Source organism: Pinus tabuliformis, chromosome 4_1 (assembly GCF_031772625.1).
Source record: "Pinus tabuliformis cultivar Carrire ecotype Pingquan chromosome 4_1, CPIR1, whole genome shotgun sequence".
Lineage (NCBI taxonomy): Eukaryota > Viridiplantae > Streptophyta > Pinopsida > Pinales > Pinaceae > Pinus > Pinus tabuliformis.
Genome location: NC_142303.1, coordinates 404,028,348 through 404,100,436, shown reverse-complemented (window position 1 = coordinate 404,100,436; position 72,089 = coordinate 404,028,348). Strand labels below are relative to the sequence as shown.

The window sequence follows — 72,089 nt, the reverse complement described above, 5'->3', positions numbered from 1 at the left end:
GACAGGGAGGAGGGGCGCTGAGGGGGGAGAAGTAAAGAGGCAGGGATGATCACTGGTGGAGGAGTGGGGTTGGGGACTGGAGATTTGCACAGTGTGGATGGATGGAATTTTGGAGGAGGATACAATATGCAGAGTTCATGGGCAGTGAAAAGTGAACGAGAAGGGATTTATAAAAGGCAGGGGCACTTGGAGCAGGGTAGGGGATATGAGGGGCGAGTGATGCAAACAAATTTTCCTGGGATTGGAGCTGCAGGAGATGTTACATTTCCAAGTGTATTTGTAGAGGCTGGAGGCTGTCCAATGCCTTTCACTGATGGGATGGATTGTTGCGTGGTTCTTGTGACCATGATCGCAATCATCCTTGTTGCCAGCACAATTGCGATTTTTTGATCTTCTATGATGTTTCCTCTGAATTCTCGTGACCTTCTGCTTATTTTTGTAGAGATATTCTTTTTGCTAAGATCTTACTGCTTTTTTTAAATTTCTTTTAGGAATGCACGTTGTTCCTTTTTTTGATAAGATTCATGCTTGTGATCTTTTGGTGGAGCTTATGGGATAGAGGTGTGATATTCCTCTTTGTTTTCCCGAATGCTCCCTTTAGTTCTTTTCACTGCTTGATTAGCAAAATGGTCTGCCTGTTGGTTATGAGTTCGCAAAACATGTCTGAAGATCACATCTCCTAAGCCTTCTAAATTCTTCCTGATTCTCCTGTATATTATGTTCATGAATTCATTGCTTGGATGTTTGTGACGGGCCATTGCCTCTATTATTATGGTTGAGTCTCCTATTATAATGGGGTCTTGTATCACTCATTTTTTATTATTGTTGTTCCTATTAATAGGTTGTAGGATTCAGCCTTATTATTTGAGACATCTCCAAGTCCCCATTCTTATGTAACATTTTCTTTCCCATCCGAAACAAGAATAATTCCCCCTGCCCCTACTTTTCTAGGATTATGTTTTGAATCCCCATCAAAGTAGAGACAATGTCTTCTCTGATTTTTTTTTTCCAAGTTGTGAGTTCTTCTTCATTCAATCTCATTTTCTAGCTATGTTCTGAAGTTTTCCTCCTTTGTCCTTTGTGTTCATTGTTATTTATTATGGCTTTGTTAAGCCAATCTTTCTCTTCTTGTTGAAGAGTGTTGTAGTCTGTTGATGCTATTCCTTTGACATTAAGGATTTTAGAAGTTAATCCCCATGTTTTTGAGAGGGTTTTCCCTATTCTTGGAGTCTAGCTTTTGAAAATGCACTTGTTTCTCGTCAACCAAATTTTCCAACAAGAACTACTGGGATGCACTTCCAGATCCTCTGTATCATGGCTTTCCTCTTTGTTTTGTATGGATAGGCCTTCTCCAAGGTTTGGAGAAAATCCAGTCGAGGATTTTCAAAATTTATATTGATTTCAAGAGGTCTTATGAGTTGTTACCAGCACTCTTTAGAGAAGATCCAGTCTTGAAATAAATGTTGAATGATTTCTTCTGCATGCAAGCACATTGGGCATCTTGATGGGCCTTGGAAGCCTTTTTTATTTTTTTTACGTTTTCACTAGTTAAGATTTTCCCTTCTAAGAGTGTCCATGTAAACATTTTGATCTTAGGCAGACTTTCTGATTTCCAAACTATCTCCAGAAACCCCATTCTTGTTGATTTGGTTGTTCTTGTAGGATTTTGTATCCAGTCGTGACTGTGTATTTTCCACCACTTGTATCCCAGAGGAAGTCATCTTCTTCATCGTAGTTTATGGGTGCCGCCCCTTTAAGAAGTTGCCTTAATTTGCTCCATTGCACTTCCATATTTGCAGGGATTGTTAAGATTTTCCAATCTTGTCATTCTCTTTGATTCCAAAGAGAGATTGAGTGCAGAGTATTTAGACCTTTCCCTCTCATCCATTTTTGAATACCTTCAATTTCTGAGTGAGTTTTTAGAGGTTCTTTTCCCATAATTCTATCCTCCCAAATCAATATTGCTTTTCCATTGCCTGGGATTTTAGAGATATAGTTTTTCATTAAAGGAATTGTGTTTTTTACTAACTTCCAGGCTTGAGTACATTGTCTTGATGGGATATTTATATTCAGAATACGTTTCTTAGAGTTGTCCATGTATTTTGAGGCGAGTGTTTTTTTCCACTAGCTCTCTTTTCCTGTGATCAGTCTCCATCTTATTTTCATTCCCATGGCAACATTCATGAGACCAGGTAGTTGGATTGATAAGCCTCCTTGTTCATATCGTAATACTACTTTCTCCCACCTGACCAAGCTGAATTTTTTGTTTTCTTGCTTCCCTCCATGCCATAAAAAGCTCCTTAAGATTAACTCCATTTGTTTGCGGGCACTTGCTGGAGCCAAGATTATTGCATATTGATAGATTGATAGTGCTGCTAGGAGTGATTTAATTAATATTACCCTTCCTGCCATATTTAACCATATCATTCCCCAGCTTTGGATTTTGTTTTTCATTTTTTCAGTTTGTTTCGTCCATATTTCTGCCTTCATGTTCTCTTTTGAGATGGGGATTTCGAAGTAAAAGAAGTGAGTCCATTTTTCCTATATGGGGATTTCTAGGATTTGTGAAATCCTTTGCATGATTCTGGGAAGGGTATTCCATCCATATATTCTACATTTTGTGTTATTTAAGATCCCACCTAAAACCTGTAGGAAATCATCCAATATTATTTTGAACCTTTTTGCAATTATTGTTGATTCCCCTCCCAACAACAGAGTGTCATCAACAAAAAGAGAGTGGTTTATGTTCTTTACTCTTCTTGCTATTCTAAGCCCAGTGATGTTTCTTTATTTTCTTTGTTTTTCCAAGGCTCTGCTTAAAGTTTCCACCATTATAATATATAGGAAAGGAGAGAGAGGGAATTCTTGTCTGAGGCCTCTTGTGCTTTTGAAAGAATTCACTGGGCCTTCCATTTATAAGAGGAGCAATCCAAGGAATAGTGATGCAAGCCTGGATGACTTCTATTATCTCTCGTGGAAATCCAAGTTTTTTTAGGCCTTCCATTAGATATGGGAGGTTGATCCTCTCAAATGCATTTTCCATATCCAATTTGATTATGATTACTTTTTCTTTTCTTTGCATGCTGGAATGTACAACTTCCTGTACAATAATTACATTATCTATGATTTGCCTATTGGGCACAAATCCTCCTTGATTTTCAGATATTATTGTTGGGAGCACTTCCTTGATTCTATTTGAAATTATTTTTGTGATGATCTTATAGGAGGAATTACAAAGGGAAATGGGGCGAAATCTATTAAAGGTGGAGGGGTTGGATTCTTTTGGGACTAATGCAAGATAAGAGGATTTTGTATTGCTTCCTGTTTTTTTTTTTTGAAGACATTCTTCACCATTCTTAAGAAGTCCTTTCTTATTGTATTCCAATGGAATCTTTAGAATGCTATTGTAAAATGATCTGGCCCTGGGGCTTTGTCTAGATGTAGGCTCCATATGGCCGCCACTACCTCTTCTTCTGTTATCCCTTTCCACATTTCTAAGTTTTGATCTTTTTTAATTTATTTTTTTGTATGTTGTATGAAGCTTTCATACTCAGACATTTCTTCTCTAGCTGAAAGTAAATTTTTAAAATGCTTGTGGGCTACTTTTTTTATTTCCTCTGCCCCTTTGACCTCTTGACCATCAACTTTTATTTTTTCTATCTGATTTCTTGCTCTTCTTATCTTCATAGTATTATGGAAGAAGGAGGTGTTTTTATCCCTTGCCTTGAGCCACAGGCTTCTAGATTTCAATCTGGCCTATTCTTCCTCTTTCCTGTTTTCCCTATATATTTCCCAAAATATCTCCTTCTCTCTTAGATAATCCTATTTGTCTTCTTCTTTGCTTTCTTTTTCAATTTGTATGCTGTCCATTTTCTGTTGTAGCTCTTCTTTCCTTTCTTTCTTTTTTTATTTCGTTTGCTCTTGCCCATTCCTTTAACTTGGCTCTTAAATTTTTTTATTTTGTTTCTCAAATATATTAGGGTGATCCTGATACTCTTGGTGCCCATGCTTCCTTGATTAGTTCACTGAATTTTGTGTTGTTGTCCCATATTGGGTTGTATCTAAATGGAAGCGGTCCTTGATTTTCCATTTTGCCCACGATTATTTCCACCAACTTATGATCAGATGCCATGGTGTGTAAAATTTTAGATTTAATAGAGTTGTGCACTGCTACTATGTTTTCTCGAATCAGAATTCTATCGAGCCTTTCTTTAATGTTGTTTTTGCCCACTCTTTTGTTTCTCCAGGTATATTTTCCGTTGTTTGGGGGAATGTCTTTTAAGTTGTGTTGTTCCATTATCTCTTCCAGAGCATCCTTGGATGGGTCTGCGTGGTATCTCCCTCCAAACTTTTCTTCTATACTTCTTACCAAATTTAAATCCCCTCCGAGAATTATTTTCCCAGTTTGTATTTCTTTTAGTGCTTCCCTTATGGTGTCCCAGCATTGCTCTTTTTCCTTGTAGTGGTTGGGGGCTTATATGTTTATGAAATTGTACTTCTCTTTTGTACTTATTTGCTTTAGATCTGTTTGTATCTAGTGGTGATGTTTTTTTTGTTGTATCAATTCCTAGTGCCCTTTCTTCCATATTGTGCAGATTCCTCCTGAAGCTCTTGTTGCATGTATTTCTTCCCCTTCATAATTTTTTTTTTTCCCATTTCATGGCTATTTGTTTTGGTCTCTTGAATCATAAAAATGCCTGGATTTTATTTTGCCAGAATGTCTCCTGTGGAATTTTCTTTAAAGCGTGATCACATTCCTCGGCAATTCTAGGAGACCACTATCATTATTTGCTTGTTGGGTGGTTCAAGGGAACTTTCCCTCTTTGTTGGATTTTATCAGTCTTTCCTGAGCTTCTACCCAAGAATGATTCCATTGGTTGTTGCATTCTTAATGCCATTTCCTTTGCTGCCACTTCATCCCTCAGTTCTTTGTTTGACTTTCTTCCTGCTTTTTTTTATGTTCTACATTTTGAAGAGTTTCCTTTGACTAATTTCTTATTAGAATTCTATCTACTGAGGGGGGGGGGGGGGGATATTGAGTGTTTGAGATCGAACGGGATGCTGGGGGGTTGAGAGTATGGGGGGGGGGATCTGGATCTGGATCTGGGTCTGGGGGATGGGGGCGTTGAGGGGTCTAGTGGTCCAAAAGGATTTAAGCTAGTGAGAGGATTGTTTTCTACTTTTGGTGATGAAGGGAGAAGGTCATAGAATGCAAGGGACTGTGAAGAAGGATGAATGGTTTGTTTGTTGGCTATCTTCTTTCTTTTAGCCTGTTCCCATTTGTTTTCTGAATCTTCAAACTTTTCATTTTCATTTTTTTTGTACATTTATTAGCAAAATGACCATATTCATGACATACCTTGCATTTGAAGGGGATTTTCTCATAATCCAATTGTTGAATATGCATCCACTTATCCACTTTGATTTTGATCGCTTCTGGAAGCCCTTTCCATAGATCCACTTCTACGCAGATTCTGGCACATGCATGCACATTCTCCTTTGGCTCGCACTTCTCTATGTATTTCTTGACTGCATTTCCTATAGATTTAACTAAATCATCTCCCCAGCAGTGAAGGGGAAGGTGCAACAACCTAACCCAAACTGGGACAGCGCTAGGTACATCCATTTCTGGATCAAAATTTGGTGTCCATCTGTTTAGGTACAATCCCCTTGTATCCATGAAGTATGGTCCATTCCTAAATATCAAATCGTGATCCTCCTTAGTTTCAAAGTGGAAGGTGTAGTACCCTTTTCTACAGAACTTGATTAAAATTTTCCCATTTATTGACACATTCCAGTTCCTTTCTACCCATTTTTGGACGGTCTTGGGTGAAGGCCATAACTCAGTAAATTGCCCAACTAATCCACACTCTGCCAGGGACATAGCTTCTCTATGGGTGAGAGTAGGGGGGAGGTAGATTTCAGGGATGTCTTCCAATCTTTTAACAAACTTAGTTATTGACAGTCGATTCTTGGTCGGCTCCATTGCAAATATGAGAGAGGCGAATGCTTTTGTTGTTCCTTGATTTTCTTGTTGGTGATTAGAGAGAGGATCTCCGTCCACTGGAGAATCCATCGAGCTTCAATAGAAAGAGGCAACTAAGGGGAAGTTGCATGTTGCTTTCTCTGGCTGAAGCTGCGTAGATCTATTAGCAGCAGCAGCAGTGCACATTTTTTTTTCTTTTAGTTTTTGAAGCTGATTTGAATCATTAAAATACCAGTGATTTCTTTGTGATTTCCTTGAAATTTCATTAAAAATCATTTCAAATTCATACCATAAATATGTTTCTATCTATAGATTTTGGTATATAGATTTCTTTCAGCTTTATGTTCAAAGCATTTTTATTCAAATTATTCTTGGTTTAATTTCAGAAGAAGAGTGGTTTGTTTGCAGTTACTTTCTTGAACTTTCAATTTTAAAGCAAGAGTGAGTTAATATAGTTTTCATTCTGCAAGTGTGAGTTTATTTTTCCAAGTGTGATTTAATATAGTTTTCATTCTACAAGTGTGAGTTTATTTTTTCAAGTGTGAGTTAATATAGTTTCCATTCAACAAGTGTGAGTTTATTTTTTCAAGTTTGAGTTAATATAGTTTCCATTCAGCAAGTGGGAATTAATTTAGTATTTATTTTTACAAGTGAGTTCTTTATGGTTTCATTTTTCAAGTAAGAAATATTTCTTTAAATTCACAATCATTTTATTTTCACTAGATAGCAATGTTAATTTCATTTTGAAATAGGAATAGAAAACTTAAAGACACATTTCCAATAAAATGGCTTCTAGCATATATTGTGCACTTACACTTCACAAGTTTACCAACTTTGGTTGATAATTTATGTAATCAATTTAAGACAATTATGTTGACAAACACATACTGGGATGCACTCTATTATATTTGTGCCTAGAATCATATCAAGTTAAACTCTATGGGACCACACTATATGACAATAAACTTTGATGGAGTCACAATCACTAGACAAATGAACTTTCATACTAGATATCATTTGAAAACATTAACTCTGAATTCCAAACAATTAATCACTCATGAACGAATGTTGTGACCTAAACCCTAACATACTGCTCAGTTACTATGCAAACATCTTGGTACTATTACCTTAGCTCCAAGCACTAAACTATTAAGCACTTGTGACCTCATTCTGTGTCATCGGTCCTAACATATTTCTCTATTGCACTCCAATCACAAATGTCTTAATACATAGAAATTCAGGTGTCCAAATTTTTTATTCTTGACTGCAACTAATGGAATTTTTCCCATCACACTATAGTTCTACATAGAAAAGAGCTTATGTTTCGATTAATTTATATACCTTGGTGCTCTAATACCCTACTACAAGGCCCCACGAGCATTGGGCCTCTGCTCTTGTAATTTTCATCATGTAAATTTGGATTTTTAGCCAAAACTAAGTACATAGTAGGTCCTAAAAAAAATCGAAAGACCTATGGGTACACCACGTCAATTCACCATGGACTAATCACTATCTACCACGTGGTCAGTTTTCTATGTCATCTATTCCACATAATACCAGATGCCGACCTTGTCATTTATATACAAAAATGGACTCTGGTGCTTAGATACTCTTGTATGGCACCCACCATTTCTATGTCACTTTCCAAGTCACCTCGCACTTCACTTTCCATGTCATCTACTATGACTAGTCAATGCATGCCACATGTTTGAGTGTTAACATGTACATGCCACATGTCACTTTCTAATTGTCTAATCGACCATCCAAATCAGTCAAAAATGAGTTCCATGTGTCACTCATTGTTGCTACCACATCATCAAATTTTCCACTTATTGTCCACATAGTGTGCCACATCATATTGTTGCCATGCCATACATATGTGGCATCAACATTTGAACAACATGATGCTTGTTGTCTAGTGCTCCAGTATACATAAGTTCTATTAATTTCCATTTGATATGTTTTAACTTATCATAAACAACGTTTAAAACAAAATTTAATTACTGATTAGCCTCATCGAGTGCACGTCTCTCCTTTAACCACCACACATGGGTGAGCACAATATAGATCTAGATCACTGGATTTAATTTTTCTCCACTGTTGGATCCATTGTGTGCACACATGTACTACACTTGCACTATAACCTTTGCATGTTGTGAGCCTTATTGTCCCACAAACTAGTAGGCCTAATAAATATGCTAAAGCTAGAATGCACAACAACAATTTCGGATTGAGTCCCACTGTCACCACAACCTAACTCCCCTTCTCTCCTTAAATTTTTACCAACGGGACTAGTCCCAATATCCCTCACTTGTGATAGATATATCTAGGATTGGTTTGAAGTGAGGAAAGGAGGCTCATTCAATGGAAAGATTCAATGAAAGTGTGAGCTTTGGGAGAATCTAGGAATACTTTCCAACAAAAACCCCTTGAAATATTGACTATATGAGACCTAGGGTTGAGAAATTTGACAAGATAAGAGTTCATCCAAGGTCAAGATTGCTACGAGAAAAGGTTTTGTATGATATGTTTAAATAGGTAGTTAAGCATAAACATTCAAGAAATCCCTAAGTTAAGGGATTAGATTCTAATGTTTCCTCTTGGTGTGACAGCTAGGGCATCAATTTATTTGAAATTCTGGTGTTGGAATTCATTCAAAACTAGGGGATGCTGATAGGATACATAAATCAAGAAATTTGTCTAGACAAAATCCCAAAATTCCACCTCCCTAAAATTTCGAATCAAGCCCTAGAAAGACTCCTTATAATTAAAGCGATGAAGAAGGGAGAAAGAAAAGAGGTAAAAATAATTACATTTCACTGAGTTGATGTGATCACCAAGGATCTAGGACCAAAGCGTAACAATTGGGAAGATTGGAGTCAAAATGTTGTTGACTTGGGAACTTATCTCTTCAAGGAGGCCTAAAGAAGTAGCTTCACTATATATGGATGCAACAACATGGAAAACTTATACTTTTACACTTCAATGGAAATTATTACAAAGTTTCAAGGATGCAAATGAAAATTTCCCTCTAGGAACATTCATTCGTTCTTTGTTCAATGATTAACACATGCAAAAAATTTGAATAGCTACAATGCCAAAAATTTAATTACGGGACATTATTTCACCATAATAAAGCAATTTCATGGATTAGAAATTCATCAAAACTTAAATATAGCATTATATAGGACTTTTGAGATAAACAAGAGTATATCCATCCACAAATTTGCCAATAAGAAGCTCCAAGAGAGATAGAGAAATGTTTTCATACATCAAAATGAATTTAATCATCCAAAATCTTCCACAAAGTTGTAGGACAAAAATATCTAATGAGGGGTCTGAAAATCTAAAAGGTGATGATCCAAAATGACAGAGACTCTCTCTTATTTTCCTACTGAATTCAAATTTCCTACTGAAGAATCCCATAATGTGCCTAAAAAAGGTAACAAACCTTTTTTTACAAGCCAACCAAGATAGATTTACATTAATTATCATTTTATTTGACTTTTATCCCACTAAATTAATGTGAAGTTCTCTCCAAGGCTAGCATTGACGCCTCATGTGCTGAGAATGAATGTGAGAGCCACAAAATTGATGGTCAAGAGGGGGATGCCCTCCAAATGCTACAAAACACCTCTGAACCCCAACTTGGCCTCTGTGGGCTACAAATGGGTCTCATGGATCTCCAGATGGTTCAAAATCATGTCAATTCTCCATCAATGGGGACTAGAAGAAGACGCATGCTCTTCCATGTCTCTTCATATGAGACAAAACCTCATCTAAGTCCTATATTAGCTACCAAGTATCAGGTGCAGGTGTGGGGCTAGATGGGAAACATGGTCCAAGCGCATCATCGTCTTTATATGGATGGGGTATGAACAAAAAATATGTGATGCTGGAAAGGCCCATGGTGAGGCGAAGAATTCTCTGTTGTGGTGGAGGCCCATGGCTCTCAATGCTCACCTTACAAGTGCCATTGTGACCCTCTAGAGAGCTTAGATCCTATATGGGGAGGTCAATTCCAAGATGGAAATCCACATGCAATCTTGTATAAGATCCAATGTGTCTCATCGCCTTCAAACACAACCAATCATTAGTGCAATTGAGTAAATAAGCTTGCTAATAAGGGGCAAAAGTGGACACTCCATAGTGGCATGCCCTACCAAATGGGATTTATAATGTAAAGGTGTTAACTTGCTCGATATAATAGGTTAATAAAGGACCGTATTAGGTGGTTTCAACCTCTAAGGGAGTGATAGATACATGGTACATCCATGAAATGACAGGTGTCATGTGAAATGATCATGGAATGAGGTGGATCATTAGGGAAGGTTGTAAGCCACATGTCATGATACAAGGGAAGCTATAATGAGGAAATCCCACACCATGAGTATATGGGTGTATGGGGGAGAAATTGTGGTACATGAGTTACATAGGCTTCTTTTTTCCACCCTTCTTCATATACCTTTTTCCTTTTATTAATTTTTCTTCCTTTTGTTGCTTGGGACTCCAAGGGATGAGAGAATTATGCGTATGATGTGGTAGTGATTACCCCATTAAGGTAGCACAATTCATTTCCCACTAGGGGTTGGGAAAATCATGGGCTCCTTAGTGATGCATGGGGCACTCATAGGTGCCCTAGGAACTAGGATGATGGCCCTAATGATAGGGGTAGAGCTCATGCTTGGCTTTTCCCCACATGTTAAATTTTTATGTCCCAACCATATTTTTTCATTTTGTGGTACATTTCCTATTATAGGTCGCTAAATTATGATTTTAATTATTATTTTAGCTACATCGACCTCTGGGACATTGTTCTGGTCCTAACTCGGTGTGTGGACAAGAGGAGGGGCAGGTTAATGCCTTGTGGATGCAAAGGAAAAATGTGGATCTAGATGGGGAATTGTGGAAAGGGATTGTAATGAGTGAAGGGGAGTGAAATATATAGTGTTGGGAGGTGGGAGAATGCAACCAAAATTAAGGTTCCCATGTAGCTCCATTCCTAAAGATGGTAGCCCATAAAGGATATCCCATGGGACTAGGATACAAGATTAACCCCTAAGTTAGGACAAGAGAACAAGAGTGTAGTCCAAGTACATTCTTTCTGCCAGATCGCCCCACTAATCCATGTCCAAATGTGCTCAAGAAAATAAATTTACACCCAATTACATAATTCAAAGTCATACATTCGGGGTTGGAATGCCCACCTTCAAACATACGATCATAACAGATGGGCGAGGGAACACAATGGTTGGCTCAAGTGGCGAAGAATGGTGGAACATTGATCTATCTAGTGGTTGTAAGGGGTTGTTGGTTGTGGCTGAATACAAATCTATGAGAATATTTCTCCTATAGGGGTCACCCACTGGTGGTGCGTAACAATCCTGAAATTGATATTAGATTTTGATCTAACACAATATCAATCATTGTGAAAATGTGCCATGAAAACACTTACAACGCTATTTCATTCCTTGGAAGAGTATCAGAGGGGTCGAAAGTGGTTTCCAAAAATTGTTAGGCACCCCCCGATATGCCTAAACTTCCACCATGCATCCTGGTGATTTACTACTTGGGCAGCATCTCAAACCCCTTTCTCGATTAACCGGCAAGCATCTTAAGACCCCCCAAAGTGGACAAGAGTCGTTGATCTCATTCCTATGCCACATTATGCCTCGAGTTGTCTACTGGACCCTTTGTTTCCTATCCTACAAAAATTTTGAACCTTATTTGACACTAATGACAACATTGCAACTGGCATTAATGACAAAATTGTAGGTAACATCAATGACAACATATGTGCAACACAAATAAAACATCAAAAAAGTAAATTGATATGCTAGACATACATGGAATAGGGAAGGTTGACGAGTTGAAGGACATGGATATGGATGAAATCATGCTCTTAAACCTAATTGAAGAATGTCCAAGTAAAGACCTAGGAAAGATATCAAATCAACAAAAAAAATTGTTTAGACAAACATATCTACAACTAAAAATAAAAGGAATGTGACTTTAAAGGGAGCAATCTCATCCTTATAAAGTCTTTGCGTCCAAACACAAAGCTTCAAAGATACTCCCAAGAATTCAAAGGAAGAGAAAAAGATAGAAAGGAAAAGCAAAATATATTTAATATAAGAGAAGAATAATGCTCTTGCCAATTTTGGACAAATGGCTCTCTTAATGAAGGTGTTTTCCTCTACCTAACATTTTTCCCAATGGAGATAATTTCATGGAATATATAAGGTCTTAACTACCAAGGAAAAAAAAGGATTCTCAAATATATAATCCATAGGGAACTCCCTCCAATAGTTTTGTTACAAGATACTAAATGTGTCTTGAGTGATAAACTCAGCTCAATAGCCTCTCCTTGTTAGAGAGGATGTCAAACGATAGAACTAGATACTTCAGGGAAATCAGGGGGTCTAGATATATTATGGAATACAAATGAAGTGGATTTTATGGATTAGATGGCTACCCCAAGGATAATATTTGTTATATTCCACTATATAGGATCAAAAGAAATGAGATGCATAACAATTGTCTACAAGAAAAATATGGTGAACAAAAAGGAAGGATTTCATAGAAACTTGGATAGCATTATGAGAGCTTCACCAAGTTAAGCTATCGATATAAGAGGATATTTCAAAATCGTAACATCACTAGAGGAAATAAAGGGAGTTATTTCCCACTTGCACACAGAATCCAATAGTTCAAACAACTAATGTAGAAAATGAAGCTAACTGATGTGGAAATATTTAATGGAGTATTCACCTATAACAATCATTGTAGTGGGAAGAACCAAACAGCCTCAAGCTTGGATATATTTTTAGTCTCATAATCTCTCTTATAAGTGGATGCCTTCCTAGAAGCATATAATCTTTCTTATACAAGTTTGGATCACTGGCTAATCTATTTAGAAATAGATACCAAAGATGCCCCTAAAAATAAGGCTTTCATATTTGAGAGTGTTTGGCTTAAGGATACATCGTTCCTTGAGAAAGGAAAGGCATGGTGAAAAGACATTGAGGCCTAAGGTCCCTCCAATATGGCCAAGTTTCAACAAAATCTCAAAATTGTTAAGTCAAAAAATAAAAAATGGAACAAAGAGGATTTTGGAAATATTTTCCAAGAAAAAGACAAGTTGGAGGTAAAAATGTAAGAGTTTTAACCAAAATAATTATGGAGGGAATTGAGGATTAGGCCACAATAGAAGGAAAAATTCTCACAAAAATAAAGGATAGAAGGAAAGAGGAGGAAATATATTATGGAGGAAAAAGTTAAGAATCCACTGGCTTCAAGAAGGGGAAAGAAGCAAATTTTTTTTTCATAAATCAATGATCAAACACAACCACCATCATAAGGTATTTTCCCTTAAAGATGAAGCAAGGTGAAAACTCACAAATAAAAAAGAGGTGGAGCAAGAATTGGTTAGATATTATGGATTTCTTTTAGTTGAACCAAATCAAAGTTTATGCAAACTAATTAAAAACATCATGGAAAACATCCAAAAATTGGTTCAACCAACTCATAATACTTCCTTGATCTGACAAGTATCCTATGCCAAAGAATAAGAGGAAATAATTTGCATGCCAAAAAAAAAAGTGTCAAAATGGGTGGGTTCAAAACAATTTTTTCCAAGTTTGTTGGTGCTTTGTTGGTAGAGAAATCCATGACTTGGTCGAGGAATCTCACAGTACACGCTCTTTACTTCCAACCTTAAATACCATGATATTAGAACTAGCACCCAAGTTTTATAATGCCTAGGATCTTGATAACTTCAAACTAATAGCATTATGCCATGTGATATAGAATATTATTTTGAAAGTCATTGCAAATTGTCTAAAGTTGTTCCTACCAAATCTAATTTCAATGTGTGGAGGGAAAACAAATTTTGGATAAAATAGCAGTACCCATGAGGTCCTATATTCATTGAAAAACTTATAAAAATGTGCGAATGCTAATTAAGCTTGACCTATCTAAGGCCTTCTACAAACTTAGCTAGGCTTATCTCTTCAATTTTTTCACAACCTTTGGCTTTTCAAATAGTTAGACTAACTCGGTAGGAGCTCTGGTTGCAATCCCTTTCATCTTAGCAATGCTTAATGTATCTCCTTACTCAATATTCAACTCTTCATGTGTAATTCAGCAAGGTGACCCTCTCTCACCATTCAAATTTATTCTTGTTGTAGAAGGGCTGGGACACGCCATAAAGGAAGTAGTGGCAGAAGGGAAGATAGAAGGATTAAGACTCTATAGCGATGATATTCCCATATCCCATTAGTAGTTTGTTGATGATATAATTCTAATGTGAGTCCCTACAGTAAGAGAAGATAGAGCTCTAAAACAAATCCTAGAGGACTTCATGGAGGCCTTAGGTGCATCCATTAATGTAGGTAAATCTCAAATTTATTTATTTAATACTAAGTTATCAGTGTAGGGGAACCTAACCATATTATTGGGTTTTCAACATAGTTATCTCCCTACTAAATATATGGGGGTTCCTTTGGTAGAAAAATCCCTTAGAACTATTCACTTTAGGGAACTTGTCCAGAAAAATACAAAAAACTACATTGTAGACTTTTATATCTCTTAATTTTCCTAAAAGATTACTCTTGTTAAAATTAGTCTTACAAGCCCTTTTGGTGTATCTTCTCTTTGAGTTGGTGTTTCCTAAATGAATCCTCAAATCCATCAAGATTATCTACATATCCTTTCTCTGAGGATGGGCAATGCAGGAAATAAAATGGCCCTTGTAGACTAGGATAAATTATTTCTTCCCAAAATGGTGGGAAGTCTTGGTATTCATGATCAAGAAATTCTAAACAATGTTTTAGGACCAAAATCATGGTGGTGGTTGATGATTGAAATTTGGATTAGGGGAATTTTTTTTATCAAAAATAAAAGTGCTCGTAATTTTTCAAAACCTGAACGATTGCATCTATCTCAGCAGTATGATCCCAACGCAACTCGTTTCACTCAAAACGAAGTTTGTATGAGAAATTTAGAGTGTGCTGACCGCTTTGCCAAATAGAAAAATTTTGAAAAAAAAGTACAGTCACTACCCAATTAGAATTTCGTACTGATGAAGTGGAAGTTGATTGTGCAGGTCAAAATTTTGGGTCAAATCCAGTGAGATCATGCCAAGTGGTGCTTTGTAATTGGTTGACAATTTGGTGAGTTGGTGTTTTTACATTGGTCAGGGGAGGACCAATTAGAAGGTGACACGTGGCAAGCCCAGAGGCCACGACATGTCCCTCTGCAAATGCCTAGGCATCAACACACAATAGAAAATTTTTATGGCAAGTCGGGGAGTGAAACCCGTGACCTGCATTGCATAAGCCGAACGCATTACCACTACAGCGTGCCATTAGTTCTTAACAATATATGGTTACATATTGTATTTGTTATGCTAAACGTTGAAGGTTGGGGGAGGTAACATTAACAGTAACCGTCACATGTGAATGCAATGAAATTAACCACTAGTAGTTAAGTGACTGACGATCAGCGCTAGCATTAACTGCCAAATAACCATCACATGTGACCAGCACTGCAAACCTTAACCGTTAGCTTTTTATGCTCACCGCTAGATTAATGCGCTAATCAAGTTAACATTAATTAATCAATGTTTATCCTTAATTAATTTCATATTAGTTTGGTGGAGCTTTTGGCGGACTTGAAAAATTCGAAGCTAACTCCAAATTTGGCGGAGTTAACTAGAGTTTTTCCAGATTTAGTGGAGATTTCCTAAGAAAAATTGAAGGAGCCATAACTTTCGCATATTTCGATCAATTTTAGCTCATAAAAAGTCATTCCTAGATGATTTTGATGCTCTGAATACAGTGGAATAAGTTTCAGAGGCAGAAAGGCACTTCTGTATGTGATTTTTTAACGTTGAAGTTTAGGGAAGCCTAGGGCCACCAAGAGGAGGTAAAGCCTAAATTAGTTGAAGTGCAATTGCAGAGCTTGGAAGGTCATTCTTGGGGTTTTGGGTCTTCTAAATCCAGTGGCAAATGGTGCAAAGCCATTGGAGCACTGTAGGTGCATGTAATCATACAATTTGACTACTAATCCAAAGACGGCCTAACCATTGAAGCAGGTCCAAGGAGATGTAGCCCAGGAGGGGTGAAATCCTTTATCAGCTTTCTGTTATGAGTTGTTGTATTTTATTTATTTTCCTTTCACTTGTTGTATATGTGTTTTAAACAGCTAATTAACCTCATGAATTGCTCATAAAAGATAGTCAACACTTGACACATAATTCCTCACATTTTGTTTAATATGTGACTATCCTAAAACACATTTTTAATACTGATGAGGGAGCTTGCATAGCATTAACAAGTTTTCCCAATATTCAGATCAAGTTGGTATCAGAGTTGTGTTAGCTCATTTTAACATTGAGATGGTTTTCCAAGGTTAGCTATAAAATTAGCTATTGGTTTTGTATTGGTGCAAGGAGAATTTAACTGTGTGCAAGTTTATGTGATGGCAGCTTCAACAAGATATGTTTCTAATCCATCTTACTTAGCAAGAATATTTAATGAAGGGATGTTGCAAGATATTATCATCATGAAAGATATGGTGCAAGAGATATATGAAGATAGGAAGGAGAACACTATACTTCAATAGTAGTTGATGGCCATGAAGGAGGATAAGCAAGAGCTTCTTGAAAAGATGCATGATATGGAGATTCAACTCTATGATGCCAAGGAAACCTTAGCCAACTATGTGCATGAAAATGAGGTATGAAATTCAAGTTCATCTTCAATTTCCTCTCAAAATGAATGTTTCTGTGCTTTTGAAAGACACGCTAGAGGAATAAGGTCCAAATTATTGACGAATATGGGATATGAAGGTAAAGGGTTAGGAAAACATTTATAAGGCTTAGGTGAGCCAATTGTTGTTGAGGAAAGGCCTAGGTATTTGGGTCTTGGTTATGGACAACATGATGGAGAATGTTCCAAAGCCAAGGAGGCACATGAAGGTGTTCCAAGAAGGACTTTCATTACATGTTCATTACCTCAAGATTGTGAAGTTTTTGTTCATGAGGAATGCAAAAGTTTTATACCCACTTTGCAAGAAGATGCTCATAAGCATGCAACTAGTGGAAATGGAAAACAAGAGGATGTTTAAAGCTCTAAGGTCATTGAAAACATTGTTGGTATTCCAAAGAGAGCCAGTTCCTCATCAAATTCACCTCCTCAAGAAAGCGACAAAGGTGAATGTGCAAGGTATAAATCAACCTTTAATCAAGTTTCTTTCGATTATAATAAACATGGTAAATATTAACATAATATTTGGAGAAAATTTACATGTTCCCTTTGTGGTTTGAATAACCATACTGTTTCCAGGTTTTGGAAGAGGATAACCCTACAAAGGAAACTTTAAAAAAAAAAGAGACAGAAAGCCAAAGGTCCATTGGAAAATGGAAACCATGTTAAAAAAAGATGCAATTATTTTTCACTCATTTCCATAAGTAGGGTCATCTTGTAGACAAGTGTTGGACTTTGCATCCAACAAGTCATCCGTGACATTTCAAGAAGGTGGAGAGAGATTTTGGCAACAATGGAAAAGAGGATTCCATAATTGATGTGGGTTAGGATGATACACATGATGAAGTGCAACTAAAAGAAGCGCCATTGAAATGGTTTCGAAAGAGATGGTTAGATTTCTTAACCAATTAAGGCCTTGCATTTCTTTTGATAATTGATTAAAATCTCAATTCCCTATTGATGCATTTCCTTGTTATTTTGACGCATTTCTTTTCTCTTGAAAGTATGTTTCATATTGCATGAATCAAGATGTTGGGAAAATAGAGTTATGTTGACTCACTTACATGTAGTAAAGATGACAATTTGCTTGCATGTTGCATTTTTGAACTTGCATGTTTACGCCAGGAAGGTGTTTGAAAGTGGAGTATGTTGACTCACTTTATTGTAGCAAATTTGTTTATTTAAGCTCTTTAAGAACTCGTATATACCAATGGGATTCATGTACTTTTGATTGTACTTGTGAGAGAGTTGAGAATTGTTATACATGAAAGATAGTTTGTGTGTGTGAACAGTGGAATTTTTAATAGTTCCATTGTGCTTGAACATGCATGAGTGATTGACATGTGTTGGTTGATTGTTTGTTCAATATATGTTATATCGACTTGGAAGAGTTGATTTTGTCTCCAAAGATGAAACAAAAATGTGACAAATTGTTTCATGAGAATGTGGAATTCTTGTTGTAAATCGTCAAGTAGTTGTACATGCTTTTGCTTGATTTGAAAGTCAGTTGTTTGAAGAAGCATGTTTTGTCGACTTGTGTTTAGTAAACCATCGATTAAACACCAATATGTTTATACATCAATATGTAAGAGTACATGGAAATGTTCACATGATGTGACATTTGTTGCTTTGAAGAAGTGTTAAGTTATGGTATGTTCTATGCTTATAACAGTTTACTTATTTTCCTTATTATATTCCACAGATTAGCAATCACATGTACATAAAGTAAAGTGCAAATATAACATTAAATGATCGATAGAAAACAAGCCAAGACAAGAGACACAAGATGTGACGGCCAGCCAAGGACAAACCCTACAATGTGTGGGGAAACCCTTTGATCAAATATTCTTTTATCTTCAATAATCTAGCATAGATGAATAGTACAATAAATCTAATTCATATCAGCAGTAGAAAACCCTAGATCAACAGCATCAACATTAGCGGCTTCATCATCAAACTAGGGCAGACGATATCTCACAAACTGACCATCGGATCGGCTTGATTCCACCACCAAAAGTTGCAGCTTCCAAAGGAAGTTCAGATGAACCTACAACACAATTCAGATGAGGATATCTTCCAGTCCACATAGGTCAAACTTTATTTCTACAGTTGCAGCTTCAGTTTCAGTAGCTTCCGGCTTCAAACTAGAGCAATCGATATCTTGCAAACCGTCCGTTGGATTGACTTGATTCCACCACCAAAAGTTACAGATTTCAGAGGAGGTTCGGATGAGGAGATATTCTAGTCCACACAGGTCAATCTTTACTTCTGCAGTTTCAGCTTTAGTTTCAATAGCTTCTGGCTTCAAACTAGGGTAGTTGATATCTTGCAAACCGTCCGTCGGATTGACTTGATTCCACCACCAAAAGTTGTAGCTTTCAAAGGAGGTTTAGATGAACCTACAAAACAGTTCATATGAGGAGATATTCTAGTCCACGTAGGTCAACCTTTACTTTTTCAGTTGCAACTTTAGTTTCAGTAGCTTCTGGCTTCACATGTGTGAGGGAGAGACCCTTTTCTGCGCAGTAGAGAAGAGACTCGTTTTTGCCTAGTAGAGAGAGAGATGTGATGAGATGAGTGAGTCCAAATGAGGAAAAGTCATCCTGTATTTATACATAATGTTGGTGTTTGAATAGATGCGACTGTTGGGTTTCTGAGCCTACATGAGTTGTAGGTCGGCTTGATAATAATTCCATAATCAAAATAAATTCATATCTCCATGAATACTTATCGAAATCGGATGATCTTTATATCAATCCTACACCTCTCGATGAGAGGAAGCTAATAAAAATATTATCAGACATGAATAAGATGACCCACATGAAGTTTTTCCCTAGTTGCAATTTTAACACTCCCTCTCAACTAGGGAGAACTTCATCTGCAATCTGTCTATCGGTTGTTACTATTCATCCATTAAATGCACTACCCTATACAGCCTGACCCTTGCCTTGCTCTGCTCTACTTTTCCTATTCTGCTTTGTCTTGTTCAGCCCTTCACTGATCTGTATGGTTTTGCTTTGTTATGTGTTGCTCTGCTTTGTTCTGTTCTGCTCTAATTTTTTCCGAATTATGAAGAAGAAGAAATGATCGAGGATGTATCATACTAACCCAAAGTCAGTCTCACAGTATGTACCACTAGTCACAGACCAGTCTCCACCAACCCGAAGTCAACGTCATAGTGAGTATAACTCCACTGGTCCCACACAAGTATCATCCTCCACTGACTCAAAGTCAGTCTCAAAGTGCGTACCACTAGTCTCAGACCAGTATCAACTGAAACGAAGTCAGCTTCATAGTAAGTACCACTCCTACCACTGGTCCCAGACTAGTATCACAGTCTTAGAGAGTGGACCACTGGTCCTAGACCAGTCTCAACTGACTCGAAGTCAGCGTCATAGTATGTACCACTCTCACTAGTCCCAGACTAGTATTGCAGTCTCAGAGAGTGGACCACTAGTCCTAGACCAGTCTCAACCGACTCGAAGTCAACGTCATAGTATGGTACAACTCCTACCACTGGTCCCAGACTAGTATCATTGGTCCCAGATCAATGGAGGTCATCCTAGCATAGGGAGTATGGTAGATACAACGATGCGTCCATCAATACTACCATGGTCCCTAACTTCATTTCCCTACCCATTGATCAGATGAGAGGTACTTCCCATGAGTCCCAGACTCCATGGGTAAGATGCCTCGATAGGAGAACTAATCAATCTTGTCCTCACAAGAGAACACATCAATCCTGCTATAATTTCCATGGAGAACACATCAATCCAGGCCACCATGGAGAAAACATCAATCCAGGCCTCACAAGAGAACACATCAATCCTACTACAATCACCATGGAGAACACATCAATCCAGGCCTCATAGGAGAACTAATCATCCTGCTACACATGAGAGTGAATCATCCTGTTCCACAATAGAACGAATCATCTTGTCCCACAAGAGAGCGAATCATCTTGTTCCAGTACGCACCACTAGCAGAGGGTGAGTCACCCTGTGGTCATATGTTGCTCCAGTAAGAACTGAAAGCCCTAAGAGCTCCCAGAGCTCAATGTATGCAACATGCAGGACCCTTGTACAAGGGTATCTTGACGACTCCAAGTCATTTGAGAAAATCACAGATTAGATCTTTCCTCGGGGCTTTGACAAGGTGTATCGACTTGTACATCATCTTAATGTGATGGAGCCTCCTTGCTCATCGACTTACCATATCCTAGATGATGTTTATCTTCTGGAGAAATCAACGAATACGAGATTCCTCAATAATCAAATCCCACCTCTGGTTGTTACAGAGAATCACAGTGGTATCCAATGTAAATCCAAACAGCGCATTGAAGAGATTTCACAACCAGACTGCCTCACAAGAGGTCATACTAGTAGCAATATATTCTGCTTCGGCGATGCTCAAAGCCATTGACTTCTACTTCCTGCTCATCCAGGATATCGAAGCAGATCGCAAGGTTAAACAACACCCAAAAGAGTTGTTACGGTCCACCACACTGTCTGCCCAATCAACATCAATATATCCAAGTAGTCTCATCTCCGGCAGCATATCTTAACCCATTAGTAATTGTGCCACGAAGATATCTTAGAAGATTCTTGGCATCAATGCAGTGAGGGTCAACCAAATATGTGCTCACAATGCTAAATGCAAAACATATGTTCGGATGGAGGTTCACCAAGAACATCAATGCGAATGAGTTTATGAAACTCAGAGGCATTTCCCAAATCTGGTCCGACATCAGTAACATATAACTTCTAAAAGTTAAGATCCTTGAGGAAGTCACAGGCTTGCAGTTCATCATACCGAATATTCCTAATATCTTTACCACATATTTTCCTCGAGATAGGAAAATTTCCCTTGGCTTTTGCCACACTTCAAGTCCTTGGTCCTTCATTTCAAATTTAGAAGCCAACTCCCTCTTACTTTTGTGAACGAGAGGGTATGCACCTGTTAGAAAGAGGTCATCCACATACAACACTAGTATGAGAGGCTTGTCATTTTCAACCTTTAAGTAAAGGTTAGGATCGGCTTCAATCCTAGTGAATCCTAGCTTCATCAAGTAGCTATCGATCCTCTCATACCATGCTCAGGGTGCTTGCTTCAGCCCATAGAGAGCCTTCTTCAACCTGCATACATGAGATTTTCGATCATAAATATCAAATCCTTCGGGTTGCTCCACATAGACCTCTTCTTTGATCAAACCATGCAAGAACGCAGTCTTGACATCCATCTGATGTAGGTTCCATCCTTGTGAAGCCACAAGGGCTATGATCAAGTAGATGGTCGTATATCTGGCAACAGGTGCAAATATCACATCATAGTCTATACCTTCCTTTTGGGAGAAACCATGAGCAACAAAATGAGCCTTATACTTTTCTGTACTTTCATCTGTTGCATGCTTTATCTGGTAAAGCCATTTAGAAGTGACAATTGTCTTGTCCTGGGGTTTGGGAACTACTTCCCAGACATCATTCTCCATAATAGACTCATATTCTTTGGTCATAGCATCCTTCCATACTTGATGCCTGATGACATCTGAGAATGATGGAGGCTCATTTTGTATGATCGTGCTCATGATGGTCAGGTATCCTTGATACTTGTTAGGTTTCTTACTTTCATGGAAGGTTCATCGGGGTGCAACATGTCCTTCGACATCATCAAGTATCCCCTTGAGCCATGAAGGCATCTTCCTAGAGAAGGGAGGCTCAAGTGGATAAATAAGATCCATGGGTTCCTCCACATCAGGAATTTTTACATCATCTACCCATAGAGACATCTTCCACAATCGTACGGTTCTTCCTTTCTGCGACACCATTCTACTCAAGAGTATGTGGTGTAGTAGTCTCCCTCTTAATGCCAGCCTCAGATATGCCTGAGTGAACCAACTGTAGTATATCAGAGGTCTTGCTTTGGCTTGAGGGGAATGGTCCCCTTTTGAGCTTTCCTTCGACACATCCTGTACATACACCTTCTTTCTCTACTCAGAATTCGGGCATCCCTGTCACCATTTGTCTTACACTGGGTAGAGCTTTATAATGAAGGTGGGCAAACCTCCAATGCTAAAGTTCGAACTGAAGAGATGTGTCATAAGATATGACACCTAGCGGACTTCCATTGACCTGATATAATGGATCAACTCGAAACCCAAGAGTAAAGGCATATTTAACATTATTTTTCCATATACGTACCTTGCCATCGCTGAAGGTTACCTTGTAGCCTTTGTCTTCGATTTCCAAGATGGACACCAGGTTCTTTTTTAGGTCAGGTGCATTTAATACATGTTGGAATTTCTAGCCTTCTTGAATGGTTGTCCTCTTCCTTGATTCCCAGCTCTCCTCTTAACTTTTCTATTGAATTTGTCATTCCTTTGATTTCCATCAGAGGGATTTTGGTCATTGTCTCGGTGTCAGTCTTTTCTATCAGGGCACTCCCTTACATAGTGACATGCTTTATGACAGATGTAACATCATCCTTTTCTTCCATCCTTAGGTCCAGCCTTTCCTTTTGATTTAGTCCCGGAATTATTTATTTTCTTAGCATGAGGACCTTTAGGCATGGGAATTTCTTTCTCTTCTACCCTTATTTCTTCTTGAATGCATCTAGCCATTAATTCCTCGAAACGAGGAGTTACATGATTGTTCAGAAGAGTAGTCCTGAACACATACCATTCGGATGGTAATCCTCCAAGAGTTGTGAGTGTCATTTCTCTCTCAGTAATAGTCTCCCCAATAGATAGGAGATCGTTCTTGATCTTGGTGATTCTTAAGAAGTATGCTTGCATACTCTCATCTTTACCCTTCTTGATCTCCCTCAGCTTATTTCTAAGAAACAAAACTTGATTTGCATCATTTACTTTAAATAAACTCACCAGTCTATCGTAGATTTCCTTGGAGATGTCCAGATCGGAGATGTAGGCCACCAAGTGCTTGTCGATAGAGTCTCGGATGATCTTCTTTGTTTAGACTTCACCATTTTTTCATTTGTTCCTAGCAGCAACGGATGCATTTGATGGAGGCTCAAAAATATTTCTTCTCACATGGTCCAATACTCCTTGATCCTTAAGGGTTAGATCGATAGACATCTTCCATCTGTGATAGTCAGCTTTCTCACAGAGCTTGTCTTCGACAGGAAAGAGTGTTGAGGATCCCATTGTTCTTTCAGGATAGCCTTGCCAATCTTCTCTTTAGTGATTGCTCTTGCTCTTTCTCTGGCTTTGTCTTCACCTCAGCTCTGATACCATGCTAACTTATGGTATGTTATATTATTATAACAGTTTACTTCTTTTCCTCATTAGAACATTAAACGATCGACAGAAAACAAGCCAAGACAAGAGACACGGGATGTGGCGGCTAGCTAGGGACAAACCCCACAATGTGTGGGGAAATACTTTGATCAAATCTTCTTTTATTTTCAATAATCTAGTAGAGATAAATAGTACAATAAATCTGATTCATATCAGCAGTAGAAAACCCTGGATCAGTAGCACCAACATTAGCGGCTTCATCATCAAACTAGGGTAGACAATATCTCACAAACCGACTGTCGGATCAGCTTGATTCCACCACCAAAAGTTGCAGCTTCCAGGGGAGGTTTAGATGAACCTACAATGTAGTTCAGATGAGGGGATCTTCTAATCCACCAATGTCAAACTTTACTTCTGCAGTTGCAACTTCAGTTTCAATAGCTTCCAGCTTCAAACTAGGGCAGTCGATATCTTGCAAATCGTCTGTCGAATTGACTTGATTCCACCACCAAAAGTTGCGGCTTTCAGAGGAGGTTCAGATGAAACTAAAGTTCAATTCATACGAGGATATATTCTAGTCCTCACAAGTAAATCTTTACTTCTGCAGTTGCAGCTTCAGTTTCAGCATCTTGAGGCTTCAAACTAGTGTTGTTAATATCTTGCAAACTGTCTATCGGATTGACTTGATTCCACCACCAAAAGTTGCAGCTTTCAGAGGAGGTTCAGATGAATCTACAACATAGTTTAGATGGGGAGATATTCCAGTCCACGTAGGTGAGTCTTTACTTCTGCAGTTGCAGCGTCAATTTTAGCAGCTTCCGGCTTCACTGTGTGAGGGAGAGACCCTTTTCTGCGTAGTAGAGAAGAGACTCTTTTCTGCACAGTAGAGAGAGAGAGAGAGAGAGAGAGAGAGAGAGAGAGAGAGAGAGAGAGAGAGATGATGAGATGAGTGAGTCCAAATGAGGAAAAGTCCTCCTGTATTTATACACAATGTTGGTGTTTGAATAGATGCAATTGTTCGGCTTCTGAGCCTACATGAGTTGTAGGTCGGCTTGATAATAATTCCATAATCAAAATAAATTCATATCTCCATGAATACTTATCAGAATCGGATGACATTTATATGAATCCTACACCTCTCGATTAGAGGAATCTAATAAAAATATTATCAGCCATGAATAAGATGACCCCCAATGAAGTTTTGCCCTAGTTTCTAATTTTAACAAGAAGCAAAAGTAAGAGGTTGTCAAATTATATTCTTGCATGAGTGTTTTTCAAGGTTAATGGTGTTTCTTATGACAAGATGTCGCAGGATTTTGGAAGGTCCAGGCTTGAGAAAGAGGCTCATGAATAGCCTTCATTCTCAAATCATGACATGAGAAGCATGTTAATACTCGAGGATGATGGAATATCAAAAATGGAAAAAAATTCCAAAAGAAATTGCAGCCCTTATAAAATATCAAATAGTCTAAAATGTGATTTGATGTGTTGACACCAAGAAGCGAAAGAGATGGCGAATGGATTCTTCCAGATGTGGAATTTGGAACCATTGAGGTAAAATAATGGTCATTTATTTTCTTATTATTACTAATATTGGATCTCATTGTTGTAGTTCACTCACATGGGCTTAACTTGGAAAAGTGGTTTCCAAGGAGAATCTTGCATCAAATGCATGTGATTGCAAAGGATGAACATGACTCTTAGTGGGAAGGCCATTAGTCAGCTTTCCAAGCATCAAGGGATCGCTTTGGTACAAAAACTTCTTTAATCAGCAAGCAGTCAGCAAGTGTTGGATTGGGTCAACACCAAAAGGATAACATTGGTTGAAGTGCCAAGCCATTTGCAAGGCAAGGCATGTCAGTCATAGAGATTTTTCCAAGTAGAATCAATTGATAGAACTTGGGAAGGAGAAGAGTATCCATCTCTCATTAGATAACCATCTTTTGTGTGTCCAAAAGTCTGTCAGTGGGAAGGAGTGATCAAAATCTGGATTAGGGGCAAAAATTTGCTCAAAAATCAAACTGCTTGGAATTTCTCAAAGCCTTAATGACCATGTCTTCCTTGGTGATATGATCCCAATGCAACTTGTTTCACTCAAAACGGAGTTCATATGAAAAATTTAGAGCATGTTGACCACTTTGCCAAACAGAAAAGTTTTGAAAAAAAGGTACAGTCACTGCCCAATCAACAGTTTGTACTACTGGCGTGGCAGGTGAATGTGTAGGTCATAATTTTGGGTCAAATCTAGTGAGATCACGCCAAGTTGTGCTTTGTAATTGGTTGACAGTTTGGTGAGTTGGCATTTAAAAATACATTGGTTGGGGGAGGACCAATGAGAAGGTGACATGTGGCAAGCCTAGAAGCTGCCACGTGTCCCACTCCAAATGCTTGGGAATTTGCGCACATTAGAAAATTATTATGGCAGGTCAGGGAGTCAAACCTGTGACCTACATTGCACAAGCCCAATGCATTAACACTACACTGCGCCATTAGTTCTTAACAATCTATGGTTACATATTATATTTGTTATGTTAAACATTGAAGGTTGGGGGAGGTAACATTAACGGTAACTGCCGCATGTGAACGTGATGAAATTAACCACTAGAAGTTAAGTAACCGGTGGTCAACGCTAGCATTAACCTCCAGATAACCGCCGCATGTGACCAGCAGTGCAAACCTTAACCGTTAGCATTTTATGGTAACCACTAGATTAATGCGCTAATTGGGTGTAACATTAATTAATATTTGTTTATCTTTAATTAATTTTGGATTAGTTTGGCAGAGCTGAAAAATCAGAGCTAACTGCAAATTTGGCAAAGTTAACTGGAGCTTTTCCAGATTTAGTGGCGATTTCCTAGGAAAAACTGAGGAAGCCATAACTTTGGCATATTTTTACCAATTTTAGCTCAGCAAAAGTCATTCCTAGATGATTTTGATGCTCTGAACACAATGGAGTAGGTTGTAGAGGCATAAAGGAACTTATGTATGTGATTTTCCTACGTTGAAGTTTAAATAAGCCTAGGGCCACCAAGAGAGGATGCCAAGCCTAGATCAGGTGAAGTCCAATTGTAGAACTTGGAAGGTCATTTTTGTGGTTTTTGGGTCTTATGAATCCAATGGATCAGGTTGAAAATCCATTGGAGCATTGTAGGTGCATGTAATCAGAGAATTTGATTATTAATCGAAAGAGGGCCTAGACATTGAAACAGGTCCAAGGAGATGTAGCCCAGGATGGGTGAACTCCTTTATCAACTTTGTGTTATGAGTTGTTTTGTTTTATTTCTCTATATTTTACTTGTTGAATATGTGTTTTAAACAACTAATTAACCTCGTGAATTTCTCATAAGAGACATTCAACACTTGAGACATAATTCCTCACATTTTGGTTAATATGACACGATCCTAAAACACATTTTTAATACTACTGAGGGAGCATGCATAGCATTAACAATTTTTCCCAATATTCAGATCAGCTGATCCAAGGTGGCTAAGAGGTATGGAGGTAACTTTGGAGTGGGAAATACAACCACTCTCAATCATGGAAACAATAATTGAAATCTCAAAACCTTGTTCAAAGACCTTTGATATGGAATTTGGCCAACACTAATAAATTCATTGTATAGGAACATTGTTTCTATTAAGTTCAAGAGGGAAATGATGCCTTTTCTTGGATGAACTCATGGCAGTAATATACAAATCTTAATGGTAGGATGAAATTTCTTGCTATAGAATAGCTTATATGAAATCTAGATGTATGTTGATAGTAGTGGATTATTGGAATCAAACAACAGAGTACACCTTCTGGACAGAACGGAAACATAAGAAAAGTTGGTGTCAAACTCTTGAACAAGCCAATGTAGACACATTAATGGAAGAACTTCACAAACAAAAGATCCCACTCTTTGAGGGATAGGAAAAACTTCAATGAGGCTACAACCAAAAGGGTATGTTCACACTCAAAGAGGCATATGAACTAATTGTAGGTCAAACCAATCTTCCTCTGCAGCCGATCTAGAATAAACTCTGGGCTCATATCTTATGGCCAAAAGTTTCCTATTTTCTTTAGTTATTAGTACATAAAAGAGCCCTTTGATGTGATAAAATAGTTTGCATAGGATTTGAAGGTCGTTCTCTTTTTTTGTTATCGATCAGATGTAGAGGACATGGAGCACATGCTCAATACAAGTGATTTTTTGAAACTCTATGGTCTTAACTCTTTAGCTTATTTAAATAGTCAGATGGGAATATGAATGGAATCATAGAAAGGATTAAGAGTTGGAGATCGTCTATGACGAAGAACCCTACTATAAATCGATCTTTTGCCCTCATTCTGAGCTTTTTCTATGGAACATATGGAAGAAGAGAAAAAATTACATATTTAATACATTATCATTAGAAGGGGTGGTAATTTGGGAAAAAACATTGTGAAGTATCCATGAAACATTACTACTCCACCCTTTTTCATACTCATAGTAGGAAGTTGAAGGTTTTGATGCTAAAATTTTGTGTAATCTCGTTGTTTTTGTCTCCTATCAATCCTTTGCCTCCAAGAAGCCCATATTCTAGTCCTCCATCCTCATAGAACCCTCCTCCCCTTGGATTCCTTAAACCTAATTTTTGCAGGGGATCTAAAGGCAATCAAAGTTCTATTAGTCTTGGAGGAATCTTTCATGACAACTATGAGTAACCAATGTTTGTATTTGCAGATAGTATATGACATTCAAGTAAAAATGCAATTGAATTTGTAGGTCTAGAGACTGGCCTTGTTATCACATCATTGCAAGGTGTCTACAAAATGATTGTGGAGGTAATTCTTAGCTGGTCATCTCAAGAACAAACAAATTGATAAATGGAGCTTCTCTAGAAAAAAATTCTACAACTGGAGATTGGAAAAATATATCACACATAATAACCATCTAATACATATGGTTGCAATCATTATTCCATTTCACATCAAGATAAAATGTAACAAGGTAGCGAACCTTCCGACCAACTTGGGATGCAATGACATTCACCATCATCTTTCCGCAAGTTGGAACAGTCACTTATGGGAGGACTGGAGACCAAGAATTATTGATCTAACAAACAAAGATCAAGAAATCTCATTGGGTGTGGAAGAAAATGAAGAATCAACTTGCATTAAGGAACAACTCTGCAAAAAACCAAATTCCACAACTCCAATCAATCTAGACATCCTAGGCACTATTGGTATTTCGACATCCTCTTGATGGTTTCAATTGACTTAAGGTTTTTCTACATTAATTGGAATTTACTAGTATTGTGGTATCACATCTTGCATAATAAAGTCTTGGTTAGTAGACCTTTTTGAATTTATCTACTTAGTACATAGACATTTGGGACAAAACACATTAAGTTTTTCCATTGGTCCAATTTGCAATATGGAAGAACACATTTTGATATTATATAATCTTGGATGTTTAATAGGAAAAACCATTTTTATATATATTCTAATGAAATTCAAGAGAATAAAATATATACATCTTCTGAGACTTTAATAATTAAATGGAGAGAAATCCCTTATTCTATTATTATTATAATAATAATAATAATAAAATCTCATCCACTAATTTAATATTTAATTGAGTAATAAAATCTCAAAATGTAGAAACCATGAATATTATTAATTATTATACAAAAGGGTAACATGAATAATCACCTCCAAATCAATGCCTCACCATTTAAGCGTTTTTGATCACTTTAATCCTAATCGTTGAATAAAGAGTAGGAAATTCAATGACAGATGTAGCACCGACAGATTATCTCATGATAGTTATCTGGGATATGTAATCAATCACCTAGTGGACATGGTAGGTTGATTTTCCCATGTTCTGAAGATATGTAATCAATCATCTAGTGGGCAAGCTAGGTTGATTTTACCATGTTTCCATGTTCTGAATAATTGGATCGGTGGAAAGATCAAATTTTATAATGGCGTGCACATCTTTTTAAACAGTGGATCTATGACAATTTTGTGCCGAATATGTTGCTGGTACTCGATAACATCACGAAAGATATTTACAAGTAACACAGAACGTGGAGTCTCGAAGTTACTTGAAACAGGTCGTAGATTCTCTTGCTTTGCTGTGATATGCTGATTCACGTAATCTATATTACAGTAAATTTAATTGACTGATATTATGCATGAACCCTCTGAAACGACAAAACTGAAATTTCAGTGTCCACGGTAGAACTAAACATTTAGAACATAAAATAAAGATAGCGAAAAAATTTAGTATAAAAGAAGCTTAAATGAATTTAACATATGTTATTTCAGGTGGAAAAATTTATGATAATTCAATTGTCAAATTAGCAGTGGGGGAATTATTTTTGGCTGTTATTAGGGAATGCAGGCTGACTCATCATCTTTATTCTTGGAAAATTACATCAATTGGAATAACCCCCTGGTGGTCCGTAATGGGGTAGGGAGTGATCTTGCCAGATGTCATGCCTATGGGTTTTCGGCAATTAACCTGTTTCCTTATTTCCTAGGAAGACTAGTTTTAGGGCATACTCTAGACCTACGATTCTATAGATTTTATAGTTAAATTTATAATTTATAATTTCAACCATTTGATTAAATTTTGACAAAATAAAATAAAATTATAACTAATAAAACTACATAATTTAAATGGTTGGAAGATGTTCCATAGATATCAATTTATAATAAACATCAAAACACTTTAATATATATTTTTACTTACTAAAATTCAAAAAAATCATAATAATTAATTAAATTATAATTTTATTTAAAATAATAATTAGTTTAAACATATAATAGATGGATCAAATATGTGTAGGGGCAAATGTATTTTTTTAGTGTAAAATTTGAGAAAAAGGTGATAAACTAGTACATCTATATAACTTAAATGTTGTTGGTAAACGTTTCATAATTATCAATCTATAATAAACATCAAAACACTTACTTTATCATACATCTTTGGTTGCTAAAATTCAAAAAAATCATCACAACTAATTAAATTATAACTTATTGAAAATAATATCAATTATTTGGAGGGATCAAATACGTCAAAGTGTAAACCTCTTTTTTGAGTGTAAAATTTGAGGAAAAGTTTGGAGACATGTTATCTCTTTTACCACTTGATAAATATAGATCTGGATTGGTTATATCATTTGGTTATGTCATTTTATTTATCTGACTTAGTCAAAATGTTAAAATAACATTACAAAATCAAAATATTTAGTTAACATAATAGAACATGACATTACAACGTCTCTTACATTTGATTGAAGAGCACCTCTTAATGCAATTATTATTATTATTATTTAGTGCAACTTTTTGTAAGCTTTTCAAGTGAGTTTTTTTGGTCTAATTTCTTTAAAATCTAGTAGGAATTTATTGAAATCACAAGTTTACTTTTTGGAAGCTTTTTAAGTGAGTTTTTTTTTGTCTAATTTCTTTAAAATTTAGTAGGAATTTATTGAAATCACAAGTTTGATGGGTAATCCTTGCATAATGGAAGTGCCCTAGGGGTTTTTGAGGGTGCTGAATCCGTATATATAGTGAAAAAACCAGTTTAAATAACACAAATCAAGATTTCAGCTTTCTGTCGATAACGCGAAAGTCCAAAAAATGACACTAAAGACAACTCCAAAAAAAATTATTAAATAAATTAAATATATACACTTAAAAAAACATATGCAACAAGATTCCCAATATGTACAACACCATCTGTTATCAATACCACATTCTAAAAAACCTTAACTCACTTTATATAATATTTGTTTATAAGATATTTTTTTAATTAAAAAATTTAATTCAAAAAAACATAACTATTTTCAAAATAAATTACTAAAGTTCACCTCATAATTATTGATTAATTAAATTAAAATTTTGAAAACTCTATTCTAAAATCTTCACTTGTTAACATAAATTAAATCATAAAATAATGACAAGACAAAATAAAATACAAACCTATATACCAAATACATGGATCATTGTACATTCTCTCCATTTAAATCATAAAATAATGACAAAGCAAAACAAAATACAAACCTATATACCAAATACATTGATCATTGTAAGTTCTCTCCACTGTCAATAATTAGCAATTTTTGCCATTAAACATCTCGATAATATTGTGTTTATTACAGTGATCATCAGATTTCCGGTGCCTGCTATTAAAAAAAACCTGTTGCAAGTGTGCAGATACCTACAAGTTTGCACACTTGTATAAACAGCTCTAATATTATCGGCAGCTTAGACCCATTAATCCTACCGTTAATCTAACTAATGAAACATCCTTCATATTTGCAGGATTTTGGGGATTAACAGAAGGATTTCTGCGCCGAAGCTCTGAGACCCAATTGATTGGAGTACATGACTTTGGCCTCTGGTGATAGGCACTCAACTTCATGGCGGTAGAAGCTGATGAGCTGCTCCAGGCTCATGCTCTGGGTCGTCTCGTCATTTTTCCCCAGCATCCATGTCAGATGCTCGAAAACAACAGTGTCGCAGGGGAGCGTGAGGGCTCCCTTGTGGTTGAAACCAAATTCCTCCTCGGCCTTCGCCAGCAAGGCCTTAAAGACGGGATAATTCAGGTAAGCCGTTGGGATTATGAACCGTTTCAGCTCCTTTCCCACATAAACGGCCAAATATCCGGCGGGAACATCTTCGGGACAGTTGTCGCTTTTTCGTTTCAGGTTTCCATAACCGATGCCATTAATGGCCGCCAGAGCTTCCCTGTGGGCACTGGCGAGCTGCTGCCATTTCTTCACTATCTGTCGCAGGCGCACAATTTGGCGGATCTTGTTGGCCTTGCTTCCTTTCATTTTTTCAATCACTTTGAGGAAGCTGAGCAGATTTTATAGTGATACTCCAAACTTGAGAACTAGACTGATAGGCAAAGTTCTCCCGAAAAAAAGGGGGCAGGACTTTCTAAATCTGATCTTGTAAACAAACCAAAGTTTGCTGAGAAAAACGAGACAGACCCAGTGCCAAATATCTTTTGCCCTGTAATCCCACCTACCAGATCCAATAAGGAAGACAAGGCTGTTATTATTGTAGAAGCAATTCACAAAACAAATTTTCCCAAAACAACAATAATAAATTGGTAGAAGTCTAGCTCACAGGCTTTGTGAATGGGTATACTTTCAGACAGCCCTTAAGATAAGTCACTCATTAAATCTTAACCCAAAAAATGAAAATGTGCCCTGTAATGCCACCTAACAACCCAAAAAAGAAAATGCGCCTTGTAATCCCACCTACCAGATCAGATTATTTTTGCAGAAGTAATTTGAAAATGAAACAAAATAAATTTTCTGAAAAAAACAATAATAAATTGGTAGATTTCTAACAGAAGCACAGTGTCATATGCTTTTGCATTGACTATGAACACTGTTAAGGCACTATGCGATAAGTCACTCATTAAATCTTAATCTTAAAGAAACACAAAAATCTGATATCTTATCTGCCCGAGATGTCATTATTGTAAAAGCAATTCAAAATAACACAAAATAAATTTTCTGTAAACAACAATAACAAATTGGGAGAACGCTAGCTCAAAGGGTCACTGGTTTTTGGAATTTTCTGTAAACAACAATAACAAATTGGGAGAACGCTAGCTCAAAGGGTCACAGGTTTTTGGATGGACTGTGAACAGGATACCATTAACACACTCTTTTGCTATAGGTCACTCATCAATGCTTAATCTGAAAAAGAAAATTTGCCTTGTAATTCCACCTTCTAGATTGAGAAAATTCTAGATCACAAGATCACAGATTTTGGATTGACTGTAAATATAAATAGGCTGTTAAGACACTCTTTGCCATCTCGAGAAAAAAACCACAAAAAAACTCTAATGATATACCGAGAAAGAACAAAATGACGAGTTTCTAAATCGGATCTTGCACAAACTGGCAGGATTTTCTTTATCGGCTCTTGCACTGCCTTGACCAACCAAGGTTTGTGAAGAAAACCGATCCAGACCCACAATCAAATATGCTCTGTGCTGTAACCCTGACGCACCAGATGCTTTAAGTAGTTCGAATTCAGCACCTTTGCACCGCACTCCCCGCAGGATTGCTTGGATAATCTACTAAAATAATCAATCCAAATGCCAGAATTGGCTCCTTCTCTATATAATATTGTCACGACTCTGGCACTGATGATTGAAAAATATAGACCTCGATGACAAATGTGGGAATCCATTGCCCCCAATGATTGAAAAATATAAAATTCGAGGACCGAGAAGCCTTCGGAAGGAATCCAAATTAACCCAAAAAAATAATCGAGAAGCTACTGGCATCTGGACTAGTGTCAATCATAAATGCAAGCTCGCAAGTTGAGAAATTAAAAAAGAATTCATGTGACGATCAGCGTAGCGTTGGGATTACAGTCGGATGAACATCCAACCGCTCTGTGCACGAATCTCTATTATTTGCCTAGGGATTCTGATTCCCTGCTTATGGTTCTATGGTTCCGGGCGCCACTTATAATTGATGTAAAGCTTTGAAAAGAGTGCGTCGACTTTACTTTAATGGCGAAACCCCATATCTTTATCCTCATTCCCACAACTGCATGTGCGGTTCTGAAATCGTCGTATATTTTAAGAAATTTCCAGACTCCATGGCCCGCGGGGAAGAGATACTTGCAGGTAAAATGATTTTAAAAATTTGGAGCAATTTATCACGAAGTTTGGAAACTGCTTTTGTAATCATTACGTTGTGCTTTTCTCAAGACTTCATAAATTGGTGCTCTGTGCCAAGAAGAAATCTAAGGCTACCATACTTTCACGCAATTCAAACTCTCACATGCTATCTTGCTTAGAAATCGACGCAGTAAAAAGCTGCGGAGTTGCAGATAGTCCTGAAACACATACAGTGTATCAATAGCTTAAAAATGGCGTTGTGTAACATGCAATGCATGAATGGGTTATGAATCGTTTTGTATTTTTATAAAAAGAATTGCTTTTTATGTTGTGTTTTGAGATGATTGTATAGTTAATTTTTGGGTTGAGAAATTAGGATCTAGATGCATTTAAGTTGTTAAAATTATTTGGGGATCATACTTCGGCTTGGATATACTAGCCTTTAAAATGGCTAGAATTTTTACTATAGAGTTTTGAACTGGTGACCTTTATGTATCACAAAGAGTACCATAACAGCGTATCACCATCTATTACTCCGGGTTGAAACTTTATAATTTTAGTTTACCCCATGCAATGAGTGCTAAGTGGACTAATCTAAAATCATGAGAAATTAGTTAGTCAAGACTATCTCTCATAGAAATAGTCATAGATGAATGACTTAACACAATTGAATCCCAGAAAAATGACATCTAATATAATGCACTGCAAAAACCCCTCAATACTTAAATTTTAGTTTAATTATTTATTATTATTAAATGAATGGTATAAATTTAATTTCCACAAAATTACTTTAAATATTCATAGTAATATACGTAAATTAAAAGTTGAAATTTATCTTCAAAGTGGTTATATTCATTTGGTCCCTTTAATAAAATTAATTAATTAACAAAAATGTCATATGAACAAGTGAATTATGCTTTTATGGACATGTAATACTAATAAACCATCTTATTATAACAAAGCTTATTTATAGATTAATAATCTTCATTATAAAGTGTGGCTAAATTTCTATGATTAAACATCTTGTTACATTTGTATATATGTTTAACTTATACATTAATTATTTTTATTATTTAACCAGTATAGATCCATCTTAAGCACAAATCTAACATGAGTCGAGAGGGATCAAAATTCTTCAAGTGCAAACTTATTTTAGAGTACAATAAACAATGTGTAATTTTCATTGTTTAATTTGTATTTTGGAAAGTTATAGAGGTTACATAACTTAAACTTGTAAGTCCAAAAAAATCTTTGTTTGATTTTAACAAAAAAAAATGTATGCCTAAAAAGGATTAACTATAAAATACTAAGAAGAGTTCAAATGTTTTAACCATAAAAACTTATATTTTTCAATTGCTCACATTAAAATGAGTTTTCCAATATTTTTTTAAGTATACTTCAATATTAATTCATAATAAAATATTTTATTCATAACCCACATTGAATATTTTATTTTAACATTTTCTTTATATATAGATATACATGAAGTTTCAAATACCGTGGGAAAATACCATGGGTTGTTAAAACCTGGAACCCAAAAACTGCCTATAGTAAAACTTCAAATATATCTATATAAGAAAAAAATGTTAAAAGAAAATATTTTAATGTTGTATATAATAAATATCCAATATGAGTTATAGATAAAATATTTTAATATGAATTAATATTGACTTATATTTAAAAATATATTAATAAAAAAAACTCATTTAAATGTAGTGGATCTATATTGGTTATTGCTGACATTGTTTTTTTATTTAGAGAATATTTTATTTTTATTTTAAGAGGGACTTGTGTCAAATCCACATTTAGCACAGACATACTTACACATCGCCTTCACGCTAGGTTGTAAAATGAGCCTCTAGGCTCAATAATAATTTATTTTAATTTAAGGAGTTTTTATGATTTTCTTTTTACTTTTAATAAATGTAAGATGTATTGTGTAGTTAACTGCTTTGATGTTTCTTATTTGTTGGTGTCATTTAATTTATATTATTGTAGTTTTATTTTAGAGTTTTTTTATCTTAATTTGGTTAAACAATTTTTGTTAGATAATATATTTTAAATATATAACTCAATTTAGTATAAAACATTTTAATTGTATATAAAAAACTAAAAAATTAGACAAATTTAACATCTATCTATATAAACATTAAAATTCAAACCAATTTAATATCTATATAAAAACATACGCATGCCCAAAACACTATGAAACTCATAACAATGAGACTAAAACTTTAAAAATAGACCCACCTTAAAAATGACTTCACGTAAAGGTTTGGTAATGCACGTTTTGTAGGTAGCAGTTCTACACTCATCCATGCAGCTCAGCTTTGGCTAGTGGATAAAATATTTCAAATTTAATAAGTCAACGGACCTATATGGTTGGAAATAAATTTTATAGTTTCAAGATTAATTAATTATTCTTCCTAAACTATTGTGCGCATTAAAAGGCATTTATTAAAAGTCACTTAACCTGAACATGGCATGGCTCTGAAGTGATACGTGTTGTACGGAGTTGAAATAGCATCGTCTCGTCTACTCCATGTAACCAGGTTTGTCATGATCTAAACATGTTTTCAATTAGAATTCAAGCATGAAGATCGTGCGAATCAACTTTAATTACTTCAAATAAAAAAATGGACCCCATGGATCCGATTAATTGGGTTTCAAACTTTAACCAACAGATGGGTTCAAATATCGTAGATATATGAAGTTTTTTTATTTATTTACATGGTTACTTATTATTGTTATTACCCCCAATAAACTGTCTTAGGTTGTATTTTGGAGATGCTTGTGAATATTATAATCTCAACAAAAATGAATGAATGGAAGGAATGATGTTTGTCCAAGCTAGATAACCACTTCTATTATGCTTAACTCTAAACCTGAGTAAACATCGCCAGACTACAAGGCTTTAGACAACCACTTACTCATAGTTTGAGGATTAAGTGAACATGGAAAATACTGAACACACCAACAGATACATAAGACCATGTGATGGTCGGCTGCAACCAGTAAAGAGGTCTGCAAATTTATTTCCTAATGCACAGATAGGATGACAGCTCTCTGGCACTAAGTAAATAGAAACCTGGATAACACATTCAATTATACATACTAGAATTCAACACAGAGGTGGGATAATAGCCCCTCTAGTGCTAAATACTAGCATTTGCACCACATGTTGCAAAGGAAACGTCGTAAGGCAATGATATAAAAAACAATAGCATAGAAGAAAGAAGTCAAAATTTTATGCAAATGACATAAGAAACAACAGCATAGAAGAAAGAAGTCAAATTTTTATGCAATTTTGTTTCTTTACCGGTGTTTATTTGTTATCATCAACAAATGGCTAGATCATCTATTCATATTACCAAGTGCTTTCAGTTCATAAGGTTTATCCTAAGGTCCTTGATGGATGCCAATACTGTCTTCTGACATTGCTTGATGAACATTTGACAAAGGATGAGAACAATGATGTAATTGAAATTCAAAGATTATGAATAAATAAGGAAGACCTTTATATAAGGGAAATTAACTCAATATGTTCATTTTAAAGATATGCTATCACCAATATTAATATTCATTAGGTTGGGGACAAATAGAAAATTAGCATTAGGTTTCTAACATCCAAATGGTCTCACCATTGTTTGAATTAAGCACTCCTAGTGATAAAAAGAGTGAAAATATGTTAAAAATTGGATTCTATGAGCTTCTAGAGGCCATTATGTTGTCAAAGATTGCCCGAGGTGAGAATTAATCAAGTGTCGGATACCCAAAAAACTAGCCATTGGATTTAGTAAACTACAAGTAAAGCATGTTCAAGGTGTAAGATCGAATTTACCATAATGAGCATAGACAAACTAACTAGTGGACAGGTAGTCAAACAAACTATGTGCTTCTAAAGGCATTATGTCGTCAAATATTGCAGATGCCCCAACATGAGAATTAAACAGGTGGATGATACTAGAATTAGGTGGATGATACTAGAATTTGAATGTGTAACATCAAAGTTTCAAATGGCTAGTTTATAAAGAGAAAATTAGTAAGAAAGGAGCAGGGTAATCTTATATAATTTCATTGGCTTCACATTTGAACATTATGTTGTTCTAAACCATGATACCCTTAACTCATATATTAATTCAATGGAGTTGCCCTCTGTCAGGCTTGCCTGGGCATGTATTTATTTATGTGAGGTTGTGGCTAGTATCACAGTCACATGTCTCTGCCTTTCGTTTGCATGGATCTATGCTGGGCCCTGGCCGACCGGTAGTCTGCTCTACTTTCCATTGGTGCAACAGTGAGACAGAGCCTTGAACAAAAGTTCAGTCTGGTAACGTAATAGAAAAGGCATATGTTCTTGACTTAAAGGGATGACCGGCTGGTGATCTCATATGTCGTTTTCCCATTTTCTGAGCATTCACATCCACCACTTCTTTAAGTATCACTTGTGTTACAAGCGAAAGTTAGATTGCTTCTCTGTGTTGAATGATCCACTCAAGAGATTAATTTGGGTGTTAGGATGTTTAGCCAGTTTATAATTGAAATCGTGTAGAAAATTAATGAGAATTTGAAATCACTATTTTATTTCTGAAACGAAAAAACGATTTAAACACATTAATTTTTTTCACCATATTCCGATGAGAACTAGGCCATCAGGGCAAAATTGTAGTTTCAATAGATAATGCATCTCCTCAATCGCGTAGTCTAAACAGATCACAATTTTGCTAAAAAAAAAAATAGAAATTCTAATATGATTTTGAGAAAATCTCACAGAATTTTTTGAGAATCTCGGATACCACTGTCAAGCTTCAGGATTTTGGGGTGCCCTCCTCTGTTTTCAAAGTCTTAATTTATATTGGAGAAGGGAATGACCAATGTCTTTTTATTTGCATTTTTGTTATACACTAAAAGAACTACTAGTACCCTTTTATCCACAATTTCTCTATACAAGGAGCATAGATTTAAATTTCCCAAAAAAAATAACCTGTTACAATTTTACAAAATGTTAAAAGACACAACAGCATGAATACAGGGTATGCCAGCTTCCTTTTAAAAGCTTTGCACATGAAATCGAGCTCGAAACCAGATCTACATAATCTTATATAATGTGACCATGATCTTGCAACTGATGCATGAACTCCCTCTCCTGGGTAACAAATCTGGCTAAAGCAAACTTCCCAGCACTTTTATAGGCATCTATAACTGCCTTGAACATGAATTCGTTTGGCTGAAAACCCTTCTGTTTCATTTTGTAAAACATTCTCCTAACACCGTCTACCAACCCTAGCTTCCCATAGCTAATTGTCATACTTGCATAAGTAATTGTATCTGGTTCAAGACCTTTGGCTTGCATGATCATGAACATGTTGTAAGCTTCATTAATCCTCCCAGCACTACCAAGTGCATATATAACAGCATTGTAAGAAGACACATCAAAATCCAACCCAGAACCTCTCAGTTCATCACAAGCTTCCAAAGCTTCAGCATGCATCCCCACTGTAGAAAAGATTGTCATTCTCAAGGCCTGAATACCATGTGGAAGCTATACAAGGAGCATAGATTTAAATTTCCCAAAAAAAAAATAACCTGTTACAATTTTACAAAATGTTAAAAGACACAACAGCATGAATACAGGGTATGCCAGCTTCCTTTTAAAAGTTGTGCACATGAAATCGAGCTCGAAACCAGATCTGCATAATCTTATATAATGTGACCATGATCTTGCCACTGATGCATGAACTCCCTCTCCTGGGTAACAAATCTGGCTAAAGAAAACTTCCCAGCACTTTTATAGGCATCTATAACTGCCTTGAACATGAATTTGTTTGGCTGAAAACCCTTCTGTTTCATTTTGTAAAACATTCTCCTAACACCGTCTACCAACCCTAGCTTCCCATAGCTAATTGTCATACTTGCATAAGTAATTGTATCTGGTTCAAGACCTTTGGCTTGCATGATCATGAACATGTTGTAAGCTTCATTAATCCTCCCAGCACTACCAAGTGCATATATAACAGCATTGTAAGAAGACACATCAAAATCCAACCCAGAAGCTCTCAGTTCATCACAAGCTTCCAAAGCTTCAGCATGCATCCCCACTGCAGAAAAGATTGTCATTCTCAAGGCCTGAATACCATGTGGAAGCCCACTTTTACGTGCAACATCGAGCTGCTCTACTGTATCCCTTGGAATGCCTCCTCTCTTCAGAAGAATTCCCAGTGTTTTGTATGTATTCTCATTGGGTGAAGCCTTTAGTTTTAACATTTGATGAAAAACTTCAGCAGCCTCTCTCAATCTTCCATCTGCAATGAACAGGCTAATGACGCTATTAAAAGAAAGAACGTTAGTAAGAAATCCCGATTCTAACATTTCCTTTGCAATTTCAGTGGCTTCATTAAGCCTTCCATTCTTTTTTTATAAGGACAACATCATGGAAAAAGAAAATTCATTTGCCTGCTGCTTTTCCTTCAAGACTTTGAATACTTCTTGTGCTTCAGTCACCATATCAGTGCGAGCATAAAGGTCAAGCATATAGCCTGATAAAAAGGCATCTGGTTCAACACCCAATTTCTGTATGTGTTTGTACGTTTCTTGTGCTTCCTTCAAAAAACCACGTTTACTATAAACCTTAATCAAAGAACTATACACCACAGAGTTCCCTGCAAAACCAGCTTTTTGAATTATTTGAAAGTAACGTACAGCTTCTTCCACACATCCAGCTTCAGCGAATGCATTTATCAAGGCACCATAAACAAAAACATCTAGCTCCACACCTGCGTTAACCATCTTTTCAAACATCTTCTCTGCCTCTGCAGCTCGACCCAATCTTCCATAGGCGGCAATAACAGCACAAAATGATGAACCCTGGAGGTTGGGAGTGGATCATAAGCTCCCGGAAGAAACTTGGAAACTGAGGAGGCCAGGCTATAATGACACTGGGTAGCAGACCCCGCAATTACAAAGGAAAAGAACATACAGTAGGTAATGTTAAACGTATGTAACTGGTAAACAAGCTGCAATTATTAAACGGAGATCAGGTTGGCCGATACCACATATCCAAATCGAAGATTTATAACTCTTTATAACGTAGACAACTCCTTGAAATATGTAAACGATATAACATATGGGCAAACACGAGTAAGCAAGGAATTGAGTATACATCACATTATTTTCTGAAGATATAACCGAAGACGCAAACCCCGAACTGGGTATACATATTTAGCAAAGATTCAAAAACAAATTTAAGCAAATGGTGTCGTCGACTGCTGGCCATGGTAGCCATATCAAACCGCAAAATAATTAACTGGCACAGCTCTATAAACCTTCATCGTCACAAAAGAGAATAACAGGAAACTACATAATTTCAGAGCAGAATAAGCTCTGGGTAATATCTGAAATGATAATCACATGGTCATAGCAAAATTTATTTACATTTGGGAAAAAACCCATTAAAAGCTCTAACCCTCTTCTAAATTGAGCTTTTTGGCTACGAAACAGGCATCCCATAGATGTAGAGAGCCATAGCCACGCTTTAAGTTTCCCCTCCAACCAGGGCAAGTTCTTACCCATAACTGGAAACTCCGCCACTGTAGACACGTCGCCCTACCAAGCAGGTTGAGCCAGCTCCGGGTCCCAACGTCCTGCGTTGCATTTCAAATACAAGAAAACTGATTAGGGTATCTGATAGGGCTTGAACGCCTACAGTCACGAAGAACAAGGAAATAAGAGCAGAGAACCAGCTGAAAGATAAAACCAAAGCTTTTTACCTGTAAACATTTCTGATCCACCGCCAGACCATCAAACAGGACCCAAACAGAGTTACCGACCACCGAAACAGCACTGCGGAAAATGGCCGCATCAGAGCAACCTTCGCGGGTGGAATGCAAAACAAATGAAGTCATTCTCTCCACAGTTGGAGATGAGGAAACTCTGGCAAAAGCTCCACCGTTGGGTCGCATTGGAGCCACGCTTTAAATTTCCCCTCAAACTATGGCAAATTCTTACCCATAAGGAAACTCCGCCACTGTAGACACGTTGCCCTACCAAGCAGGTTGAGCCAGCTCGGGGTCCCAACGTCCTGCGTTGCATTTCAAATACAGGAAAACTGATTAGGGTTTATGATAGGGCTTGAACGCCTACAGTCACGAAGAACAAAGAAATAAGAGCGGAGAACCAGCTGAAAGATAAAACTAAAGCTTTTTACCTGTAAACATTTCTGATCCACCGCCAGACCATCAAACAGGACCCAAACAGAGTTACCGACCACCGAAACAGCACTGCGGAAAATGGCCGCATCAGAGCAAACTTCGCGGGTGGAATGCAAAACAAATGAAGTCATTCTCTCCATAGTTGGAGGATCTGAATCTGGCATCTTCGTTCATAATCCAGTCTGTCCTCTGTCTGTAAGGGGATTTTCCTTCATAAAACGCGGGAAATTTCTTCTGATCGATGCAGGATTTCTCTTCCGATGGAGGAAATTTGAAGCCCTGAAGATCCATTGAAAACTTTGCCTGCAAAACCCTCACTGGAGATAAAAGCTCATCAAGCTCCAAGCTCCTAGAGTCGGATGCCCAGAGACGCTGCCTGCTCAGGGAGATTTGAAGCAGCGAGAAAAACTGTGCGGCGATTTGAAGCAGCGAGAAAAACTGTGCCGAAAAAATATAAAAAACTAACCTAAACTACATCCAACGGTCTGGAACGTTTCAATCGTCTAACATCTAATCTGATGGCTCAAACAAGGACACGGTGGCAATTGGGGGAGTTGATTTCAGAGGGAAACGCCTTACGGCGTAAAAATGTTAGGTAGTAGCGGATCCTTTTTGTGAGAAATAATTTAAGCAAGTCACTTGCAACCATAATAATTGTTTTGCATATGTAAAAATCTCTCTCCATCATAAATTAATATTCTGATTGTTGGTTGTCGGGGAAAACAAGGCAATATATTTATGATGATAATGCTGGGATATTACAAAATGACAACACAAGATCGTTAGCTTGATTCTAATTGTTGTAACCTTATAATATGTTGATTACAATTTTAATAGCTTTCTTGTTTATGACGTACTAAACCATACATAAGGAAAACTAGAGACATAGTTTTACTCTGATCTTGTTTGCCCCAGTGCCCCATCTAACCTGATGATTTATCGAAAACCAGAGATACGTAGTTTTACTCTCATTTTGTTAGTTCCTAAGCTAACATGATGATGGGCCTTATGGTATCAATCCCACTGGCCTTATGGCATCTCATGTGCCATTGCCTTTGTTTACCCCCCTGGGAACATTTTGAATAGAGACTCAACTCATAACAACTTGAAAATGACCAAATCAACTGAGCTCCCCATGAATGACCAGAGCTACACGGCTGATTGCTCTTGACACCCTCCATATTTGGTGCTGTACACCAGCCCACCCATCACCACTATGATTGGCCTCATCACCTGCTACAAGCGCAAGCAAGTCACTTATACCAGGAAACGCTGTTGTCCCATACTTGTTGATTTTAGACGGCCCATATACCTGCATGCGAGCCAAACATATGTGCAACTCTGTTTTAATAACCTTGCATTTAAGAAACATCACAAACACAGCAATCATATATTTTGAACATATGTCCTTTACCAAGTGCTTATACCAAGGCGAACCAGGCAGCCCATCTGCGTCTGTAAATGCACGCTCTGCCATTACAAGATGGTCATTCAAGCTCCTCAGCTCTGCACTTTCATCCTCAAGAGCCTCCAGTTCCTGAATTTAGAGCATTATAAAGTTGTACCTAATCAATTACCATCCAAAAATTTAAAGGCCTTTATATCTCTTGCAGGGGTTTTGAAGAAGAAACCAAACCTGTGCTTTTTTCTTAATCTGCAACGCAGCTTTTCTGAGCTCAGCAATGGACTTATGCAATGGATTTGTAGACACGAAGCAAGGTGCATCGGCAGAGCTTAACTGTGATTCTAATGTATCCACATACAACTGTCCGAATTACAGGCCAAATATGTCAAAGAATTTTCAATGGATTTTCAAAATTTGCATCTTCTGATACTAATTTGCCAAGTATAAGCAGTTGATTTATAGCATATGGTATCAATTAGAATTAGACTGAACAAAACTTCCTACTATCAATTAGAAAAGAGTTAACAAACACTTTGCTGCCATTTATGTTCAGAACAGCAGATGAATTTATGTTAGGTTTAGATTTTATTTATTTAAAATGAAAAACTTAACATGAATTTTTGCTGGTTTTTTAATATATTTGTTTATAAAAAAGACAAAGTCTTCATTTAAACTAATCCAACATCTTTCCTACCTGCAGATTGTCGGCATACGTTGTATAGTTGAAAGGGAGAACCTTTGCATCCGCTAGCTTGAGCGCTGTTAGACCCCACATTGCTCCCACTGGACAATAGGTAGAAAATCAAATGTTTGATTATAATCATTAAATTTAACTCTCCGACCATCTTCAAAGGGGCCAGGGATGTCTGCCATGAACAAATTGCACAGATACTAAGACTTTACAGGTTGTGCTGTGGGATGTATGTTACTGCAACCTGTAAGCCTTTGGATCCACACAACTTGTGCATGGCTGATATTCCTTGCCAGAGGGCAATGTATGGAACGTTGACAATGTACTTACGTGCAACATGCCTATGAAAATGCGGGTTGCCATATTTTTCCATCCACATGTAATCATCATACAGAGAATGATATGCCGGAAAGTCTATCATCAATACATTGTAGAAATAAGTACAATAACTTGTTGATCTCTCTATTTGTATTTAATTTCAATTTCCTGTATTCTATGACTGTGATTTCTTTACCTTCTCCAAAGGTGAAGTCAGTGCCTGGAATTCCGGCATGCTGCACAAATGGGGCATAATCGGATCCCCCTCCACCTAACCTTTTAATCTGAGATGGAAATTTAGTAAGCTCTTTACAGCAATACCCAATTTTTATTGGCAATTTACAGCAATACCCGATTTTTATGGGCAAATATTAAGCACCATGTAGTCAAATCCGATGAGAATAATGTGATATTCAATTTGACCAGATGAAAAGAGAGTAAACCAAAACTAATCATTGACTTACTGTGTGGTACTTAATATTTGCCAAATTTCCTTCTGATAGGGAATCAGATTAATCATATTGATTTAAAACCAATGAGATGTAATCTTACTTATCCTTATCATTAATTGAAGCATAAAGTCATGAAACAAAACATGAGGACTTACAGAAGGATGGGAATCTTGGCTGGAAGAAGCCAAGATTAATCAGAATCAGATTAATCATATTAATTTAAAACCAGTGAGATGTAATCTTACTTATCATATCATTAATTGAAGGATAAGGTAATGAAACAAAACATGAACACTTACAGGAGGACGGGAATCTTGGCTGGAAGAAGCCCATGATTCATAGATTGTCTTTCCAGGATTGTCTGGATCTTCCACCTTTGCAAATCAGAGTATAATAATCAATTCAAAGTATAACGATCAGTATTTTACTGACAGTGGAAAGTAGAATAGACCCACTTGAATAAAATATCCAACTGACCTCTTTAGCTATATCCTGAATAAAATCGTCAAGTTGGGGTGTTGATTGAAGTTTAAACCCTGGGCCCTTGACAACTCATCAACATTGAGATATGCCACGGCTGATGAGAACAGTAAATCATAGTTCTGCTCCACCCATTCCGTGGATCCAATCTGCAATTTTTATTGGTTGATAAATAGCATATATCTCAGAAAGATTCTAAGTTTTGTGTTAATCACATTTATTTAACATAGAAAGAGAAAAGTAGTAAAATTTTCAGAACTTTTTTGGATTAATCTGGATATATATATATATATATATATATATATATATATATATATATATATATATATATATATATATATATATTTCAAAGTGAACTTTGTGGGGAATTTAAAAGAGTAAAGGGAACAGGACACCTACAGCTAATCCATAATTAAACAAATATTTAGTAGTAGTAATATTACTATTACTAGAGACTAGTTAAACTTACCCATCGATATAGACTCTTCTCTTGGTACAATGAGTAGCTATAATTATATTTTTGGAATCCCAAATGGATATCCTTGACACATACCTCCTCTATCTTAATCTAAACTACCATATTTATTCATGGATCAGATAACCGTCAAAAACAGAGCCCCAGAACATAATTGGGATGAAATACCGATTGCCAGAACATCATATTCCTCCACTCTTCATAAAGTAAATACAAGTTCTTACCAATGCGTATTCCTCTGCATCCAGTTACACAATAGTATACTTCTCTTTGGCTGCCAACCCTGTTTTAGCAACTTCCCTAGTCTCTGAGATATCTGAACAAGACAGAGAGTGGTTAACTTGGATATCTTTACGAATAGAAATAGGTTAGAAAAAAAGGGGGATTAAGCTAGCAATGATTCAGACTTCCAGAAGGGTTGCAGTTCCGCTATTCGGGTCACAGGCACCAAAAGTCCATGCATCGCGGTGGTTACCCAGCAAAACATACCTGCTTATCACCAAAGATATTTCAAGCTGTAATATATTTAGTGAAGACTTGCAACAGGAGTTAGATGATATTAACCATTGTTTCAGCGTTAAAATACGCTCCATGAATGGACATGCATTGATACACTCATGAAGTTAAAGTCCCAGAAGGTGATCCATACCTGTTAGGCTCCTCCGAACCTTTTATGAGTCCAAATACATCTCGAATTGGGGCAATGGTATGATTTGACTGAAATTACAATCAAACATCAATATGTAAGGATCTCTGCCTTGTATCAGAACTACAAAAGATATTCAGATTAATTGCAACAAACATTACATGAGAGGAAAGACAGCTGTTATACAGTGTGAATTTGATCTAAAATCACCAGAATGTAAGATTTCCATTAAAGAAAAATAAGTATAGATTTCATAGCTTCTCACCCAAATATAAAATGTACTGTAAGGAGAGTGCTAAACACCATGCTTCTAACTGGTTATGAAATATGCACATATCACTACATATGTCCTAAACTAATGGTTCCGTTGAGGGGGCCTAAGTTCTAAATCTTGTTTGGAGAAGGCAGTCTCATGGAAGCAAATAGCCGAGCCTTTCATGAGTAATGGAATTTATATCTCATGAAAATTCTAATCTCCTCCTACTTCGGAGATTCTGATAATCTCACTGTCTTTTCTCTTATTCCGGTCGTCGAATTTTGCTGGCCTTGTGCGGTTTTCTGCTTCTTCATATCGCCAAAGTAATGTCTTTTGCAGCCTTGCTACTCCGAAATCTTTCTCAGAAGACACTTTTCAGAATAATACGAAGCCCCTCTGTATAAGCATAGCCTAATATTATGCTTTGTGTGTAACAGAAAGCTAACTATCCACACCAGTTTTTAGAAAAATAGGAAGCTCCTCAATGAAACTATAGCGTAATATTGTACTTTCAGTGTTACAGGACGCTAGCTATCCACACCTTTAAATTAGATGAATTGTTAAAAGAAATGATGAAAGGGGCATATAAGTCAGTGATAGAGTAAGAGCAAGTACTATGTTTAATTCTTAGTTTATCCACTTTTCAACATGGTATTGGATTCAATAGGCTCCTCCAGGATGTTAGCAGTTCTGAGCAAGGGCGTTGGAAATCATGGAAAAATTGACAGAAACATACTTATTTTCCTGTATCTTCCTGGGGATCATACATTTTAATCTTACCGCTGTATAATGAACTAGAAGGATCCAACGCATACAAGTTACCATCCACCACAACGCTTAATTTTGTCCCTGCCTGCCTTGCAGGCCAACCATCTCCCATACCGTTTGGCATCTCCAGCCAAGAATCAGTAGCAGGATCATGTAAGGACCTTTGACGCTTTGAATCATGTAAGGTCTCAACCAATGATTTAAAGTTTGTGCTGGTTCCGTTACACTGCCCACTCAATCCGCTGGTTGAAATTCAATCTTTATTTCCTTCAACGGCCATAACGCTCCACCCTCACCTCGATCTCTGACACCTTCACCTCGATCTCTGACATGTTTCTACAGTTGCCGAAGATGAGAGAGAAACAATGGTGCCTTGAGTATGGCAAGCGCTGGGTAGTTTGATCCAACGGTAGACATTATTCGAATCGTCTAACATCAAATCAGACGGACGATAACGATGACAGCAAAGACCAGAGGAAAGTTCATCTCAGAGGGAACGCCTTACGGCGTAATCAAGAGCACATGAACAAATGCATAATAGGGACAACCTAGAACAAAGTAGAAATAGAAAGTGAGCAATCAACAACAAAAGAAGCTTGTATTAGCTGAAAATGAGGACCAAACACTACAAGTATGAAAGTAGTTACAGTCTCCAGAAGTTGAAGCTTATATCGAAATACAACCATCAACCCTGATTACATCTATTTTCTGGGTATATATAGAGCTTTATTACAAATATATGTTGTTGTTATATGCATGGAGAGGTCATAATTGACCACCAACCACCTTAACTCTCTGAAACAGTCTCTGCTACAATCTACATGTTTTAATGAACAAAATTGATCTTTTCAGATACTGTGTTGTCCTTCTTGAGCAGGTGGAGTGTAGTATGGAAGAAGCTCCATAACTGGGAAATGTTGTGATCTGCTCAAGGCTGGTCCTTTTCTTCTCGGCCATTCCATTTTTTGAATGCAGTTGTTGGAGATTAAATACGCCACGTATGGACGAACCAGTTACTTTCATCCTTCGGGAACATGTAATGATCGGGGCGGGATGAGTGCATGGCAGAACATAAACCATCGTTGGATCAAGTGAATGGAGGGCAAAGATCTGTTGGTGAGAAGAATCGAGCGAAAGCAGGAGAAGAATCGGGTGGAAATAGGATAAGACAAACGTGAGCCATTAAATCTCGGGTGGTCAGATCCGATGGCCATTGGGGGAATAAGGTGCACGGGAGATAATGAGCGGGGACAGGCGAATGGGTGGTAAGCGGTATGTATCGCACCACTTTTGGTGGGTGAGCAGTAAAGGTATGAGGGCGAGCGATGCGAGTTATCGGGTGACGCATGGCAGATGGGACAGGGTAAAAATTGCTTTGATCGCACATTATCACTTGGTTAGTTTGTGATAGCAGGAGGAGCAAATGTTGTTGGATTAAACAGATGGAAGGCGGAGATTGGCTTGCAGGAGATATCGGGAGATATGAGAGCGAAATGGACGAGGGTAATTGGATTAAATACGGGCGGATCCAAAGATCATCGGGGGCATAAGATGCGTGGGGGTTAATGTCACACATGGATATGATTTGCGATAACGATTAAAGCCCATACCTGATAAGGGATAAACTGTTTTTAAGAATATCACAATCAGCGGATGTCAGGGGAGGAGCCTTTATACACATGCGATCGCTGATAGCGACTAAAGCCTGGACCCGATTACACCATTGTAACATGATTTAACAATGATATTGCATCCGATAGGGGCAATCGGTAATTGGCCATCAGCAATGTTAAAGGCATGACTTATCAAGGAACTCCTGAAGGCTGTGATTGTGATTGCGATTGCGGCGGAGAGTCGTATGGGCGCGGGTTATATGTGGTTTTAACTTTAGCGCTTGGAGCTCAAAGATGAAGATTTTTATATGATTTCTGATAGCAAGTCCTGGGAAATGGAGGTGGAAGGAGGGTGGAAGAGGTGGAGGGGAAGGTGAAAGTGATCGGTATGAGCTTCCTTTGGGCCAAAACAAAGACCAAGCCCACTTCTATCCTCTGAAGATCCGCAACATGTATCAGAGTTAATACTGGCTCCTTCTGGGGATGAGATCCTCCCTGTGAGGTCTCAAGAACTTGCAGATCAATGCCTTTCCTGTGAAAAACAAATTAGAAAAATGTACTAGTGTTCCATTTGGCATGGATTCTACTTTGCTTACACTAAATTGATAAAACAAAATATTTACAACTTTAAGGCCAAAAGACCTTAAACCACATAAATTTTCAGAAAACGCCCATTAATTGGGCCATAAAAAATTGCTTCTCCTCCCATGCTTTTTAGCATGAAGGTATTGTTCCCTTGAATCTCAGAAATGATAAAAGGCCCTATCCAGAAAGCGTTAAAGTTCCCATGATTTCTTTTCTTTTCTTTTAGTGCATCCCACTTCAGAACCAAGTCTCCAACTTGAAAATTATTTGTTTTTGTCCTTCTGTCAAAAACTTTCTTGATCTTCCTCTGATGTGTTGCAGACCTTTCAATTATCTGTTCTCTGATCTGATGAACCTCTGTTAAGTCAGTGATCCCTTTTGCCATTTCTTCTTCCTCATTATGTTCTTTTTCAATCAGAGGAAGGAGAAAAGGGTTTATTGGTCTCAAATTTTGCTTGAAAGGTATGGTGCCTTTCTCTAAAGGAATCTTATGCAGGATGATTTTTTTATCATACGTTTTCAGGTCACTATATTTCCAGGGAAAGACATCACCAAACTGCCTCATTAAATTGCAGTATTCTGGACTTTGTTTAGCAGACAGATGAGTGGATAGATTTACATATTTTGGCTAACCTGGACTCCCTATATTATGCTTACAGATTGCAAACTGATCTTCATTTTGGGAAGCTTTATAAGGAATGTCATTTTAGTCAAATAGTCTTTCTAGAGGAATTAGACGCTTAGGAATATGATTATTGGGAAGCTGGACAATATTATCTTTGCCAATCTTATTTCTAAGCTGGAATTGGGGGCTTTCTTGCAAGGCTTCATTCTCTGGGTCAATTTGCATGTCAGAAAATTCATCAATGACTGGCAAGAATCTGTTCACTTCATCATCATCCTCAAAAAATTTCCAATGGTGGACATTATCAGGCAAGGACATGAGTTGTAACAAGACCTTCTGAGATTCTTCAATTTGGAGGATACATGCTCCAAAATCAGTGTCCACAACATAAATAGGATGATTAGAAGGATTCTTCTCATCACTGATGATATATGCCAACTTTGCTTCTCTGTATAATCTCTTGCTTTCTCCTCCAAAAACGGGGATAGTGGCATAAGATAGATCATTCTGTAGTGTCCCACCTAGTCTCTTAATCCATCCTCTTGACAACAACATGCCAAACTTGGGAGAGACATCTGCTACCACAATATCCATGATCATACTCTTCATGGGCAGTTGAGTTAGGGTAATGGCTAAATCTTTAATTAACCCCAGACATTTCACCTTTCTTGAATCAAATGAGAATAAATCATGATGTGGTCTGGTGATGTCAAGGCCTAACTGTTCCATGACAGCTTTAGGCATTAAATTGTGGCCGACCCCTTGTATCTAGCAGGCAGTTCTGGAGGATTTGTCATGAATAATTAAGGAGACATAAAAAGATGGCGAATTATCATCAGCAGGTTTGGTCATCGGGCTAAGCGCAACTGCAAGCTTATCATCTTGCAAATTGACAGAGTTAGTGGAGGTTTGTGTGGCTTTCAGCTCAAGAGCTTCAAGGATAGGCTTTCTAAACACTTCACTCTTCACAAGTTCTATCAGAGGCACATATATTTTTAATTTCTGGACTTCTGACTCAAAGCTGAAAGGGGAAGGGGACTTGTCAAGACCTCTTACCTCTTGAACTAGTGCTTTGAGAATGACAGGATCAGTTGTTGGTCTTCTTTGTCTACTATTCTATGACTCTATTTGGACAGCAGCTCTTTGGGCAAGATTCTCCTTGACATTTTTTTCATTTGACCTCAGATTATATCTTCATTGCTCCTCAGTTTGTAGAACAGCCTCTATGTCCCACCTTTGACTATCTTGTTCCTGCAGCAAAGATTCCTCATATGCAGCGAAGGTCAAAAATGGAGCACTGCCTTTATCTTCCATACAATGAATTTCATCCTCATCTTCAATCTGTTCCTCCTCCATGACTACATTTTGGAAAGGAGCTTTAACTCTTTGATCCTCGTTAGTTTCTTTACCCTTATGAATGATTTGTGTTTGCTCATTTTCTCTTTTGAATGGATTTGGATTTCTTGGAGCAAATGTATTTGGGAGCCTTGTCTTCCTTGAGTTCTGTTCAACCTTCAGCTTAGATATCTCAGCAGCCAATGACTCTATCATTCAAGTCATTTTATCAAATTTGGGATCGGAAGATGAGGCAGAGGAAGAAGAAGCTTTACCTCTCTGCATCTTTCTATTAGCATGACTTCTGAGCTTTTTTGCAACCATAATGTTAGATTCTACCTCTAATGTTGCATCTTGCATTTCAGCTAAGGTAGCACATCTTCCTTCTCTCAATAATGGGCCGAAATTAGAGTCAAAAGCATTGGCATAAGTGAGTTTGGCAGAGGTGGGAGTAGGTTTTATTTCAGTTGGTGTCTTACTATACATATGATTAAATCTTTTATTAAAATCAGGCAATGACTCCCCATTTTCCCTCTTCAGGTTACCAAACTCAGTGTGGTAATACAACAAGTCCTTTTTATCTCCCCAGTGCTTCAAAAATGCTTCATCTAAGGCTTCAATATCACCAATAGATCCAGGGGGCAATTCTTTGAACCACTTTCTAGCCTCTCCATCGAGGCTCTGGACAAAAACTCTCATCCACACATCATTTTCACTTATATCCAGATTATCAGCATAGCTATAAAAAGACTCAAGGTGCTCTTCAGCTGTTACTCCCTCTGTACCAGTGAATTTAGGCATGTATTTCTGATACTCTCCCGCAGGCATGGGATTCAAAGGAACAGGCAAGACCAAAGGTCCATACCTAGCAACAACGATTCTTTCTATCTTTGTAGGTGCTTGTTGGCCTACCATGACTAATGTATGTGGAAGGACATCGGCAGGTTGAGTAGTATAGGAAAATGCAATGGATGACAAAGACACAGAGATGTTAGGGACCGTATGGGATGCTTCCTTTGGATTGAGATCCAAAGGGGAACTAAACAGATAAGGAGCTTTATGAATATCTGCAGGTATTTCCTCACTAGCAATACTAGGCTTCAAATCTTCAAACTATGTATTCTCAACCAAAAATTCCTCGTGCAGTGACAAATAAGATTTCTTGGGCTTACCTAATCCTGATGCTCCTTTCTGCGATGTTTTCTTCTGCTTAACGATCTTCTTAGGGTCAGGCACTGGTTTAGCTAGTGATTTTTGAGGATTTCTTCAAGTACGCCTCACAAACTGAGCCACGATTGTGATGTGGAGTCGCCAAAAGTTGTTCTTCCTCCAGTGGAGTCACTAGATAGATTATTAGAACCAAAAATGTGCTCAGACTTTGTCTATCATCAAAATCTGGAACTGTGTCGTCTCCCAGGGAAGCTGAGCTTCAATCTCCTCTCCCCGGAAACAGCGCCAATTAATGTTATCAACCCAATAAAATCTCCTAGGTTGTATCTCGAAGATTCTCGGAAACATTACAAACTCAAAAAAATGTTGGAAATGGATGAATGGAAGGAATGATTCCTGTCCAAGCCAGATAACCACCTCTACTATGCTTAACTCCAGACATGGGTGAACACCCCCAAACTACAAGGCTTTAGACCACCAATTACTCACAGTTTGAGGATTAGGTGAACATGGAGAATACTGACAACACCAGTAGATGCACAAGACCATGTGATGGCCAACTGTAACCAGTGAAGAGGTTTGAAAATCTATTTCCTAATGCACTGACAACATGACAACTCTCTAGCACTAAGTAAACAGAAACCTGCATAACACATTCAATGATACATACTAGACTTCAACATAGAGGTGGGATGACAACCCCTCTAGTGATAAATATCAAAGGCTCATGAAAAAATGCCTAACAGGCACAACCTAGAACAGAGTAGAAATGGAAAGTCAGCAATTAACATCAAAAGAAGCTTGTATTAGCTGAAAATGAAGACCAGACGATGCAAGTATCAAAGTAGTTACAGTCTCCAGACGTTGAACCTTACATCAAAATATAACCATCAACCCTAATTACATTTGTTTTCTGGGTATATATAGAGTTTGATTACAAAGATATGCTATTGTTCTATGTGTGGAGGGGTCATAATTGACCACCGAGCACCTTAACTCTCTAAAAGAGTCTCTGCTACAATCTGCTTGCTTTAATGAACAAAATTGATCTTTTTATATACTCTGTTGTCCTTCTCGAGCAGGTGGAGTGTAGTATGGAAGAAGCTCCATAACTAGTAAATGTTGTGATCTGCTCGAGGCTGGTCCTTTCTTTCTCAGCCATTCCATTTCTTGAATGTAGTTGTTGGAGATGAAATACGCCAGGTACGGGCGAACCAATTACTTTCGTCCTTCGGGAGCATGTAATGATTGGGGTGAGAGGAGTGCATGACGGAACAAGAATAGTCGTTGGATCAAGTGAATGGAACGCAAAGATTTGTTGGCGAGAAGAATGGAGCGAAAGCAGGAGCAGAATCGGGCGGAAACGGGAGCAGACAAACATGAGCAGTCATATCTCGGGTGGTCAGATCCAACGACAATCGGGGGAATAAGGTGCATAGGAGATAACGAGCAGGGACTGGCGAATGGGTGGTAAGTGGTATGTATGGCACCGTTTTTGGTGGGTGAGTAGTAAAGTTACGAGGGCGAGTGATGTGAGTTATCGGGTGATGCGTGGCAGATGGGAGAGGGCAGAAACCATTTTGATCGTGCATTATCACTCGGTTAGTTTGTGATAGTGGGAGGAGCAAATGTCGTTGGATTAAACGGATGGAAGGTGGAGATTGGTTTGCAGGAGATATCAGGAGATATGAGAGCGGGATGGACGAGGGCCATTGGATTAAATACGGGAAGATCCAATGATCATCGGGTGCAAAAGATGTGCGGGGGTTAATGTCACACATCGATGCGGTTTGCGATAGCAATTAAAGCCCAAACCCAATAAGGGATTAACCATTTTTAAGAATATCGTAATCAGTGGAAGTCAGGGGAGGAGCCTTTATACACATGTGATCACTGATAGCGACTAAAGCCTGGACATGATTACACCATTGTAACATGATTTAACAGCAATATCGCATCCGATAGGGGAAATCGGTAATCAACCATTGGCATTGTTAAAGGCATGACTTATAAAAGACCTCCTGAAAGCTATGATTACGGTGGAGAGTCGTATGGGCGCGGGTTATATGTGGTTTTAACTTTAGCGCTTGGGGCTCAAGGATGAAGGTTTTTATATGATTTGTAATAGCAAGTCCCAGGAAATGGAGGTGGAAGGAGGATGGAAGAGGTGGAGGGGAAGGTGAAAGTGATCAGTATGACCTTCCTTTGGGCCAAAACAAGGACCAATCCCACTTCTGTCCTCTGAAGATCAACAACATGTATCAGAGCTAACAGGCATTATGAAATGTGGATAATTAAATTTATTTCGCTTAGTCTAACGAGGCAGAGGAGTTGCTCGAAAAGTTATGGAAATTCTAGTCATGTTTAGAGAAAATCCGGTAAGGATTTTCGTAAATCCAAGTTACAATTCTTAAATTTGAAAATTTTAGGTGTCCTAGACATTTTGATAGTGTTGAATCCATTTCCACCATCAAAAAGGTGATTCAAACACTGCATCTACAAGACTTTTTGAAAAATTTTGCCCAGATTCCAGCCACTTTTGGTTCTGATGACTCCTATTTATTTAATGATTTCAAACTGGTAAATCTTATGGTGGATCTTTTGCTATGGAAAAATATTATGTTAAATATTTTGTTGTAGAAAATTATGGGAAAAAATATTTTTTTTCCTTTTTTAAAGTTGAAGATGAAAAGTAAATTTAGGTTGATAATAATTATGTATAACTATTATTTTTATATGGGGTGATTAGGGAGTATGTATAACTATTATTCTTGTATGGGGTGATCAGGGAGGCTCAAAGGGGTGAGCAAACAAAGCTATAGCCACCTCAAGTAATGAATGCCAGAGATGTACTTGCCACTCATCATAAATTTATATTACATGGTATATGGTAATAGGGCACTCTATTAATTTCATGATATTTATTTACCTTATGTAATCAGTACTCACTCACTAATATATCTATTTTGGGAAGATTCTCAACTACTTTCATCAATGCTTCATGATGGTCCTCTCCCTCCAAGTGAGGCCTAAATCATAAAAAAGATGGATTGATTTCTTAATTATGATAATATGTTCGAACTATATTGTAGAATTATATAATGGGTCTTGTTTGGAAGCAACTTTGACCATTTCCCAATACTCTTTGTTATGGAATTGTTTCCCCCCAAACTTCTGGATCCCTTTAAACTAAACCCACACTAGCTTGAACAATCTCTTGAATGAAATTAAAACTCATTGGTGTCCCTTCGACTTAACATCCATAGAATCTCTTCCAATCCAATTCCAAAAGAACCTCAATGATGTGAAATAATTCATCTCAAATTGGGCTAAAAAGAAAAAAGAATTGGATAAAAAGACTTTATTGGAAACAGAGCAACAACTTCAAGAAACATTGTGGATGCACCCTCTTCTTTAGGCTCTATAAAAGAAACAATACAATCCTTGGAAAATAATAGAAGTTTCATCCTTCTAGATAAAGAAAAAGAATCGAGGTTAAAACGTTGAGTTGTCTGGCTTCAAGTTGGGGTTGGAAACATAAAGTATCTCCACTAGATGGCGAACTTTAGAAAGACCTCAGTTTTGATATTGGAAATCTCCAAGTCAGACCAAAAAAAAGGTCTACACTTTCAATGAAATAGTTGAGAGGTGTAATCATTTAGAAAAAAATGGAGGGGAACTTGGTTCAATAATTGAAAAATCCCTTCATGTTTCATATCTCTTCTTAGGTTTCATTGATGAGGAAGGAAACCAATCTTTGATGGCTGAAATTTTAAGCATTGAATTGGAAAAGTTTTTACATAACTTTCAAGAGGACAAAATTATGGGGCTAAATCGATTACCGATTGAGTTCTATCTTCGTTGCTATGACTTCATTAGAAAAGAACTCCTTGGATACATGGAAAAATATTGGCCCCTTTTAACTCCACCTTCCTTGCCTTAAAAAAAAGTTGGCCTTCTTTGGTCATTTCCATCTAATCTCTCTTTGCAACACTATCTATAAAATTATTTCCAAAATTATTCGATCATAGTTCAATAGAACAGTTTAGTTTTATTGAAGGGAGAAAAATCCATGAAGCCATAGGCCTTACATGGGAAATCCTTCATACCATACATACCAAATATAAAAAAAGTTATCATATGTAAGCTAGATATATCAAAATATTATGATAGAGTGTGTTGGTTATACATTAGTCTTGTCCTTCTGCACCAACATTTTCACTACAAATTTATAGATTGTATATACAGTTGGATCAACCTGACATCCTTAGTTATTCTTATAAATGGTTCAATGTCCCATTTTTCTACTCCTAAAATATGTATTAAGAAAAGAATCCCCTTTTCTCCCTTACTCTTCTTACTGGTAGCCGAAGGACTAAGCAAGGCTATTCAGGATGCAAAATGACGAAATATTCTTGAAAGAACAAAAATCACTCAAACCTCTTCCTTAAGTCACTTATTATATATATCATCCTCTTCTTGGTTGGAGATTTCAAGGAATTGTTCTATCATTAAAGATATTCTGGAATTATTCTCAACTTCCTCAAGAATGAAAATAAATCAATAAAGCACTTCCTTATTTGGCAATGACCTTGATGAAGCCGATAAGGATCAAGTAAACAAGGCTCTAGGAAAATCATTAAAGATTTTGGGAAGAAATTTTAAATAATTGGGTTTCCACCTGAAGCCAAATAAATACAAAAAAGATAACTAGTATTGTCCTTTGGCTAAAACAAACTAAGGATGTGAACCCGGTGCAACATGTGGCTATATTGAGCAAGAAGGTTTGTGTCGTGTAAAGTTGTCTTGGAGGAAATCGTAGAATACTAAGCTTCACCAACATGGAACCCCATTGGAATTCTTCATCACATCAAACAACTCACTATCAGGTTTTTATGAGCATGCAAATTGGAAAAATTACATTTTTTTCTATTTCCTTGGTCCTCCATTGTAACTCCGAAAGTTATGGGACTATGGGAGTGTTTTCACTGCTACAACACCCTATAAAAATTTCACTACATTCAAATTTTGGATCCTACCTCATTGTTATACCAAGTGTTTCCTTGATCATCAAGTGTTGCTTCAATTCATTTATATGTTTCAAGTATTCTTGATCATTCTTATGTGACATCACATTGATTAGAACGTCTCTAGTGTATTTCATGGTCATAGCATCTTTTTGTTGTTGTAAAAAGGCACTTTTCGGTCGGAGTCACACAAAATTTGCCTGTTGTACTTGGGAAATGTATGTAAAGTGGCATTTTGAGGCCTATTTATCCTTTTTCAAGCTTTTATAAGTTTTATTGATGAATTTGTATGTGTCGCACATGATTTTATGTATAAACTCATTGAGTTCACCCCTTGTTCTATCTTCTATACTAAGACAAATTTTGATTGTTAAAGTGAACCGATTAAGGAAAAGAGTTCAAAAGCATAGTCTTAAGCCTTGAGCGGGAATCCTTCATTGTTCGAAAGTGTACCCTGGACCCTCCAAGAGTTAATAGCACACTCCTATGCATCTTTCCCCTTTCCTTGTTCTGAACTGTGCCCTTGAAGAACCAAGTATTCCTTTAATCTCACTCCTTCGACTGGAAGGATTGAACCTTCCTTGAGCACATGAGTGCACCTTGAACACCTAGACCTTAACTCCTTCAGCCTTTAGTAATTTTCCATGTGCCCTTCTTTGCCTCTTTTAAGTGCATGAGCGCACCCTCAAACCTTGAAACCCCATCCTTCATTCTTCAACACTACGCCATGTGCACTCCTTTGCCTTAATGAGAACATGAGCGCACCATGAAGTTCTGAATCCTTTCCCTTCAGCCTTCAGTAATGTGTCATGTGCCTTGCTTATCTCCCTTGAATGAACAATGCACTTGGAAAGCCTGAAGCCTCATCCTTCATATTTCAGGCATGCGCCTTATGCCCTCCCTTGAGTGTCTCTCTTTCTTGAGCACATGAGTGCATATTGAATCCCTGGAGCTTCTTCTCTTTAACCCTTTAACCTTTCAATGTGTTCCTTTGCACCCAAAATCTCTCCTTACTTCTCCAAGGTGCACTTTTAAGACACGAACCAAAAATATGCATGAAACATGTTAGAATAGGATATTTTTCAGGCTGATGTTTTCCTCCCATGAGTGATTGCAATTATAGGAAGTTCAAGGACAACATGGTGAGGATGCATGAAGAATATCTAGTGGGCTCCAATATTGCAGCAATAATGTTGTAACTCATGGGACTCCCTTCTTTACTTTTATCAACCCAGTAGTTCGTAATAAACTTGGAAGCGACGATGCTATATGCACAAGTACTAGCGCTTGCTGTAGGCTGTCACTGGATCAGCTGAGACAAGTCCGCTAGGAGCTTAAGACAACTTCTATGAGCTCTTAGAAGAAGCTTTTAACTATTATGGATGAAGGTAACTCAAAGGAAGCTAATCTACTTGCAGAAAGAGGCTGAAAGCTGAAAGGAAATGCAAAGCCTAGCAAACCCTAGTTTTACTGACTACCCCTACTGCTGCAAAAAAAAGAGGATGAAACTACAGAAAGGGATGCCATTGACTGTTGGGGAGGTAAAGTGCATGTGTCTAAGCTAATTCTGAAGTGAAGTCTGAAAAGGAACATCTTTTTGTATTTTTGAGTGATTTTGTAAAAATCATATGTGCATGTGCTTTAACTGTTTTTAACTGTGCAGAGGTTGATTGGCGAAAGGAAATGGGGTAGGCACTTGCAAGAGGTTGGGAAGGTAAGAAGAGGGCCTAAGTGGTCCCTAACACCCTTCCATAGAGTTTCACAGCGTTCAGACCTCGAAAAACTGCTCATGTGATCTTCTAAAAGAAGTCTGTAGGGGTTCTACAGGATGTTCCGAAAGGGGATTTTGAAGGGTTGATGGTGGAAGTAAGGTGAGAAAGTGGAGATGGAGGTTGGATGAGGATGTCTAGGGGTCTAGCACCTAGAAAATGAAGCTAAGAAGTGATGAGGATGGTTGGATTTGTTCAAGGATGGATAGAGCAATGTTGCACAAAAATATGGAAATTAGGTCAAAGTGAGAAAATGTGGCAAATGAAGGGAAAGAATCTGAGTTAGGGGATGGAGCAGGTTGCACTGATGGAGGAAGGGTAGGTAGGGAGGTATCATAGGTGTTCTGCAAACCAAACAAAGACCATGCAAACCAAATATCTAGCTATCCTATCTTACTTTGACCTAGGAACCAGCAACCATGATGAACATAAATTCATTGGTAGAAAATCATGTAAAATAACTATGAAAACCAAGCAAGAATGGATCTAAGAATGTAATCGCAACTGGTTTCAACTTTTTCAACTGAGAAACTAACATTAGCAATTGCATGAAGAAGCAAGAACAATGTTTTTGTGGCAGCAAGGACACCTTGGTCTTAGCTCATGGTCCTAAGGAGGGAGAGTTGAGATCCAGGATTGCTTGATGGCCTCTTTCGAAGATCTTTTCTGTTACCAACCTATAAAATCACTCTGAAACATGAAAAGCTTTTTCAATCATCAAAAATGACCTAGGTAACCAAGAAAGATTTTAATGTACTAGCAGAAATTATTTTATGAAGACAGCGAAAACATATAACAGTACACAGAGGAAGACCTGGCACTTGGGTTGGGCCCAACCCCAAGAGCTACAGGCTCCTAAGAAGAAGCTCATAGTTGATGCAAACTGAAGCTGATTTCCATTACTCAGAAAATAACCATGTCACAAAAAAAATGTTTTACAACAGAAGCTCCAAAATGAGTTGAAAGGCAGAGCAACACTAAAGTGAAAAATACAAAATGTTCAAAAAGTAAACTACGAAGGCTATAAGCGTTCCTACTTATGCACTATGAGGACCTCCAACAATCCTCCTTAATTTGAGGGGCTTGGCTGCTCAAAACTGCAAGTACTCAGCCACTTCACAAAAGCTACTCAGCTGCCCTTGGAGATCAACTTCGGTGGGCTGTTGAACTCCGAGTTGATGGTGGAGAACTTGAGGTAGGGCCATTTAGTGCAAGAGACACCCTTCCTACAAATCGTCAGCTTTGTTCCCTCGTATTTGGCTGTCAAATGGCTCATAAATTCTTTAGCTTGGTCCAAAAGTTGTCCAAAAATCTGAAATAAACACGTAGTAGCCTTCATGGTCAAGTGACTATTCTCATTCATCCAATTAACATAAATATACTCAAAAGCATGTATAAAATATGAAGAATGGTGGATTTATGTAGAATAATAGGCAAAATGAGCCCAATAAGTTACCCATTTTTGGGGCTCATCATCACCCCCCTGCTAAATCGGTTTCTCATCCTCTGAGCAACTAATTCAGCTCATCATCTTTGATTGCTTTGACTGCCTATCTCACATCCCAGGCCTCCGAGGTGATGTCTTATTCTCGATCATGAAATCCTTCTTTTCTTTCTACTTCCTCCCACTGCTTGTGTTCCTCTTCTTCTTTGACTCCTTCCAGCAGTCCTAAAAGCAAGGGAGGACTGAACTTTAGGCCGATCCAGTTGGCCTGCAGATTTTTCATTGACTATTTATAGAGGGGTACCCTTGCCAAGGCCTCCCTCATCCTGGTTGTGGAATGGTATTCTCTTATTTTCATACTGTGGGGCAGTGTGTTCTACCTCCTTGTGCAAGAATGAATGCAGTTATCCCCCAATAGTCTTTCCATGTCCTCAAAGTGAGCAATGGTTTGAGCTTGTCGTTCAATGTAATCTGGTAAAACTTGAGGGTTGTTGGCCATGTGCTGATGGGCATATATTAAAGCTAATGTATCATTTGGTCCTACCCTGATCGTGAGTGGTTCACTTAGCTCTCTGTTCATAATATTTTGAATCTTTGCTGCCGTCTTTCCCTCATGATTTAACCAAGACGCCATGGCCATAAGTGGCACATCTCCCAATGTAGCATTGGGGTCCCATAGAGTCATGTTTGGAAGGGCCAAGTTGTGTAAATAGAATTCAGATAACTTGGCCTTATCTTCTGCTGAGCGATTTTCACACAAAGTCATGAATTGATGGTAATTTTGAAATGGAATGGTGCCCCTTTGGGCCAAGGTGTTAATCTGGAACTGCAACCATTGATATTTAAGATATAAGGCATATGACTTGGCAGGTTGCCTACACTGCAAGGCCTCTACTGCCCAGCTGGCCATGCAGGCTAGTTGGGCTTCTTTGTCTTGTACTTGTTGCTTTAGAGATTGTATTTCCTCTGCTGCCTATGACTCCTTCTTCTGTAGCTATTTTGTTAGCGCCTCGACCTTAGCCTGTAGCACGTCCACTCTCTGTTGTTCATTAGAGGTTTCTTTGTCTGCTGGAGGCTTTTCTTGTTATTGTTGTTCTCCTAGAATGGAGGGCCTGTCCTCCTTATAACGTCCCTATAGTCCATGACGGGCCAACTGATCTGGGATCCCTTCATTTGATTTTGTACCACATTCAATTAGTGACTGAAGAAGAAAATAGGGGATGCTCAGTTTCTTGTCTGGAGGTAAATCAATTCCATGTCGTAGTTCACATAGCAACCTTAAATGATAACTGTATACAATGCTAAACCTCCCTTCACATGTAATGTACTTCATAATTTGGAAACCAACCTCACTCTAGAAGAGGCAAGTTGGTTCTTCTAACCCCGTTTTTCTCTTCTACAGGATGTTCCTTAGGTACGAAGAATGTTTTCTTGGCAACTTGGCCCAATGACCTCTCTTCTTTGCTCCAAGGGAGCCCTAATGGTAGACCAGTAACACGACTGATGAGCTCAAGGGTAAGTTATAGGGTCAAACCCCTAAAACTAACTATGGCCGGTGTCTTTGATTGAGGTCTCAGGGACATTAAAAATTCCTCCGTTATCTCCTCGTCATGACCCTGAATTTTGTCAAAGAATGACATCCAATTGGCTCAGGCGAAAAGGTCCACCACCCCAGGATGCTCGTGCAGTTTGCTGGGGTCTGAGGTTTCTTTCCTTATGAATCCCCCTAGCATGGTGAGAGTGCTATTTTTTATGCTTTCATCAGAAAAAGAAATGTTTTTTATGGTTTTCCCCCTAAACTCAAGAAGGGATTTCTCGATTATCCAATATTAATTAACAACTATTCCCTAGTTTTCAACACTGTTGTTGCCTAGAACTTGGCTGTCTGTTTATGAAAGGAAGAATTTTTTTTCTACACACAGAGTACAGAGCTCAATTTTTCTTTTCAACACACATACAGATATAAAAATTCAAAAATTTTCATACATAGGATGGCCCCCACAGTTGCATATCTTCCCTACAGGAGAATTTTAAAAATAGGATCGTGGAGGAGAATCTTGATGCAAAAACAACTAAGAAACACAGTGTAACACACAGGAAAGTGTTTTACTTCCAATTCCCAGGAAGATTTTTCTCTAATTCCCCAATCTGATACCATTCAATTCACCACCTTTTCAAACCATACCATGCATAGAAGTGTTTTTCGAGCCTACCTCGTTTGGAGCTCCAAATTCGACGAAGACAAATTCCAGGATTCTTTGTAGAAATTTGAATAATATAACACTTATTCACAGAGATTATCTTGATTATACACTATTTGAGAAATGCATACATAATACATAACCTCCTCTACCATTGATCATCAATTTGCGGAATTAAAAAAACAATCGCATGCGCAAATTGAAACATCAATCACACATATCAACACAATATGTAGTGGGGAAAGCATACAGCTAAAAACCCCCAACTATCTGTATATTGTAATGATAGAGAAAATGTAACAATACATAGCACAATACTCCTCACAAGTACTCAGTACTATCTCCACATGCTACACACAAACTAGCTCAGATCTGAACAGGTCACCGGTTGAAATCTCCTCCACTGTTTTCCTACCTCTACTGCGCAATCCATGTTGAGAATAGATCAGATCCAAGTTCGAATCCCCTTGGCTTGTACTGCGCAATCCTCATTGGCAATCTCAATCAATGATTGTGCAAATCTCATGCATGGCTATAGTCACAACTGATAGTAGTCTCACCCTTTCACCCACCTCTAACACTTGTCTCCATTGAACTGTCCATGCACTGAGTTAACTGATGTATTCTTTAGTTGATTTATGAGTAAATAATTAGTGAATTGGTTAATAATTAATTCACATCACTCATCACTAGTGTATTTGACAGTTAGACTAAATACAACTAGTTCAACTAAGTAAAACTGAACACAACTCCATCAACTCCTCAATCAACTCCGCCAAACTCAATCACGTGAGTTCTAACTGAAGTCCATCATGCAATAGCTCAACTAACCCATAGGAAAAGCATATTTCCTTCTGGAAGTTGCACGTACCACATCCGTAGCTCGAACTGAAGTGCTACAAGAGGATAAGATAATGTTTATAGTCCAAATATTATTAAGAGGTAATAATATTCGACTGTTTTATTTTTTGACTGGAAGTCTAAAAATAGACTCCGCCCATATGTCTAAAAATAGAGGTCCATCTATTTTTACCAACATGACCAATCATCCATAAATAGCATCCTGCAACTCATAGACCATGATCCATAGGTCTAAAAATAGACTTTGCGCCAAAAATAGCCTGCGGCCCCACTTAGTGAAGGCGACTTCTTTTCACTAAGCTCCATCATTTTGTTGCATATTCAACACTCCCTCTCAACAAGATATGGATTATCTGCAACCCCTATCCTGCCTCTATGGTATTCAAATTTTCTCCCGGTGAGCGCCTTCGTCAAGATATCAGCATCCTAATCCTCCGTGGGAATGTATGAAAGTAACATGATTCTCCACTGCACACAATCTCGGATATGATGGTACCTGATGTCGATGTGCTTGGATCTATCATGAAACACTAGATTAGCCGAGAGTTTAATTCAACTCTGGTTATCACAATAAATCACAGTAGGCTCCAAGTGTGACCCGAACAACCCGACCAGGATCTTCCTCATCCATATAGCCTCGCATGTAGCCACACTTGCTGCCATATACTCGGCCTCTACTGAATTGAGTGCCACGGATCTCTGCTTCCTACTGTACCAAGAAACTGTTGTCGACCCGATACTGAAGATCCCTCCATATGTGCTCTTTTTGTCTGTTGGGCTCCCTACCCAATCTACATCCGTGAAGCCACATAGCTTCACCTCATACTCTTGCTTGTACCACAATCAATATCCTGATGTGCCTCTGAGATAACACACTACATGCTTGCCTACCTTCTAGAAGAGCTTGGTTGGCTTAACCATAGCTTGTGAAAGCTGGTTAACAGCATATCATATATTGGGTCATGTATTGACCAGATACATAAGCGACCCCACCAACTATCGATAAACAATGGCATCCAATACCTCTGCCGAAGTAGCATCCTCCTTCCTCTAACCTCCAGGAAGAGGAGTATCAATAGGCTTGCAACCATGCATGTTGAACTTCTCCAGTATCTCCCGGGCATACTTACCCTGAGAAACAAATAGTCCATCACTGCGCTGCCAAATTTCCAATCCCAAGAAATAATGAAGGAGGCCCATTTCCTTCATCTCAAACTCTCTAGCAAGATCCTCCTTGCATGAAAGTATTAACAACTCATCTCCCGTCAAAATAAAATCATATACATAAAGTACAATGATTAGAAACTTATCCTCCACCACAATTTGGTATAGGTTAAGATCCGCCTCACTCTTGGAGAATCCAAGTTCAGTGAAATAATTGTCTATCCGTGTGTACCAGGCATGAGGTGCCTGTTTCAACCCATACAACGCTCTCTTGAGCCTGCACACATGTGACTCACTGTTGAAGATCTCTAAACCTTCGGGATGCTCTATGTACACCTCCTCCTCAATGACTCCATTGAGGAATGCAGCCTTCACATCCATCTGATGGATGTGCCACCCCATCTGTGCTGAGAGAGCAAGAATCATCCGTATGGAAGAATACCTTGTGACAGGTGCAAAGGTCAACTCATAATCGATCCCCTCTATCTGTGAGAAGCCTCAAGCAACAAATCTTGCCTTGTACTTATCCACACTCCCGTCAGCTACCTGCTTCACTTTGTAGATCCATCTCGAACCCACCACTAATTTCCCCTCCGGTCTTGGGACAATCTCCCATGCACTGTTTCTGACAGTCGAATCATACTCTTCCACCATGGCATCTACCCATGCGGGATCCTCCACAACTTCCTCGAAAGAGGATGGCTCAGTCACAACACATTTTCTCACAAGAGCCATGTATCCAGTGTACTGATCAGGTGACTGTCTCTATCTGCGCTGTGTTGTAGGTGGTCCAACAACCTTCTCTCCATCTTGAGCTAGTCGCTCAGCTTCTGTAGTGCGCTTTCGCCCTCTGATGGTTGGCGTTGCATGAGTGGTCTCTTCCACTCCATGAACTTCATCTTATGGTTGATCCACATCCTGAAGTGCATACTTAGGAGCTAATAGCTCCTCATCTGCATGCAAGTGTGGCTCCCTCTCAAGCGAACACTTCATGGCTTTCTCCTCCTGAAATTTGATATCCTGTCGCACAACAGTCTTGCAACTGTCTGGAAAATACACACAATAGTTGTGGGGCGTATCAGTGTACCCACAAATATCCCAACCTCTGTGGTTGGCTCCAGCCTCTTCCTGGCATCCTTCGTCACATGCATGTAAACTGGAGATCCAAAAATCCTCAAATGGGAAATATCAGGCCTCTTACCAGAATAAGCCTCCTTGGGTGTAATCATGCCAAGTATCTTGTGAGGACAACAGTTATGCACATATACTGCAGTATTGCATGCCTTCGCCCACAAGTGAAGGGGTAGGCCTTGATCATGCAACATCGCCCATGCATCACACACAATCGCTCTGTTCCTCCACTCAGTAACCCCGTTCTGCTGTGGGTTATGGGGAGCTATGATCTCTCTTCGAATCCCTTCTGCGCTGCAGAAGTCCTTGAACTTGTCAGAGATGAATTCAACACCATTGTCGCTCCTAAGAGCCTTCACCTTCTTCCTTGATTCCTTCTCGACCAGTGCTTTGAACTCACATAACTTTGAGTATGTCTCGCTCTTCTTATACATGAAGAAGATCCAACACTTTCGAGAGAAATAATCAACAAAGATCACATAGTACTTGTGCTTTGCTGTCGAAGCTACTAAGAAAGGTTCACACACGTCTGTGTGAATTCTCTCAAGGATCGTTGTGGCATGACTATCCTTCTCATGAAAGGTGGCTTTCACAAATTTTCCCAAAGTACACCCCTTGCACTAATCTGACTGCGCAAGAGTGCCTTTAGGAAGCCCAGTAGAAATCTGTTGAAGTATCTTGAAGGCTCCATGGTGAAGGTGGCCCAATCTCCGGTGCCATAGCTCACCATCATGCCAGCTCACCAATCCTTCTACCTTGCATGCCATTGCTGTGCATCCATCTACATGCAATTGATAAAGGTTCTTGACTCGAGCCCCTATCTTCCGGGTTACTCCAGTTGTCTTACTACGCAGGAAAGCCTTTCCCTCGCTCAAGACAACATCATATCCCTTGTCTTCTAACATTTCCATAGAGATAAGATTCTTCTTCAATCCTGGAACATGCATCACTTCCTTTAATATGAAGGGTTTACCAGACTCCTTCTCAAATGAAATGGTACTGATACTGATCGCACTGTATCTACCATCATCGCCCATCTCGATGTGCACTCGAAGATCTTTCTCATCCATATTAGAAAACAAATCTCGATCTCTTGTCATGTGAAAAGACACACCACTATCTAAGAACCATACCGATCCCATCACACTGGATACCAAGCATGTGATCAGCGAAAAAACCAGCTCAAACTACGAGGCTAAGGCCTGTCCCGTTGCAGATCTAGCATCTTGCTTATTTTTCTTCTTCCCTGGACAATTTGTGGCATAATGTCTGTGCTGGTGACAGTGAAAGAACTTCACATTGGACATGTCCTGCTTCTTTCCTTTCACACCGAAATGAGAAGCTTTCTTGTTCTTCCCCTTCTTTGCTTTGGTAGCCAAAGAGCAATTTTCTTCATCAGATGCCTTTGATGAAGATCTGTCCCTGGTATTCCGCCTGATCTCCTCTTGCACAAGATCAAACCAAAGTCTCTCCCATCCTAGCAATTTCTCCCGACCATTGACAGAGTCCTGATAGGAATGCAAACTCTTTGGAAGACCAAGGAGAGCCAAGCTCACCAGGTCCTCATCATCGATAGTCACCCCCACACTTCCCAGCTCATCCCGGCATTGGGTGAACTTGGTGAGATACTTGGGCATACTGTCTCCTTTCTCACACTTAATGTTTCTGAGTTTATCCTTGAGCGCCAACTTCCTTTGGTTGCTCTTTCTTTGGAATAAATCTATCAACACTTTCCACATTAAGTATGGAGAAGCCTTTCCATGCAGGCTGGATACAATGTGATCCTTCACACCCTCCAACAGAATCCTTCGACACTTTGCTGTCTTCTTTTGCGAAGCCTCAACTTGAGCAACATCAGTAGGTTTTGGGACCTCAGTGTCTATGAACTCCTTCAACCCATTATCATCTAACACTGCCTCTATCTTGTCTTTCCATGCAATATAATTCGAATTGCCTTCAAGGGCATACTCCAATCGAAATCCGTTGAAAGACATTTCAACTTCGACACCAAGAAAACACAGCTGCAAATTAGAATTCCACCAGCTCAAAAATCAACCACTTCATATCTAAAATTCGTGAGAACAAAGTATTTCTCGTACAGAGATTGACTGTAGGGGCATTTACCGGATATCTCACCTTCCAAAAGAAGGATGAATCCAGAGGCTACCTGGCCCGATCACAGACTTTGCCTGAAGAAATAAAATGTAATCACTTTCTGAATAATAGATCTGATGATCAACTTCGCTCTGATACCATGTAGAAATTTAAATAATATAACACTTATTCATAGAGATTATCCTGATTATACACTATTTTCGGAATTCATGCATAATACATAACCTCCTCTACCATTAATCATCAATTTGCGGAATTAAAAAAACAATCGCATGCGCACATTGAAACATCAATCACACATATCAACACAGTATGTAGTGGGGAAAGCATACAGCTGAAAACCACCAACTATCTATATATTATAATGATAGAGAACATGTAACAATACATAGTACAATACTCCTCACAAGTACTCAGTACTATCTCCACATGCTACACATAAACTAGCTCAAATCTGAACAAGTCATGGGTTGAAATCTCGTCCACTATTTGCTTGCCTCTACTGCGCAATCCAAGTTGAGAATAGATCAGATCCAAGTTCAAATTCCCTTGGCTCGTACTATGCAATCCTCATTGGCAATCTCAATCAATGATTGTGCAAATCTCATGCACGGCTATAGTCACAACTGATAGTAGTCTCACCCTTTCACCCACCTCTAACACTTGTCCCCACTAAACTGTCCATGCACTGAGTTAACTGATGTATTCTTTAGTTGATTTATGAGTTAATAATTAGTGAATTAATTAATAATTAATTCACATCACTCATCACTAGTGTATTTGGTAGTTAGACTAAATATAACTAGTTCAACTAAGTCAAACTGAACACAACTCCATCAACTCCTCAATCAACTCCACCAAACTCAATCACTTGAGTTCTAACTAAATTCCATCATGCAATAGCTCAACTAACCCATAGGAAAAGCATATTTCCTTCTGGCAGTTGCATGTGCCACATTCGTAGCTGCAAGAGGATAAGATAATGTTTATAGTCCAAATATTATTAAGAGGTCATAATATTTGACTGTTCTATTTTTTGACTGGCAGTCTAAAAATAGACTCCACCCATATGTCTAAAAATAGAGGTCCATCTATTTTTACCAACATGACCAATCATCCATAAATAGCATCCTGCAACTGATAGACCATGATCCATATGTCTAAAAATATACTTTGCGCAAAAAATAAACTATGGCCCCACTTAGTGAAGGCGACTTCTTTTCACTAAGCTCCATCATCTTGTTGCATTTTCAACATTCTTTGCTTTGAAAAGTTGTGTAGGTTTCCTGTAGAACCCTTCCTGTAGAAGACCCCCCGGTTCATGTAGAATTTCTCTGTGCCTCTGAGCGACCCCAATATGTGGGATATTCTCGAAAACAGGTAGAAAAATTGGTGGAGGGTGATTGGTTAACAAGTTTTGGAAGCGGAGGATGCGTACTTCAGTCGAGGATGTTGCAAGTGCAAAATGAACAGAAGCTGGTGTGAGTTTTAGCCGAGCATCTATTAACTACGACATGATTCGTGGTGAGGGGATGAGGTGGCTGGATTGAACTGTTGATCTGACGTCACAGCCATAGTTTCTCTACGTGTTTCTGACCACCACCACCACTACCAGTCCCAATGATTTCTTCCTGAATGGACGCTCCACACGTGTTGGCTGCACGCCTCGTCGACAATTTTGAATGTAGCTGGCTCATTCGGATCCCACGAGGCTATGTAACTTGTTGAGGGTGGCTAGTTGACTGACCATCGATTCAATTCAATCCGAACCATTTCCATAGGCATGCAACTCTTAAAATATAGTTTATGTAATTGACGAATGAGTTTAGACACTTACCTGCATGGTCACGGCCGCGTTATGCAGATTTTGGGTCTTGGAACCACTCCTTCGTTCGTTGTCGCTTCGTGCACGGGTGTTAGAACCTATTCCTTCCTTCGTTGATGCTACATGCACGGGTTTTGGAACCCATTCCTTCATTTTCTACCGCTGGATGCACAAGTTTTTCTTGGCTTTGGCTACTCACGATATTTTCTCGTTCGAGATGATCCCTTTGCATGTTCCCTTTGTCATTTTCGGTTGTCCCTATCTCTAGAGTATGTCTCCCAGAGGGATCGCCTGCTACAGGATTCTTGTAGGATGTCCTGTAGCTGCTTCTCCTCCTAGGATGCAAGCTAACATGAGTAGGGCTATACTGCTATGGAGGGGTTCAGCTAATGAGGAGTCCAGATGGAGATTGATAGGTATGGTAAGTGAAAAAAAAAACTTCTCTTGATTTGTCAATAAAAGGTTTTGCGGGAAGTATGAGGAAAATAGGGTTTTTTTTGTGACTGTGCAAGAACAAATAATAGGATGGGTGCAACAGAGGTGTAAAGAGATGAAACAGGGTGACATGGGTGATGGATGGAAACAGGGGTCTTTGCAGGCCTAGTTGGCAGATTCCAACCTTCGAATTCCCTTCCAAGATCAATTTTGGCCTGTCTGAATGTTCTATAGGATCTTCCTGTAGAAGACATGGAAATTCCTTTAGAAGGCCCAGAACTTCCTGTAGAAGGTGAAATCTTAACCCAAATGTGATCAAATCCTAGGAAACGGGAGTGGTCATGGAGGAAGTGTCTATGAGGGATGCTTGCAGCTTGTTGCTGACCTCTGTGCTTGTTTTGGATGACCCTCCTAACCTGCAATGTATTCCCTGCAACTTGCAATTATTCAACAGAA

The 72,089-nt window shown here is 38.0% G+C and overlaps 2 protein-coding genes, 1 long non-coding RNA gene and 1 pseudogene across 3 annotated transcripts; all 4 read right to left on the bottom strand.

The window, feature by feature from the left end:
- Positions 1-32,108: 32,108 nt before the first annotated feature.
- LOC149176036 (protein SMALL AUXIN UP-REGULATED RNA 12 pseudogene) lies at positions 32,109-33,139 on the bottom strand (annotated as a pseudogene).
- Positions 33,140-40,335: 7,196 nt separating this feature from the next.
- LOC149176035 (pentatricopeptide repeat-containing protein At1g73710-like) lies at positions 40,336-41,369 on the bottom strand. The gene is made up of 4 exons (XM_089421322.1): positions 41,331-41,369; positions 41,137-41,235; positions 40,682-41,043; positions 40,336-40,534 (listed from the first exon to the last, which is right to left on the bottom strand). Exons 1-4 carry the CDS (start codon positions 41,367-41,369, stop codon positions 40,336-40,338), a joined length of 699 nt encoding a protein of 232 aa, XP_089277448.1.
- Positions 41,370-43,679: 2,310 nt separating this feature from the next.
- Positions 43,680-46,661, bottom strand: LOC149176034 (putative glutamate carboxypeptidase LAMP1). The gene is made up of 9 exons (XM_089421321.1): positions 46,658-46,661; positions 46,186-46,244; positions 46,008-46,082; positions 45,453-45,540; positions 45,269-45,352; positions 44,942-45,030; positions 44,479-44,607; positions 44,257-44,379; positions 43,680-44,154 (listed from the first exon to the last, which is right to left on the bottom strand). The coding sequence occupies exons 1-9, from the start codon at positions 46,659-46,661 to the stop codon at positions 43,963-43,965; spliced, it is 843 nt and encodes a 280-aa protein (XP_089277447.1). The 3' UTR covers positions 43,680-43,962.
- A 266-nt stretch (positions 46,662-46,927) lies between these two features.
- Positions 46,928-48,618, bottom strand: LOC149176033 (uncharacterized). Its single transcript, XR_016258041.1, has 4 exons — positions 47,575-48,618; positions 47,313-47,380; positions 47,071-47,152; positions 46,928-46,979 (listed from the first exon to the last, which is right to left on the bottom strand). It is a non-coding gene; the product is annotated as an uncharacterized LOC149176033 (long non-coding RNA).
- Between the last annotated feature and the right edge of the window lie 23,471 nt (positions 48,619-72,089).

What these genes read in the sequence shown, in the direction of transcription:
- LOC149176035 (XM_089421322.1), bottom strand. Translation starts at nt 41,369, where the DNA reads ATGCATTCGCTGAAGCTGGATGTGTGGAAGAAGCTGTAC. An exon ending in ATGTGTGGAAGAAGCTGTAC is followed by an intron (nt 41,236 to 41,330) that starts GTTACTTTCAAA and finishes GGTTTTTTGAAG; the next exon opens with GAAGCACAAGAAACGTACAA. An exon ending in GATGAACTGAGAGCTTCTGG is followed by an intron (nt 40,535 to 40,681) that starts GTTGGATTTTGA and finishes TATGACAATTAG; the next exon opens with CTATGGGAAGCTAGGGTTGG.
- LOC149176034 (XM_089421321.1), bottom strand. An exon ending in GCCAAGATTCCCGTCCTCCT is followed by an intron (nt 45,541 to 46,007) that starts GTAAGTGTTCAT and finishes TTTCCATCTCAG; the next exon opens with ATTAAAAGGTTAGGTGGAGG. An exon ending in AGATTAAGAAAAAAGCACAG is followed by an intron (nt 44,380 to 44,478) that starts GTTTGGTTTCTT and finishes CTCTAAATTCAG; the next exon opens with GAACTGGAGGCTCTTGAGGA.